Source organism: Xyrauchen texanus, chromosome 16 (assembly GCF_025860055.1).
Source record: "Xyrauchen texanus isolate HMW12.3.18 chromosome 16, RBS_HiC_50CHRs, whole genome shotgun sequence".
Classification (NCBI taxonomy): Eukaryota; Metazoa; Chordata; class Actinopteri; order Cypriniformes; family Catostomidae; genus Xyrauchen; species Xyrauchen texanus.
Window position 1 is genome coordinate 28,250,272 of NC_068291.1, and position 72,089 is coordinate 28,322,360.

The window sequence follows — 72,089 nt, forward strand, 5'->3', positions numbered from 1 at the left end:
CATTTTACCAGCGAGGTGTCGCGCTGGGGCAAGTGTAACGCAGTGCCTAAAGCCATCGGCTGTATTTCTAGCCTTTAAGGCTTTTCAGTCCTGGTTCGCTCAGACAACATGACAGTTGTGGCCAGGGCCGGCCCGACCCAATAAACAACCTAAACATTTGTTTAGGGCCCGTGATTGGTTCGGGGCCCTACCCACCCACCACCCCCCATTTATTTTATTTTTTGCCCATCAATTACTCTAATCAATAAAACACACAACCGTATCAACGTAGTATGTTTCATTTTGTATATTTTTTCTAAATTAACTAGAATTTTCTAGAAACCTGTAGGGCCCCATACACTATTTTTGTTTAGGGCCCCCAAAACCCTAGGTCCGGCCCTGGATGTGGCATATATAAACCGCCAAGACAGAATTCAGGAGACTTCACCCTCAAACTGTATTGAGGATTTGGGAAATATCTGGCAGAGCAGAAATCTATCTATTTGCCTCAGCGGAGAATACCCACTGTCCCTCTGGTACTCGAAGTCCCAAGTTGTCAGGCAGAAAGTGGTGACCACGGATGCTTCCAACACAGATTGGGGGGCAGTGTGCGATGGATGCCCAACTTTTGGCACCAGGACAGGTGCGAGGAGGGCGTGGCACATCAACTGCTTAGAGCTATCGGCTGTAATTCTAGCCTTAAAGGGTTTCAGTCAGAAACAGTGAGCTGTCATGTCCTGGTTTGCTCATTCAACATGACAGTTGTGACAATTCCAAGGCGGAATTCATTCACCCCCACTGTCGAGAATGACGCATCACCTCCTCCTATAGAGCGAGCATCATCTCTCCCTGAGAGTGACATATGTCCCAGGCCACATGAATTACGGCACAGGTCTACTGCCACGCAAAGGGGTGATAACGGGCGAATGGAGTCTTCATCGTCAACCTATACTTAGGATTTGGGAAATATTCGGCAAAGCTGAAATCATTCCATTTGCCTCAGTGGAGAATGACCACTGTCCCCTCTGTTATTCGAAGTCCCAAGTCCTGCTGGGAAGGGACACAACGGCACACAAATGGCCAGCGAAACGCAAATATGCGTTTCCTCTGGTATGCCTGATCCACTCTGTCATATGCAATGTCCGAGAGGACAAGGAAACGGTTCTATTAGTTGCACGGAAATGGCCAACCAGCCATGGTTTCCGGAAATAATGGAGATGCTGCACAGCTCACTATGGGATATACCACTGAGGAGGGATATCCTCTCTCAGGTGCAAGGCTCAACCTAGCATCCCCAGCCCCAGCCCCAGCCCCAGCTGTGGAGCCCACATGTGTGGCCCCTAAACGGAGCGTACTACACGTGCCAGAACTGACGCGTTCAGTCATGAACACCATTTTACAAGCCAGAGCACTGTCTACAAAACACCTCTATGCACTAAAATGGAAGGTGTTCACTGATTGTTGTCTCTCACACTGCAAGGACCCAGTAAACTGCCCACTATATTACATTTTAATATTTCTTCAAGAGCAATTAGACGCAGGACTCGCTGGTTCCCTGTCCTTTTTTGCAGCCCTGACTAAGAGTCAGGGCCTCCTCATGGGAATGGACGAATGGTGTGTCCTTACAAGACATATGTTTTGCAGCAGGATGGTCCTCTCAAAACACATTTGCAAGGTTGTATATATATATACTTATGCCCTTCCCTTTACATGCGGGCTCCCCATCATTTATACAACCTGTTTTTATTGTGGTCAGTTTTGCGCCAAAACAGGCGGGGCTCAAACACCATAGCCAATATTAGAATACTGCCATCATTGTAGAGCGGTTTCAAATAGGTTGTGTATGAAGGAACTTAGGGCCGGACCTACGGTTTTGGGGGCCCTAAACAAAAATAGTGTATGGGGCCCTACAGGTTTCTAGAAAATTCTAGTTAATTTAGAAAAAATATACGAAATGAAACATACTACGTTTCATTGATACGGTTGTGTGTTTTGTTGATTAGAGTAATTGATGGGCAAATAAAATAATTGTGGGTAGGGCCCCGATCCAATCACAGGGCCCTAAACAAATGTTTAGGTTGTTTATTGGGTCGGGCCGGCCCTGAAGGCACTCCCCATATGCGTTCATTTCGTTAACTGTTTCGTTCCCTTCGTCTCAGGGAACCGAGATTACATACGTTTTTACATAAAGTTTTCTACCGTAAATGTAAACGAGTGTAAATGCCAACCTCATCATATGTGTCGAAAGGACTGAGGCCTGTCACGCAAAACACAAGCTCATTGATGTCAGTAAATTAATCTGCTTTTTTATTCCATCTGTTACGTCCTACATACGTTTAATGGTGCAACGGCAACGCTCAAATATTTAGTAGTGCATAAATGACTTAGTGTAGTGCCCATTTACGCCACAGCTAGGCTAAGTTGTAACTTACGCACAGCTGGTGCAACCGGCCCCAGCTTTGTTGAGCCAGAATCGGCCAAATGCTTTAACTAATGTTTAACTATGTTATAACTAAAACACAGGTGAGGCAACCGGCTGCAGGTATCACACGGCCCCAACACCCCAAAATCTACACCCCTGCCTTCCTCTATTCAGGGTACCAATCAGTAACAGAGATGTTTTTAACTAATGGTTAACAAATAATTTCCCTTACAACATTAAATATGCTTGTTTGTTGGCACCTACTGGCATAAATGTAATCTGCAGCAAAAATCTGAATAAAATCTAAATCTGTGAACACAGATTCAAGGACTGGAACTAACAGTGTCTATTAATATATCCAGCATTCTGAGATGATTTTGAAAAGCACTGGAGACTCCAGAGAATGGTACTAAACATCAAGACAAAAGATTTTGTAGTGGATTTCCAGCAGACTAGAAAGGATGCAGAACAAGATACGATCTTTCAACATGCCAAGCAGAATCCTAAAGATGTTCTATTAGCCTCTAATGGCCAGTGTGCTTTTTCTTGTAAGGAGTTTCATTGAGTGAACAACAACAGCTCAGGCCTTTCCACTCATGTGACAAACAAATTAAGCATGCCAACTCCAGTAGGCTACAGACTCACTGACGCCAGGAGCAGGGAAAAGTGAGATGGAAAAACTGGAGTCTGCATTCAAACAAACCATTTAGCCACTAACTTAATTCCACCTGCTGCCATCAGACAGAACATGAGAAGATGGTAATGTACCATATATGCATTATGCCATCATCATGTTTGCTTTTGCACTCATGGATGTACTCAGAAATGAACAATGTGTCTATTAAAATATGATATAGTCTTATTTAACACAAAAAGCACAGCACAATCAGATCAATAAATAAACTTTAATTCTGTACAGAAATTATAGAAACAATATCATAATATCGTCATTGAGACTGTACAGTCAGCCAACATCATATTTAGCTCAAATTGAAATATAATCAAAAGACAAGACATGATGATGAGTTAAATTATGTAGAAACAGCTCAACAAGACATCTTAACAAGAGACAGAGATTATGTATCATTTAGAACAGACAATTCATGATGACTAGTACTTCTCCATGACCAGTCCCAAATAAATAAATAATTAAACCTAAAATCTTAATTTAAATGACTTAATGTTCTTCATTCATATCTGCCTTACAAATGCAAATATCTACGTATCTCTGCTTCATTTAGTTTTTAATATTCAAAATTTTAACATCAAAATTTTAACATTCTTTCATCCCTAAAATTAAAAAATATAATGCTTTCTGTTTACTTAATCATAAAAATAATCAGTACGGATGACATTTCATAAGTTTGAGAAATAAAGACAGCTGCGCAGGACATTTATAACATGAAGAGATCTTTCTTACAGACCTGGCATGTTCTTTTATTCTCCTTTAATCCCCATAGTTTTTTCATACCCAAGGATGAGTTATTTCAAAGATTGTTTTTTTTATTTAGTTTTTTTAGAAGCCTTTGATTTCTGAAGTACCATGTGAAAAAACTCTTAAAGAATCTGAACAGAATTGAGATACGATCAGTTTTCGGTGAAGGAGTTCTTTTCATCACATTCTGCTCTACTTTTATAAAGCACATGTGGATCACAGTGCTTTGTAAACTGGAGAATAAAGAAAACTGTCAAATTCAAATTTGTGTGTCACTGACAGCATCAAAGGTAATCAAAATTATTTTACCATTGAAAAACAACATATCCTAACAAAACATATTACATAAAAAGAATCAGACATGTAATGGATTTTATGAAAATACTTGAGGCATAAAATACTGTATATTTCTTTAAAGGTGAAGTATGTAATTGTCCAATGTTTACATACCTTTTTTTATCCCAGTTTAAATGGAGAGACAATTAGAAATAAGGCATTTTTAAGGTGTGGCGCTATCATAACATTGCTTTTTTTTATGAGCATCCCGACCAGCCCAACACAGCTACATTGGCTCAATCAAATGGCATACGTTTGGTCTTTCTGTTAGTTCGATCAACAGTAGACCGAGGAAGTGTTCCGGAAATAATTTTAAATTATAATTAAATATTCTGTTTGGTGACATTATTGGTGGAGAGATTACACACTTCACCATTAACAATAAAGATACCTCAAATCAGGTCAAAGTGACTTAAGATGCTGTAGTGAACATTTTTACAGGTAGTGAAAACTGCTGCAGTTAATGACCTAACATTCAATAAATTAAATACAGAAAACACATAATTCTCTCGAACAAGGAAAAATTACCAAATGACATACATTCAGCAATTAATGAGAAACACATCTGTCCTTCATTTGTCTGTGATGAATACAGAGGTGTTCTGATCCCTCCTGAGACCCCTTCAGTGTTTGCTCACCATACACAGATCATTCCTGTACTTTCAGGTGGCCTTGCATTTCATTGAAATAGTCACAGAGGCAGTGCTCGAGCCATCAGCCTTCTTCCACGACTCACTTCTCTTCTCTCTAATCTTTCACTTCATATATTCTCCAGGACGTCACAGGGCACGAATCCTCTCTTTTTCCCACTGTCTACTCTGATGAAGCCATTGTGTTCATCCTCACTGCTGACACAAATCTGAAAATGTGTGGATACAATTCAGGGTTATCAGACAGTTTTGTTTAATTGTGTGAAGCAGAGTTTGAAATGATCAAAAACTATAATCAGATATATTATGTGCGTTTATAACATTGAGCTGACTTAAATGTACTCACTTGCCCCACTTTCAAGGTGATCTGCCCTTGTTCCTTACACCCGATAAAGGTTCGATTACATCTAAATACCCTGTCCCCCACATTAACCTGATGCGCAAAGGATGCTGGGAAATAACCTATCCTATCCTCGATTATACCCTGGAAATGTCAAAAGACACAGAAGAAAAAAAATGTAACTCACAAAAATGTATTACAGCTGACAGTTACGTGAGCAAACAAGGTTTGAACATCAACCGTAACAAGATAAAAATTGAAATTTGCGGCTTTGTAACACTTTTGTAGAGTATGAGGAGAATCATGGACTCATGGATTCTGAATACAAGGAACACACTGTTAAACCTTATCTAAATCACTGAAATAGCGCCGGCGAGTCTGGGGAGTATAATGCACTATTGACAGAGAATCCTCGTGCCTTCTAAAACCCCCTACCCATGTGACTCGCCCTACACCCTCGTGCCTTACCATGTGGAAAAGGAAGGGGAGACTTTGAACGTAAAAATGTGTGTGTCTTTCATTTAAAACCCAGAAGGGTTTATTTCGAAGGAAATATGTTTATCCCAGTATGCCTGTGTATTTCTGATTGAGATCAAACTAGTTAAAATTGTAAGTTGTGTTAGTTAAACTCTTAGGCTTAAATAAAAGCCTAAGGGTGTATATCCACTTTTAAGTGTACCAAATACACGTTTCTTGGTATCAAATTAAACCTTACGACTTGTCCTAGCTGAATATAAATATACGGTTACATTAAAAGGTATTCTGCTATGTGTTACTGTCTTTGGAGTTTTCAACCCAAATCCTGACCCGGTCGTAAATTATGCAAATGAAGAACCTTGGCAGGACAAAGAAACCATCTAGCGCCCAAAACAAAGGAGCCTCATTGGGTCATTTCTCCCAAAGGAGGTGTGACCTCCCTGCCTTAAAAGTCAAGCTCCGGCTTTGACTCTTCCTCTTCTGCTGCTCTCACCTCCGCTCTTTTGCATTCTTCCCACTCTCTTCTGCTGAACATTTAAACTCTCCAACAGTTACTCTTAAGACGCTTTGAACTTTCCGCGAGCAATCCACGCTCTGGAAACACAGACAGAAAGCCCATCTCAAGGACGCCACGAGGACACGACATACACGTAGTCTTGCTCAGCTGACACAAAGGTCCATTGTGCAAGTATTATTTCATTGAAATTCAAATGCGTTACAGTGTGTAACTTCCGTGCTGGCTCTAAAGGGTTAACTGTTGAAATAAGTTTGCTATACGTCTAATTCTTTATTTTCCCTTACTGTGTGTACTTTGTTTATTTTATGTTTATTCTATGTTAAATGTTTGTTTGTTAAGTGTAGTGATATATCCTAGTTCCTTGTATTAAACCCAATTATACGCTTGATTGTCTGTGTTTGTTGGTCATAAAACAAAGCCTCTTTAATGTGCGATCTAAAGCTACGAGCTGATATTATCAAAGTAAGTTAACGTGCTTTGATTAAGTAAGCTTATACTAAGAAGAAACCTTCTGGAGAATTGATCAAGAGTATCGAGCAAAGTGGTTCGGCGGACGAACTGGTTGGTCGCGATACGGGTCAAGTCCATTAAGGTGTTCTGAAAATTAATATAGCCTGTCTGCATATGATGTATATTCCTAATTAAATATAATTCGTTGTGTTTAATTATATATATATATATATATATATATATATATATATCTGAAGCAGACTCTTGGACTATATAAGCCCTTTTTGGGGCGATTTAGTATGTATTGTTATCTAGAAAACCGTATGATTAATCATTTATTATGATCATTAAAATTAATTGAACATTCCCCAAACCTGAACCTAGATACCCTACACTTTTTTATTTGAAGGTTGCTTATTGGATCAATACAAGTAAACATCATATTATGTGACATATTACGGAGAGCTTACGACCTACTAGTTAAGTCTTGCCTTAAGTAGAATAACTATTGGATTTCACTTTTGAGCCTTTAAAGGAATAGTTCAGCCAAAAATTTTAATTCTCTCATCATTTACTCACCCTCATGCCATCCCAGATATGTAAGACTTTTTTATTCTGCTGAACACAAAAAAAAGATTTTAAGAATAATATTTCAGCTCTGTTGGTCCATCCAATATAAGTGAATGGTGGCCAGAATTTTGAAGATCCAAAAAGCATATATAGACAGCATTAAAGTAATCTATATGACTCTAGTCTTTAGTCAATCCATATCTTCAGAAAAATATGATAGGTGTGGGTGAGAAACAGATCAATATTTAAGTATTTTTTTAACTATAAATCTTGACTTTTTCCTTTCACATTTTTTTGTTGTTGTATTTTTGGGTGATTCACATTCTTTGTGCTTACCGACACCTGCTGGGTAGGGAGGAAAATTTATATTATATATATATATATATATATATATATATCCATCCATCCATCCATCGTCAACCGCTTATCCTGTGTACAGGGTCCCGGGGGGCTGGAGCCTATCCCAGCTAACATTGGGCGAAAGGCGGGGGACACCCTGGACAGGTCGCCAGTCTATATATATATATAAAATACTTAAATATTGATCTGTTTCTCACACACCTATCATATGCTTCTGAAGACATGGATTTATCCACTGGAGTCACATGGATTACTTTTATGCTAGCTGAATGTGCTTTTTGGAGCTTCCCCATTCACTTGTATGGTACTACAGAGATGAAAATCTATGTTTATGTTCAGCAGAATAAAGAAAATCATAAACATCTGGGTTGGCATGAGGGTGACTTAATGAAAGAATTTTCATTTTTGGACGGACTACCCCTTTAAATTTAAGCTCACACAATAAGATGTTTCCAATTTTCAGTATACATTTTTTATAAAAAATTGTTTTAGCAATGTCCTGAATGTGTGGAATGTCAAATGTGTCACAAAGAATTCATACTGGAAATCAGTTTGATTTATATAAAATGATAAAAAATAAAAAAAAACTCTATTTAAATTTTAATGTTTCATCACCAAGTATTTCAGAATAAAATTGTGGAATACCAACCAAATATCAAGCACATACTTATAGTGAACTGCATTACAAACAACAATAAAGCACTACACAAATTCAAAAAAATATAACGTAAACCTATCATTTTTGTATAGCTATTTATTTATTTGTAATTATTATTTGTGAGCATTATTGTTCAAAATTTTCAATTAATGACAATTGTGATGCAGGACACATGCAACATATGGGAAAGTATTAACCATAAAAGCAAAGCATCCAGTCCTGCTCACTTTGGTGTCAGTTTGGGGTCTTTTATCGAACAGTCCATAAATCTGTAATGATTTTACCTTCCACCAATCATCATTGGAATCATCTTCCAGGATTATTCGATCCCCAGGTCTACAAGGAGAATGGAATACATGATTAGGACATCACATTTCTTTTCAATAGAGGGAAATAAAATCAAATTATTAAAAAAAAAGCATATTATAGCATCTGCTGTTGATACAACAAATAACTCTCTGTAATACTTCATTCTGATTTGTCAAACACAGCATTCAGTGATCAAATATTTTGGAATAATGACCATATAACTGCACAACTGTATTATTGACAGCTCATACGGAAAACTTCCACCATTTCCTACATTGCTCTGGTCATATTCTGTCTCTCTGCAGTCTCTACCAGAAAATCTATATTTTATGTCTATTGTTTTATTTGTTAAGTAGCCATGTAATAGGTGGGATAGTAGTCAGCCAGTCATTATCATTAATGACCATCTGACTGTACATCATCCCTTACATAATGAATAAAACTGATTAAAAAGAAAGAATTAGTGGTAAATACAGTTAATATGTATTTAAATACAATTTAAAAACAGCAACAATAAAATCTCATCGATGTTGCACAAATACCCAAACACTCACATCTAAAGAATTCATAACTTTATTGCAAAAGCTCCAAATGAGGCACATCAGTTTTTCAGAGATCTGAGCATGTATATACAGTGGTGGCCAAAAAATTTACCTTAATGAGCAAAGAAGGCTCTATTGTTTATCCTTTTGATCTTTCATTCAAAATATTCACAAAAAATATGTCCTCTTATGGATATCAAACAATTGCAAACACAACACAAGTTTGATCAAAAAACATTTTTTTTGTCCAATATATGTGTGGCACAATTATTGGCACCCTTTTATTCAATACTTTGTGCAACCTCCCTTTGCCCTGAGCTTTCTCCTATAATGCATAATGAGGTTGGAGAACACATGACAAGGGATCAAAACCATTTTTTGTTGATTTTGATGTGTGTTTTGTATCATTGTCTTGCTGGAAGATCCAAGCAGGTCGCATTAAAATTGTTCTGGCTGAGGCAGTCAGGTTATTATTTTTTTTATCTGTTGGTATTTGATAGGGTCCATGATGCCATGTATCTGAACAAGATGTCCTGGACATTTGGCATAAAAACAGCCCCACAACGTTAAAGATCCACCACCATATTTAATGGCCATGAAGTACTTTTCCATAAGGCTACCTCTCTGTGTGCACCAAACCCAGCTCTGGTGTTTGCTGCCAAAAAGCTCTTTTTGTTTTTAACTAACCATAGATCCTGGTCCCATTTGAAGTTCCAGTAGTGTCTGGCAAACTGAAGATGCTTGAAATTGTTGTTGGATGAGAGCAGAGGCTTTTTTCTTGAAACCCTCCCAAAAACTTGTTGTGATGTAGATGACGTCTGATTGTAGTTTTGGAGACTTTCTGACCCCATTTTCGCAATTCTCCAGCTGTGATCCTTTTGTGAATTTTTGGCGACTCGAACCATCCTCTTCACTGTGCTTGGAGACAATTTAGACACACTCCTCTTCCAGGTAGATTCTTAACATCTTAAGTTGATTGTGAATTCTTAATTATTGCCCTGATGGTGGAAATTGGTATTTTCAATGCTTTAGCTATTTTATTATAGCCATTTTCCATTATGTGAAGCTCAACAACCTTTTGCTGCACATCATAACTTTATTCTTTGGTCTTACCCATTGCGATAGATGACAAAGGGAACTTGGCTTTTGTATTACTTCATATTTACACCCCTGTGAAACAGGAAGTCATGGCTGAACAATTGAATGTTCCTAGTGACCCAGGTGTACTAAACATTTTAAAAATATGAATAGGAATATACTTCAGATATATTTTACTTATAAGAAATCTAGAGGTGCCAATATATGTGCCACACTTATATTTGACAAAACTATTTGTTTTTTGATAAAACTTTTTTGCAATTGTTTGATATCAATTAGAGGATATATTTTTTGAATATTTGGAATTAAAGTTCAAAAAGATAAACAATAAAGACATATTTTTTCACAGCCTTCTTTGCTCATATTTACCAAGGGTGCTAATATTTTTAGCCACCACTGTACCTGTAGCTCCAGAGGCACTCACCTCATTTCCAGATCTTGGCAGTCTTGTGGGGTAAATCTGAACAAAGCTACATAAGTATTGAGTTGCAGAGAGGCCCTCTTCAACTCTCTGTTTGACTACAGTGTAAAAATACAGGGACATAAACAGGAATTTACAACTCAACCTCAATTTACAAACCAGATATCAGACAAAACAATAAACCAGACCTCAGACCAGAAACAGTGCTGAAAATGGTGTATAAATTAAAGCACAAGTCTCTAAATAAAAATAATTTGTACTAAATAAAATAAAAATACTAATGGATTTTACACAAATTTCCAAACACAAGGTTTGTTCAAACCATTTTATAATGAGAACTTATTTGAACTTAATTATATTGCATTCACAATCAAACTGTACAAATTACTGTTCTACACCACACTCTAGATTAGTGCTAAGTTCAAGTAAGATGCTCTGCTTTATATTGATAATAAACTATGTGGTAGAAGGCAATATGACACCTTTGTAGGTAGGCATCTGTAGTAGGTTAACTCAGGCCACGTTTCTTTCTGAGTTTACCAAATGCACTCATCCAGTTTTCCAACCCACTAACATCCCCTTACCTACGTTCCCATGCTAAAGGATGACTCGGCCAAGAGGGATGTCCTTGAGCAACCTGGTGCCTTTTGCACTTCATTAGTTAAACCTACAGCAGATTGTCAATCTCAGATGACTTTGGAGACAAGATTGACAAATCCTTTGCTGTAGTAAACCGCAATACATTACCATCAAATGAAGGAAAGTTCAATTCTGAGTTTGGAGAAATTCATACAGTAGTGTCCAAAAGATTGAGACCACATTGAAAGTCTGGGAAATGAATATTTGTAATGTATATTAGGTGATAGATAGACTCATTTTCAGTTAATAGAATAGACTGTTTTCCCCGATATTTTCAAAACACGTCTGTACTGTTGGTGGAGGTTTTCCGAAATTTAGGATGGCAACGGAAAAACAAATTTATTTTAATATAAGATAGAAAGCTCTTACTGATTTAGGTTTAGGGGTTGGGTTATAGTTTCCCTGACCAATTATGTAGCGCTTTCCTGATGAATATTACTGAATCGTCTAATCAGTTATCGCTTTACTCATAAATATACATGACTCTTCCCCTGCCATCCAACGTTTTGGAAACTTGACAGCAGGTGTGAAGGCTGATGGCTCTGTGATGAAAGAGTGAAAAGGCTCAAATGTCAAATACTTTAATAAATATGGCACAGATGCTCCAGTAATCTCCAATATATGCAAACTGGCCTTAAAATATAACTTAAAAAAGGCACACGCTGGCGCCAGTTAGTGGTTTTCAACACGATCAGCACAACTTTGTGTGTTTGGACATCTGAGCTGTTTGATGTTTGCCCACTTCAAGAAAACGATTTGGCGACAGTTAGAAAAGCACTTTAAATTGGAATACGACAACATGATGAAATGCATCCCCATCCTGCATGCTAGATCCCGTGTCCACCAGTAATCATTTCTACAAGCGGCTGTTAGAGCAGAGGTCTGGAACCTATGGCTCGCAAGGTGTCTCACCATTCACCAACACATGAACCTTTAAAACTTTCAAGAGATACTTTTCCAACAGAAAGTGTGGGTGCTATTAAAAAGCTTGAATCAATGACAGTAACTTTTACATTTTTATACATTTATACATTTTTCAGGAACAATTGTTAAATGAATTAAATTTTATGGAGACCCGCACAAACACGTGTACTCAATTCCATATTGCAACATGTTACCTATTAATATTTGCATATTTGTTTGTTTTTGAGAAGTCAATTTTATTGAAACATTTTTTAGATTATGGCTCTTTGGAAAAATGCATCAACCAAACTTTTTTAAATTGGCTCCTAAGTGAAAAAAGGTTCCTGACCCCTGTGCTAGAGGAAGGGGGAACGTAAGCAAAATTTGAAGTTACAGTGAAGCACTTACAATGGAAGTGAATGGGGCCAATTTTTGGAGGGTTTAAAAGGCAGAAATGTGAAGCTTAGAATTTTATAAAAGCACTTACATTAATTCTTAAGACACGTGTATTGTTTGAGCCGGTAAGTAGCTTAAAGCGTGGTTTTTACAGTCACTCTAGGGTTTATGGTGACGAACATGGACGTTTGTTGTCATTGTCATGGCAAAGAAGTTGTAAAATTGGCTAGAAATTTACAAAGAAAAGGTTAGTAAGCGATTTCTTCATACTTAAATCATGTTAACACACATATTATTTATGTCTTGTGGCTATACTTTTGAAATAGTATTTTAAAGTTTACGGTTTGGCCCCATTCACTTCAATTGTAAGTGCCTCACTGTAATCCAGATTTTTTTTAAAGAAAAGGAGGAGCAAGTCAAAATGTATTTTTGTGGTAATCAGCCAGAAATGCTGTCGATTGAACTTAGCTAGTATTGAGCCAGGAATATTAAGCTGGGACATACCAAATACTGAAATTAATGTACATTTTCAATTCATATTTTCATTCAAATTGTTATGCTGATTATATCATTAGTATTATAATTTTGTATTAAATTAGAAAATAATGCAACACAGAAGCATTTTCACTTGTGGTCTAAGAATTTTGGACCCCACTGTATATACTTTTGAATTTTACTGACTTCTGTTTTGCTACCACAATGACATAGTCAGGAGGGTTATATAAAGTTTGATCCCAGAATCCAAACATCTCTGGACAAAGAGGCTGAGGTAGGAAAGTTACTAAAATTGGGGCTTTTTTCCATAAGCTCCTGGGAAACTGTCTGAGAGTAATGTACAGTATAATCGCAGACACACACAGAACTGGACTCAGAATAGCTCTGATATGATTAAAGTCTAACACAGAATCATGAGTGAGGAAGTGTAGTTAACTGCTTCATATAACAAAATGAAAACTGGGACTAAGCTACATTATAGAATGCATCATTCACCTCTGACCTGAACTGTCTCAAATTTCAGAGAGAGAGATTTATATTTTCTGTGCCCTGTAAGCTACACTGCAATCAAAGCAATGTTTATTTACAGCCATGAGTTCTAGTCTGTAATATGAGTAAGTGTCAGCTATCCAACATAACTCATCTCTCTCATTCTCTCTATTCTGTATGAAACATTTCTTTCTTCAAGCCTTTCTTTTGAGTTCCTGTGCCATAGAAAGGCTAGTCAGCTGTTACCTTTAAATCATCAAAGGAATAGTTCACCCAAAAATGAAAATTCTGCCATTATTTGCATACTTATGTCGTTCCAAACCCATATACGGGACACCAATGGATTTTAAATGATGCCCTATTCAACATTGCAGAAGTCAAGATTTTTACTGTAAAATAACATTTTTACTAATTGTTTTTTACCAAAATCATATGCCATCAGAAGACAGTATAAGAATCGTCTAGGTTACGTATGTAACCTCCGTTCCCCGATGGAGGGAACGAGACGTTGTGTCAGAGAAGCGACACTAGGGGGTCTCTCTTGAGCACCGATATTCACCTCTGGACTATGAAAAAAGGCCAATGAGAGTTGACAACCAGTATTTGCATGTCCCGCCCCCGGACATACGGGTATTTAAGCGGCGCAAATACGGGAGTTCATTCAGGATTTTTCTGAGGAGCTGGAAATGGTCCAGCCACAACAGTGGCTCGGCTCAGCGACGTGGCAGGGGAGACACAACGTCTCGTTCCCTCCATCGGGGAACGGAGGTTACATCCGTAACCTAGACGTTCCCCTTCTGTCGCTCTCTCCACGTTGTGTCAGAGAAGCGACACTAGGGGTCCACTTATAAAAGCGCCATGCGCTGAGCCGTGTACGTGAACTGCTGGTACAGGAGCGAGCAGGTATTCTTACGTGCAGGACGACCAACTGTATCAGGCTGCACGCACTCTTCCCCAATGCCCCATTTAAGCCATCAGGATTCCTTATCGTTACCCGGAAGGGGAACAAGGTGCTGGCTGCCAACCTGGGAACGGGCCAAGCCTGGCCGGGCCTCTTTCTCTCTATGTTTCTCGCATAGAGCAACTTAGGCCGGGGCCCTTACACGCATTGAGGGAAGGGGTCTTAGCCCTTATTCAGGGCAGAGAAGACCCTGCGGAGGCCACGCCTACCCGAGAGGGGAGGCAAGTTTAAGTGGCAAAACCATCAGAGGCCTGACTTAGGGCCTATGTGGAAAAGTCGGTGCGGTGGTGGATCCAGCCTATAGAGGGGGGAACATACAGCACGGCAACCGAGGCAGCCGTGACTGCCTAAGGGAAGCACGGGAGTCCGCTCGCCAGAGGGGACAGAACCATGGCGTTACACACAGGGGGAGTCCGAAGGAGGCCTTACCTGTGGAGCACCTACACCAGTGCAGGGTAGCTTGCAGTACCCGCAGTGGCTTGGGTCGGCGAGTTCCTGGCACACTGTTTCCCCTGGTTAGGGGGAAGGGCGCTAGGTGCAAGCGATTCACCCGGTCAGATCGTGAGCGTGCAACCGAGTTCTACGGGCTCGGTACCTGAGAGAACACGGGACAATACTGACCCAACTCAGAGATTGTAGAATCTCGCGAAAGTGTTAGGTGTTGCCCAGCCCGCTGCTCTACAAATGTCTGCTAGGGCAGTGCCCCTAGCCAGTGCCCATGAGGATGCAACACTCCTGGTGGAGTGGGCTCGGACCCGCAAAGGGGGGGGGCACGGCCTGGGTGTGATAAGCCAGGGAAATGGCGTCGACAACCCAGTGGGCGAGTCTCTGCTTGGAGACAGCATTCCCTTTCTGCTGTCCCCCAAAGCAGACGAAGAGCTGCTCAGAGCGTCTAGTGCTCTGTGTGCGGTCCAGGTAGATACGTAAGGCACGTACTGGACACAGCAGTGAAAGGGCTGGATCTGCCTCCTCCGGGGCAGCGCTTGCAGGTTCACTACCTGATCCCTGAAGGGTGTGGTAGGAACCTTGGGCACATAGCCCGGTCAGCGGTCTTAGGATCACGAAAGTGTCTGCCGGACCGAACTCCAGGCAAGTGTCGCTAACAGAGAACACATGCAGGTCCCCGACCCTCTTGATGGAAGCGAAGCGATCAGCAGGGCGGTCTTGAGAGAGAGGGCCCTGAGTCCAACTGAGTAAAGCGGCTCGAAGGGGGTCTCTGGAGTCCCGTGAGGGCGACCGAGAGATCCCAGGAGGGGAACAGGTTAGGCCGGGAGGAGCTATCCTCCGGGCACCTTTTAGGAACCTGACGATTAAGTCGTGCTTACCAAGAGACTTTCCGTCTACCGTGTCATGGTGGGCAGCGATAGCGGCGACATACACCTTGAGGGTGGAGGGGACAGCCTCCTCTCCAGCCTCTCCTGAAGAAACACGAGCACTGACCTAACTGCGCACTTCTGCGTGGTCTTCGGCTCGGGAAGAACACCAGTCCATGAACAGACGCCACTTTAGGGCGTAAAGATGCCTGGTAGAGGGGGCTCTGGCTTGGCTGATTGTATCTACGACGGTAGATGGTAGACCGGCTAGATCTTCCGCATCCCGTCCAGGGGCCAGACGTGGAGGTTCCAGAGGTCTGGGTGCGGGTGCCAGAGCGTGCCCCGTCCCTGAGAAAGAAGGTCCTTCCTCAGGGGAATTCGCCAGGGAGGGGCTGTCGTGAGGAGCGTGAGGTCCGAAAACCAAGTCCGGGTAGGCCAATAGGGGTCTACCAGAATGACTTGCTCCTCGTCTTCCCTGACCTTTTATAGCACCTGTGCAAGAAGGCTCACTGGGGAAATGCGTACTTGCGCAGCCCCGCGGGCCAGCTGTGTGCCACCGCATCTGCCCCGAGGGGAGCCTCTGTTCGGGCATACCAGAGCAGGCAGTGGGAGTTTTCTTGGGAGGCAAACAGGTCTACCTGAGCCTTGCCAAACCGGTCCCAAATCAGCTGGACCGACTGGGGGTGGTGCCTCCACTCCCTGCCAGGCAAGATTTGTCTTGACAGCGCGTCCGCTATCACATTGAGGTTGCCGGGGATGTGAGTGGCGCGCAGTGACTCCAGTCGCTGCTGACTCCAAAGGAGGAGACGACGGGCGAGCTGTGACATGTGGGGGGAGCGTACTCCGCCTTGGAGGTTTATGTAGGCTACGACCGTGGTGCTGTCTGTCCTGACTAGGACATGTTTGTTCCGAGTTAACGGGAGAAACTTCTGCAGGGCCAGACAAACAGCCAGCAGCTCTAGGCAGTTGATGTGCCAGCGCAGCAGGCCTCGGTTCCACCGGCCTGCGGCTGCGCGCCCGTTGCACACGGTGCCCCAACCCAATTTGGAAGCGTCGGTTGTGACCAGAACGCGTCGGGACACCTGCTGCAAGGGTACACCTGCCCTTAGAAAGCAGAGGTCTGTCCAGGGTTTGAAGGTTTAGCGGCAGGCAGAAGTAACTTTTACGTTGTGCGTGCCGCAGTGCCATGCTCGTCTCGGGACTCGAGTCCGGAGCCAGTGCTGAAGTGGTCTCATATGCATCAACCCCAGCGGCGCGGCCGCCGCGGAGGATGCCATATGCCCCAGGAGCTGTTGGAAACGTTTTAGTGGGACCACGGCGCCTGGCTTGAAGGAAGCGAGGCATTTCAGCACTGACTGAGCACGCTCGTTGGAGAGACGTGCTGTCATTGAGACTGAGTCTAACTCCAGACCGAGAAAAGAGATGCTCTGGACCGGGGAGAGCTTGCTCTTTTCCTGAAGCCCCAAACGGCTGAGATGCCTGAGCACCTGGTCTCTGTGTGCGCATAGTAACTCTCGAGAGTGAGCCAGTATGAGCCAGTTGTCGAGGTAATTGAGTATGCGTATGCCGGCTACTCGGAGCGGGGCAAGAGCTGCCTCTGCGACTTTCGTGAAGACGTGAGGGGACAGAGACAGGCCGAAGGGGAGGACTTTGTACTGATACGCCTGGCCGTCGAACGCGAACCGTAGGAAGGGTCGATGTCGAGGGCAAATTGAGACGTGGAAGTACGCGTCCTTCAGGTCTACCGCTGCGAACCAATCTAGATGCCGGATGCCAGATAGAATTTGTTTCTGGGTGAGCATTTTGAACGGGAGTTTGGACAAGGTCCGATTGAAAACTCGCAGGTCCAAGATCGGTCGTAAGCCGCCGCCTTTCTTGGGTACAACAAAGTAAGGGCTGTAGACACCCTTCTTCGTTTCGGTTGGAGGGACAGGCTCTATCGCGTCCTTTAATAGAAGGGAGGCGATTTCTTCGAGCAGGGAATGGGCATGTTGGCCTTGTACTGCGGAAAAATGTACGTCCACGAAGGGGGGCGGAGACCTGGCAAACTGAATTGCGTAACCGAGTCGAATGGTCCGGTGCAGACAGCGTGACGGATTGGGCAGTGAAAGCCACGCCTCTAAGCTCCGTGCTAGGGGCACCAAGGGGACGAGTTTTTTGGACGTACCCGGCGGGCTTCGTGAGCGGTGCGGAACAGGTAACGCGGCGTCGGGAGGCAACGTGGCGTCCCGAGGCTCGGTGCTGAGAATAAACTCAAAGCACTTACCTTGCTCCCCGCACCCGGCAGGGGGCGGGTTCGTGACTGAGGAGGAGGTCTGATGCTGGCGTCCTCTGGACTCGTCTGAACCGGCCGGCCGGGGAACAGTCGTGAGGCTGAAGGTGGGGACACCGCGTCCATGGAGCCGGGACTTTTGAGGCCTGAAAGCAGAGTGCCATGAGAACGGCATTTGCGGGCCAGGTGACCCCAGAGACAACAAGGAAATAGCTCTATAGAGTGTAACGAATTTAACAAAAAATTCTCCTCCCGGCCCTCCACCGGGGAACGGAGTGGTCTTACCAGCTCCGGAGCTAACGTCTCGGTCTCTGGGTCTGTCATCTCAGGAGCGCCTGGGAGCCTTCTGGGTCCTCAAGGGGGTCCGTGAGACGATGGGCGTCCAACTTCTGCGGGGGGCTCAACGCTGGGGCTGAGAGCTGGGCCCACTCACTTGTTAGTTGAGGCGGAGCACCACTTTCTTTCTTTCTTGAAAGCCGCAGGAGGACGCCCTCGGCGAGCAGACAGGGCATGGCCCCTGGCGGCAGGTTTGCGGCAGGGCAGGACGCTTTTTTTGCTTGAAAATAGCCTTAGTCTGTTTCTTCACCACTGAGGACTGCTGGGCGAAGTCGTCAAGTGGTGTCGCTAAATGGACAGACCTGGGAGACGGGGGCGTTTGAGAAAGAGTGCTTTGTCTGCCTCCCGTACTGCCTGTCCATCGTTGCGTTTCTGGACCACGGAGTGGCCATCGCCTGTTCGAGTGCAGCTCCTGCAGCACGTCAAGAACAGGACTACCCAAGTGCAGATTTTGAAGTGCCCTGGCCCGGTGGACTTGCAGGAGGGGGCCATGAAGTGCAGGGGGGAGCGGTCTGGGACCGTTCTACCACCGAGGGTAGCGAGAGCGGAGGAGCGAGGAAGCTGGGCTTGCTCAGCTCGTCATGCATGTCTGGGAAGGAATCCAGGGGGGGGCGCGGCTGTGAGCGGCGCACATGCCCGCGGAACCAATTAAGCCCGGGGAAGCATAGCGGACCTTCTTGCATCAGGCTCAGACTGGGCGGAGACCCGAAGGTGGCGGCCCAGGCAAGTTATTCGCATCCGACGCCGCTGTTACGCTCCGATGCAGCGGTGATGTCATCATCCAATGCTGGGGAGCTCGAGGGACCGGACGGTAGGCCGTTAAGCGGACCGCACTAATCCCGATCTCGAGGGAAGCAGGCAAGCGTGCCGGGAGGCGGGAGGTTTTCGGGGGGATTTACCCTGCGAAAGCGTCCCGTTATTCTCCCCAGATCATTGTCCATCGCCTGCGGCGCCTGCCTCAATCCCGTAGGAAGGAGGCGAGGTGCGGGGGGCGGCTGAGATGGCTCTCTCTCACTACAAGAGAAAGCAGAGATCGCAACGCTGCCGCGGCTATGTTCTCACACTGAAAACATAACCCATTGGAGAGAATGCTCATCCCGAGCTCGGACAGAAACAAGCAAGCGTGCCGGGGAGGCGGGGGGTTTCGAGGGGGTTCACCAGGCGAAACGGAACCCGTCATTGTCCCCAGATCGTTTTCATCGCCCACGGCGCCTGCCTCAATCCCGTGGGAAGGAGGCGAGGCACGGGGGGCGGCTGAAGCAGCTTTCTCTCACTACAAGAGAAAGCCTACGACCGCAATGCTGTCATGGCTATGTTCTCGCACTGAAAACATAGACCATTCATAAAAACGCTGCCTGCGTGTGATCGCAACCCAGGAATGCAAGGCAGTTTTTATGACCGTCAGAGGTGGGGAGACATCATCCAGAAACTACACAGGGCGGAAATATCGTCTTTAAAAAGACGGCGTCCTGAGAAGGACGTTCAACGCCGCTGTGTTTTGCTCTTTAGAGCGAAATTACTCTTTTAGAATAACTCTTTCGAGTTGTCTGCGCTGTCAAAGCGCCCAGGGGCAAGAATGCACAGCTGTGCACAAAGGAGAAAGCCGCTGTTATGCGCCGTCAGATCCAACAGCATGCAGAGCGTCAGAGGATTAACCAGGAACTTGGTGTGTAACTCGCAGCAGAGTTCATGCACGACCATCGGCTCCGAAGAAATTTTCTGAATGAACTATCGTAATTTGCGCCGCTTAAATACCCGTATGTCCGGGGGCGGGACATGTAAATACTGGTTGCCAACTCTCATTGGCCTTTTTTCATAGTCCAGAGGTGAATATCGCGCTCAAGAGAGACCCCTAGTGTCGCTTCTCTGACACAACGTGGAGAGAGCGACAGAAGGGGAACACAAGTCACATGGACTACTTTCAGGATACTTTTAGGATGCTTTTGGGTCCTTTTTCTTTAAGTGAGATTCCATCCTCTGCCATTGTGTGAAATCAGTGAACGGGACATTTTTCTCCTTTTATGCAGAAGAAAAAAAGTCATATGGGTTTGCAACGAAATGAGGATGAGTAAAAGGACAGAATTTTTTGGGGTGAACTACCCTCTAAATGCATTTCACAAAGGGTAATAACAATACATGACAAAAAAACTAGAAAATAGAAGAAAAAGAGAAACTGGCAGATGCTTACTGGCGAACCTTCTGATTTCCTCTCAGCAACATGAAAATGTTCTGTTCCATTCTCCAAAGGCATAAAAACTACAAAAACACCATACAGAACCAAAATCAGTGAACAGTAATGATTGTAATTCAAGTGTAAGTATGATTTTGTATGAGAGATTGGTGGCAGAATAAATACAACTTGTTTTAGATCATTACATGAGATTAAATGAATGGTGTTATTTTGGGTCATTGTTCAGTGGTGGACTGATTAGCCAAAAATATCACTGTTTCTCGGACATGCTGGCACCTATGTGACACCAGAGAATAAACAGAGTGGTGGTGGTGTAGTGGTCTAAAGCACATAACTGGTAAACTGGTAATCAGAAGACCAACCTGGAGTTAAGTGCCTTGCTCAAGGACACAATGGTGGTGGCTGTGGGGATCGAACCAGCAACCTTCTGATTCCCAGATTACCAGTTATGTGTTTAGACCACTACACCACCACCACTCCTATAGCACAGATTGGATTAAAAAAATTAATTTGTTATTTTTGCTTTTTCCACAGTCATCCAAAAAAACAGACCATGTGACACGTGAGGGAAAAAAAGTTTGCCACATTCAGCTGCAGTGTGAACATAGCCTAAGTGTGCATGTACTCACCATTGTCACTGGGCTTCCTGACGAGTTGAACTCTGCTGCTTTGTGTGGCCTTCTCTTCTGGTACCTGAGCTACATCACTAGTCTGAACAAACAAGTAAACACACATGAATTCTCTCATACACCAGCCGTGTTGGTTAAGTTACTAAAAAAGTAATCCACTACAAATTACTAACTACATCTCTAATACTGTAATTAGATTATTTTACAGCATAATTCAATGTAAACGTAATCACATTACTAATTACTTAACTTTTAATTCATTTTCTTAAACACTTTTTTTTTTTTTTTATCAACATTCAAAATGTCTATTTTGTCCTTGTTCATTGTTCCACACCCTTCAGCTGTCACAGAAATGCAAACAGATGTACATATGAACATTTTAATTAAAAATGTTATTGTATTACACATAATTAATATATTTGTAATCCAAATAATGTACCTAAATATAATTACTTTCATTGAAAGTCAGTCACTGAAATCTGATTACAAGAATTTAAAATTACACCCAACACTATGCACCAGTGGCAGCTGTGTTAGACTATTGCTTTTTGGTGTCTGTTATGCTGTTCCCAAGAGCTGCTCAATGTACCCCTCAAACACTGAAATTTCCTTATGAAAGTAATTAACTATAAAAGCTTAAATTATTGTTTCGTCAGATTGCAAATAACTGCGAATGTATCTCCAAGCCGACGAACACTCTGTGATCAAGATTACTGTCAATAACGTACATCACCGTTTCAGTTATTGGTCATTTGCTGCGAAGTCCCGCCAATTTGAGAGAGCGACCAATCTGGGTTTCCAGGCAGTACAGAAAAAAAACACATATTAAAAGCCCAATGTCCAACAGGCAAATAGATGCAGCTACAATGCGACTATCGCTCATGAAGCTCCCATAAACGCAAAACATGGCATCTGGGCAGGACACAAAATCTTGTCCAATGATCATCAATATTTGGCGCCTTTATTTGAATGATATGATATGTGCAATAGACTCGTGTTTAAGCATGGATTTAATGGGGCTTATGGGTCATGTGTCCACAGACATCCATGGACATATTCATGTAGAAAAAAGTGGATTGTTACTTAAACGAACAGTGCAATGTGTAATATTGTACACTTTTATTTACACTATACAAAGAGTAATATGTCATTTATATAAATAATTTGTACACATTAAACTCTTAATTTTCTTATGAAATTTTAGGGGAAGTCATGTTTTCCGCGTAGTCTTAATGCATAAGCCACAGGTAAACAGAGAATCATGACGTTGTGTGTAAGAAAGACCTTTTCTGGGATGTATTTTAGATTGATACTTATTGGTTATCTATTCAGAGATTCAAATTTGTTACAGTAATAAACAATATTCATTATACATTTATCTTTCTTTTGCAAATTATTAACCTGTTAAGAGATAGTTGACTTGTTCAGTTTAAGAGGACGTCCTCCTGTCAGGTTGTGTACTCTGTCTCTTCTCTCTCTTTCATCTCATTCTCTCCCTTTTTTGGTCATATTTGCTTTAGAGAGGCATTATCTGAAGCTGACCATCAGGCTGTGAGTGTCTGTGTTTGTTTCAAACAGTAAAACATTACATCTGGGCCCCTCCGATGGGTCAGTTCACTTTAACTCTAGGTGCTTTAAGTATTCAAATGCACACATGCGTAACAAGAAAACTTCATTGTATTTCCTGAAATCCCAGAATGTCCAGTCTTTATAAATATAGTTGTTTTATTTTTTCCTCCCCTTTTCTCCCCAATTTGGAATTCCCAATTCCTAGATGTGCTCTGAGTCCTCGTGGTGACTCGCCTAAATCTGGGTGGCGGAGGAAGAATCTCAGCTGCCCCCCGCGTCTAATCTGTGCATCTTATCACGTGTCTTGTTGAGCATGTTACAGTGAAGACATAGAGCATGTGGAGGCTTCATGCTATTCTCTACGGCATCAACGCACCACGCGCCCCCACCGATAGCGAGAACCACATTATAGTGACCACAAGGAGGATACTCCATGTGACTATCCTTCCTAGCATCCGGGCCAATTTGGCTGCTAAGTGGCTGCTTAGGAGACCTGGCTGGAGTCAATCAGCACACCCTGGATTCAAACTCCCTACTCCAGGGGTGGTAGTCAGCGTCTTTACTCCCTGAGCTATCCAGGCCCCCATAAATACAGTTGTTTTTAACTGATCGCAGATTAACAGCATCTCTATTTTAAAAGGATTGTTCACCCGAAAATGTCGATTTTGTCATCATTAACTCATGTTGTTCCAATCCTATATTTTTATTTTTATTTTTTTCTTTAATGGAAAACTAAAGGACATGTTAGTCTCAGTCACCATTAATTTTCATTGCCTCTCTTTTCCATACAATGAGAGTGAATGGTGACTGAGGCTGTCAGTTTCAAGCATTCTGCCTAACATCTCCTTTTGTGTTCCACAAAGAAAATCATCTGGGTTTGGAACAGCATGAGGGAGAGTAAATGTTTACAAAATGTTCATTTTTGGATGAACTATCTCTTTAACACTCCACTGCCTTTGTAAGAAGAACAAATAAGCACTTTTTATGTAGAGAGAAAATAAACCATGTAAATTAATACATGAGAAGAGACCAACTCAGGGAAAGTTAATTGAATTGTCTTGAGTGTTTCATTTAATTAATCATAATAATCATTGCCATTTTTTGCCATAAGCAGTTACCTCTCAGCGGAGAATTGCACATTAAAATGAGTAATGAATCCTTTTAAAAGCCTAAACTGGAGCATTTTGCCTGCAGGTAAAAGATGGATGGTTTGCTAAGATTAACATTGCCAGAGCTCTCTTCTGCCAACACTTCCAAACACACACTCAATCTAGTCACACACACACACACACACACACAGATTTACATAAACACTTATTTGAATTATGTGTTTTTAAGAAAACAAAGCATTTGGGAGAGCTTTGATCAAACATTTCTTACCGAGTTTCTCTGTGGCGACTCCGATCCACTGGTCCGCTTAGTCTTTTGTGCCAGAGAGGTTCCAAATCTCAGTGTCTCGTATACTGGGTCAACTTTACTGCCACAGGCTAGAAAAGGACAAAAGGGATGTCAAATAACTACAAAATATTGGTGAACTGGCTGATAATGTTGGTGATACTATGAATAAATACTGCTCACCAATGGGCATAACCTCCCTGATGCATCCAAATTGTTCCTGAATTAGCATAGGGGAGCTTGAATATCTCCGAAAACCTTTGGGCTACAATAACACAAAAATGCACATACACAGGATCAGCCCTTTAAAATCAACATAAATTCACTAAAAATGAATTGGGTTCAATTGGATAAAAGTAATTGAAAAAATGGCTCAAAGTTAAGTTATTTCAGTCAAAAGGTCTAGTGTCATTTGTCACCAGAATCCAATTTCATTTTCAATTGTGGCCTAAAGGTCTTTGCACACCAGATGCAACACGATAACGCAAAACAAATTGCCGACGTTTGGCCCCTCACATTAAAAGCAAGGCGAATGATTGCTGTTTGCTCATTCACGCCTTTACAACATGGCACGAATCAACAAGCACCTTTCCGTAGAACTAGAACTAGAAGAAGAATTAGGCTAATTGACAAGCTTAATAGTAAACATCCACAAAATCACAATACAAAAGACAAGAAAGCAAGTTCTCTAGCAAGCCAGTCGAAAAACTAAAACACATCACGCTGCAGCAGTGATGACGAGTGTGTTGTTCACCTGCTGGACAAATTGACTGACAGTTGTATCATGCATACACATTCTGAGGGGAGATTAGAAAGAATTGAGTGTAAAAATAATATAAATGGTTAAAACACATGATCAATTGGTACAGTGCTGATGGTATTCAGTTCTATTCAAAATGTTAATTGCGACGAGAAATCGCAGTGAGCATTTGTGTTTAGTGTGCAAAGGCCTTAAAGGGATAGTTCACCCAAAAATGAAAATTCTTTCATCCTATATTCACCCTCATACCATCCCGGATGTGTATGACTTTCTTTCTTCTGCAGAACACAAATTAAGATTTTTAGAAGAAATTCTCATCTCTGTAGGCCCATACAATGCGAGTAAATGGTGACCAAAATTTTGAAGCTCCAAAAACACATAAAGGCAGCATAAAATCCATATGACTACGGTTGTTTAATCCATTTCTTCTGAAGCGATCCTATCTGTTTCGGGTGTGAACAGATAAAAATATAACTTATTTTTCACAATAAAGCTTGAAATCAGCCATCTCATTGGCAATCATGATTTTAAGCTTGATTACGCTTCCTAGTGCCATCTAGCGCTCTGCTCATGCATCAAGCACTAGGAAGTGTAATCAAGCTTGAAATCACGATCGTGCCCTGAGACTTCAATGACAAGATGTACCATGAAAAAGGTGTTATATTTTGGTCTGTTCTTACCCAAAATCAATTAGATTGCTAAGAAGACTAAACTACTAGAGTCTTATTGATTACTTCTATGCTGCCTTTGTGTTTTTTTGGAGCTTCAAAGTTCTGGTCACCACTCACTTGCATTGTATAGACCTACTGAGATATTCTTCTAAAAATCTTTATTTGTGTTTTGCAGAAGAAAGAAAGTCATACACATCTGGGATGACATGAAAGTGTGTAAATGAGATAATTTTCATTTTTGGGTGAACTAACCAAACACTTTCATTCCACTTTTTTTGCATTTGAATGCTGGTCCCCAGTATAGGATGCTGGTATGCGGGTGAAAAGCCAACACCAAACCAGCACAAACCAGCATAAACCAGCATTCACATTTCTGCTGGAGCGAGCTAGGAACACAAGTAAATGTTTGAGCCACAATCACGACTGGAACACAGCAGCTATAATTGTGTTCCTTTATCTAAAATCAGTATTAAAATAGCATGCACAGCTGTTTCAAATGAATAAGTGCTGACCTCACTATTAATGGATATGCTGTTTAACAGGTATTGTGTAATGGATTTTTGAGTTAGCATTTAAAGAATATGATCAGTCTGATGGGCATCAATCTCAAATTTATAAATGTTTTTTACTCCAACAAATAAAAAATACCTCCTTCGGCATTAGAATTAGCATTCTGGAGCATGCGTGCACTGCCCTCTGAAACAAACTGGGCTCACTATGACCTAATTTGTATGTTGTATTGAGTTAATACAGGGTGTCTACCCAATCAGCATCGCAATTGTGCTTTGAAGAATTATTCATAAGCCATGACTGGGGCTGAGGGCTCATTTAAGCACCACTCGAACCCAGAGAGGAGCTCTCCAGTGCTGTTACATCATATTTCTGTGAGAGCTCAATGGGGAAGCATGTAAAGGGACACATTCAGAACTGGAGTGGATACTAATCAATGTATTTAACTAAAGTGCACAATGTCTGGAAGAGCCCTAAAACACTGAAGTGATTCAACCAAAAAAGTTTTCTGATTCATTTGTTTAATCAACTCAAAGAACAATAACAGCTCCACTGTGCATTGTTTACTTGCAGTTAATGATGGTTTTGATGGTTGACTAATAATCAGGACTCAGCTCATGCTGGTAGTAAAAGCACTCTTTTGAAAAGCACACGTAGCCCAAAGGTTCTCACTGATCAGACAGGCCAAGAGAAATAAACAGAGGTTAAAAATAGCAATCTGTCCACTTAAGAGCAAAAGTGGAATTAGAGCTGAAGCCTCTGGGAAGTTGTTCTCTTTTTAATAATGACTCCCCACAGCTATATTTTCCATCTGAGAGAGCCCACTACATCATCTGGAGACTTGTCGTCCCAGCCCACTAAATAATCTAAAGACACAGGGCAAGCACACACACATTTTTTTTCACTTCCTGTGTTGATGATATCATACTAGAGTACGAGAATCAAAAGCGCTGGTTTCTAAGAATACAGAAATTTGGTCAAAGGGCAATTCTAACCAAAGTTCATTTAATTAAATTTTTTTTTTCTTTCAACAGGGTTATGGTTGTTTGTGGTGTATCATGGAAAAATTGAACTGTAACTGGGTTTAAGGAATATTATGGGTTCAACACAAGCCAAGGTTAACTCAATCAACAGCATTTGTGTCATAATGTTGACTGCCACAAAAAATGTTTTCGACTCATCCCTCCTTTTCTTAAAAAAAGAGGTTACACTATGTGCTTTCAATGGATGTGAGTGGGGCCAATTTTAGGAGCGTTTCAAGGCAAAAATTGTAAACTTATTAATTTATAAAAACATACATTAATTCTTCCGTTTAAACGTTTTTTATTTTTTATATGAGCTGTTAAGTTGTTTAAATCATAGTTTTTACAGTCATTTTATGGTTGTAGGGTTTACAGCGTTACATCGTGATCAGAGGTGTAGTGGTAAAAAAAGAGGTGGGTAAACTATAAATTCTGGTGGACCACGACGTGGTCACCCGGTAAGGTGGGCCACTGCCTACCGGTGTATGTGTATCCTGATGACATCGCTATAGGCTATCATTTGATGGTACTACCAAGGGTATCACTGGTTGTTCCCTCATCATAGGTCACACAATCACTATTCAATTCATACATTAATCTAAGTTCTTGTTAAAGAGACCCAAGAAGGAATAATATGGTTGAAATCTATAAAGTTTACTAAATGACAAAACAGAGAGAACAAAAATATTGAAGCGAGATAGAGAGGGAGGCTTATATCCAGGGCTTCCAATGCAATGCACTTGTACATAATGATTAGGGATTTGGGATTATTTTCATAGTCGATTAATCTGTTGAATATTTTCTCGATTAATCAATTAGTTGTTTGGTCTATAATATGTCAGAACAATGTGGATCAGTGTTTCCCAAAAGCCCAGCAGGAAATGTCTCGTTTTGTCCACAACTCAAAGATATTCAGTTTACTGTCACAGAGGAGAGAAGACACTAGAACATATTCACATTTAACAAGCTGGAATCAAAGAATTTTTGCCCGCCACAATATCAACGCTGCACATTGATTTTCGATTTATTTTTTATTTTTTACTAAGCCTATTTAAAATCGTATTTGATTGCAGAGAGCCGTAGCGCATTCGCGCAGCACTAGGCCACCTCTCGCTCGTCCCTCTCTCTCTCTCTCTCTCTCTCTCTCTCTCTCTCTCTCACCCGTACCTCTCGTGCTCTCTCTCCGTCATGGAACACCGCTGCATAAATCTGTCCAACACAGCACTGTCAGTTATTACTTATTAGCCAGCATGCAAGGAGCCTAGCTAAAAAGGAGAGCTAAGTTATTGTTAGAATACAGCTGGATTTTTGAGGTCAGCACGCTGTATATAGCTGGTAGTAGTCAATATCGATGCACGCGCATGGGAATCACTGGCAGCAGCGTATTATGAAAGACTTCGTCTTAGGTTTAACAACCTATGAAACTAATAATGAACAATATGAAACTAAAACGACATAAGCTTAATTTAAAATGGCTTAGGAACTATCTATTTAGAGGTGGATAAACGCAATTTAGAGGTGGATAAACCCACTTTGAAGGTGGGTAAACGCCATTTCCGAATTTTGGGAGGTGCGTAAACGGCGTTTACGTGCGTTTAGCCTCCACTACATCCCTATCGTGATGCAATTAAGTTGTAAAACTGGATTTAAATTTACACAGAAAAGGTTAGTAAGTAATTTTATCACACTAAAAATCATGTTAAAACACATATTCTTTATATCTTGTGGCTATACTTTTAAAAAAGAGAGTATTTTAATGTTTACGGATTGGACCCATTCACTTCCTTTGTAATTGCCTCACTGTAATCCAGATCTGTGCTGTTTTTAAATGAAAAGGGGGAAAGTTGAAAGTAATATTTGTGGTGATCAGCATTATGCCAAAAATGCTGTCAATTGAGCTAAACTTAAATTGAACTCAGAAATGTATCAGAAAAGTCAGCAACTCATTCTCAGAGAAATCTGGCTTACACCATTATTGAACTGAAGCCATGGGAAAACCAATGGAAATTCTAGCAATATTTTGCCTTTTTTTAAGTGTGTGTGGGGGCCTGTGAATATTCCAGAAGAGTCGTGACTTGTAGGTCCCCTGAGTAAAGCTCAGAGGTGTTTACATGATAAATGCGTCTAGATATTCAGTATCAAATATCCCTTCCTTCCTCTCTTTTACTTTCCCTTGTGCTTAACCGAGAATCATTAGCATTCATACTCACACCCCAATTCACAAAAGGAAAAGACAGACTGATGAATCACACCACCAAATCACTAGAAATAACACCCTGAAGAGTAACATATCCCAGCACACACACTCACACCACAAATCATGATCTATTGTCTGAGAATAACACCAGTAAAGTGGTATTAGGAATTTGGTAGTGATAAAAAAACTAAACAATTTCAAATTCAACTAGTCGCTAGTTTTCAAATTTAACTAGTCAGACATGTTACTTAGGGGGCATAAACAAGGAACAGGTTCTAGTGTTCAAAGACATCTGGACGTAGTGCAACAACATGGAACAGAATGCAGGTGTCTTAAGATGTGTTTTTAAAAGTTTACGTTTTTTAAGTGTACAGTGGTGCCTGAAAAATGCAGCACTTGTGGCCAAAGATGCTAAAACAACAGTGCGAGTCGACCAAAAACCATCTGCATGTGTATGGCTGTAACGATAGTGCTTTAAAGCGGATTAATTTAGTCTGAGAGGGTTTTAACTTGCAAACTATATAACTTAAGGGGCTTTCACTGGCAAATGCTTTGATAAATTCATTTCAGAAAGTAGAGAGTTTAAATTAAGGTCTTAAATTAGTTCAAGAAATGAGGAATCTGTTTGCTTTGAAACAATAAGGTACAATTTATGAATAAACATAAATTGACAATTTTTGAAATATTTTGTGTTGCTTTGTACTCTGAAAGACATTATAAGTAAGGCAAAAACGTGTATGAATATCTCCTTGATGTGAAGTTGGACCGGTCATTGCAAAGACAGACTTTGCGTAAATCCAAATTGGCCAGTAATCATTGGCTGCTGCTTCTAAAATGTCAGCGGGAACAGGATCAAAGTTAAAATTGTTTGATTTTTAAGCACCGTATTTAGGCCCTGATCTACTTCATATGAAATCGAAGAACGAATGGGTATGATCCAATTTCGAACAAAATCTAGCCAAAGAGTAGGTGTTTTTGTGTTCATTTCGGTGGTTCGTAACAGCTCGCCTGGGCAAACTTTTAGGAAAACTTCTAACCAGCTGATAAACACCTTAATGCCACTGGTTCACATCATTGGTCAGTGTGACCTGAAGCTCCACTTACTACTTTGTTTACGTTGTTCAGTCAGCATTCAGCATGAACACACCGGCATGCAGAGTTATTAGTGAGCTGATGCAAATTTACCTACATCAGTACGATTGTTAGAATAGAGACGTTTTCCAACACCATGTCATGCGTTTTTTGTATTTTTTTTATTAGTCTACAAAAGGAATCAAATCCACTCAAATACTCTCCAGTGTCCATTCACTCGTGTGCATCAGCAGCGAAAGCCATTCACAAATCTGCCCAAAGTAAGATATGCCTATGTCTAATCATCATTCTCTTGTCTGTATTTTTCCCATTAACACAAATTTTACACCCATATTTGCAGTAGTATCAGTGTCATTATAAATTACAATAACAGAGTGTAATCGGCACATATTATGGCCGTGTATAGCACATTAGTGTCATGAATTCAGAATGTAAACAAGACAAATAAAACATTTTCTACTGCATATATATTACTTTAAATCATCATTGAATGGTTAAAACAGGATGTTTTACTGACCTCAAGTTAATTCTACTCATGAGGCATAAAGTCATTGATAAAGTCATTTTAATGCCACATTAGTTAAGGTTTTACTGAGCGTCCTCATATATAAATGTACTTTTAAACACCTCCCACAGAGGTGTGGCTGGTGTCTCAATGTTTGCAAGTAGTATATTGTTGCTCAGCTGTTAAGAACTTCTTTTTACTACTGAACAAAGAATGAAGAAGAACTTCTCCAGAAGTATATCTGGGCATTTATGTGCCCTGGGGACGTAATGCTGAAGCTTCGCTCCATAGGGTTTAATGTATTGGTCAATGTTTACGTGAGTCATGTGGAAGCCCCTTAACACCTAAAGTGCCGCAAGCTGTCAGCATACTACATAAAATAAAAAAATAAAAATCTAAAACTAGTCAACCTCACTAATTTACTAGTCAGTTGGTGGAATAGTCTATCATTGTGATCTATACCTAGAATTTGAAGAGGTTTCAACATCAGTGGTGACGGAAAAGTTTTATTTTTATTTATTTGTTTGTAACAGTATCAGTCATGTCTTAATAATTCCCTTTATATGGTAAACAAATATTGCCCAATCACTGAGCAACTCTTTTTTTAAATTATAAACAATTTCCAAGACAAGGACTTCAAAAATATCACTGAAAACAAACACATTGAAAAAACTAAACAATAATAGAATAATATAGAATAGAATGCACAGGAAGTGTAAAAATATCTCACCAGTTTCCCCATGCATCTTTGCTGTCCAACTCCATCCAGGCACTTGTGGTGGATACCCATCTTGCAGGCTTTGCACCGGAGGCCCAGCTTAGCATTGGTGCCTGCCAGTTTAGATGATACACAGTTAATATCAGGTGTAAAGCTGTTCTGGGAGAAGAATTAGTGAACTTCAAAGACTATTTGCACACAATATTATTGTCATGTATTACCCTGTCGTGTTTCACCTTGCTCCTTAGTTTTCACTTTTGTCCGTTATTTAATTCCATAGTCTCCTTGTTAGCGTTCGTGTTCACTGTCATTGTTCTCACCTGTGTCTTGTTTGTAATTATTCTGCCTCGTGTGCATATTAACCCTGTTTGCCTTCCACTCTCTGTCGTTTGTTGAATGTTGTTGTTAGCCTGGTATGTTTCCCCTGCCTGTGGTTTTCTAGTTTTATGTTTATTTCCCCATTGAGGGTTTTTCCTTTGTGTTTGTTAGTTTGCTTAATCAATAAAGTAAGTCTGTGTTTAGATCCGCTCTCCTCGTCTGCCTTCGCTGCTTCATTCGTAACAGAACAATAGACCACAAATGGATCTAGCGGCTTACAACAAGGAGACTATGGAATTAAATAACGGACAAAAGTGAAAACTAAGGAGCAAGGTGAAACATGACAGGGTAATACATGACAATTATGCTCCTGCAAAACGACAGACGGGTATTAATAAATGCAGGTCAGAGATAGAAATTCCCACAAGTGCAGTTTTGCTGGGAAATTTTGAAACTTGTTAGTATTTCTATCATTTAGTAATTATAATTAAGCATTGTAATGTGTTCTATCATATGTGTGTAAAGCAGAAAACTCAACATGTAATTCCAAAAAACTGTTGGAAATTAATTTTGAAGTTTTGATATTATGCAGTGCAATTCTGCAAGTGTTCAGGTTGCTGGTCATGTAATTATAAAAGTGGAAGGAAATGTCTGGCCCACTTGTCGAAACAGATAAATTTGTCTTTGGCCAAAAAAAGAAGATCCTCTGAGTGGAACAGCCAATTATTTCTTCACAGTCCCAGAAACACCTGCAGAATCCAACTTCATTAGTAGTATTAGTACTACAGGAAATGGGGAAAAGGTAGATGTTAAAGGGATAGTTTACCCAAAAATGATGTGTTCTGTCATTATTTTCTCACCCTCATGTTGTTACAAACTTGCATGACTTTCTTTTTTCTATTGAAAAATAAGTTATGGTGATTGAAGCTAAAACACATCTCCTTTTGTTGAAAAAAGAAAGTCATGTAGTTTGTAACCATAAGGGGCCAAAAAATTATGGCAAAATCTGCAGTTTTTGGTGAACTATCCTTTTAATGCTGAGCTGAACAAAAACGGCTGAAGACAAACAAGAGCAAAGCATAAAGTCAGAGATTGAATAAAGAGGCTGCCTAATAAAACAGAACCCTTATTCGCTAACAGAAATTCTTAATCCTGCTCTATTTGCTCAGATTCTGAGATGCTTTTTATTGATTCAGCTGCTTTATGGAATGAATTGGAAGAAAAAATAACTAAACTGGTTGGAAACATGCTAATAGATGCCAAACCGGCTTAAGATTTCTGATAATTGGTTACAGAGATTCTTATGCTGAAACACAGTGAACTGTGATCTAAAATTCCCCCAATACACCTATTACCATCAGTTTATTATCTCTTCAAAAAACAGATCTAGCAAAAAGATTAATCAAAGTATTTTGTATTGATTGAATATATACAAGGATTTACAGAAGATGCGTAATTTCCCTTTTGACATCCAATTTTTTTTTTTTTTTTTACATTAACATTTGTGTTCAAAGGCAGGGAATATTGATCTCCTCCTCAATAGTGATGCAGTGTAGGCACTAAAACGTTGATCACCAATCAAATACATCTTAAATGTGAAGGCAGAAGAAGTTAAGTTACAAAATTACAAAAACCTACTGCAGGATTCCTAGCCCATACAGTTAGTTGTGAATGTTTCATTAACCATAATTGTCTACAGAAAATAAACAGCTCTTTCCTGCCATTAATTATTCAGCACTCTTTGGGTCATCTTTAGGTAAATTAGATTAAATTGGGTTTAATTGCTTTCGGAAATTAAATGACTGCTTCCGTGAGCCATAAACATACACATTTTGTTGTGATGACAGAATAAATATTAATTACTGAAATTATAGTCTATTACAGTCATATTTCCGACTGCCTCCCAAGAGGGAGTGACTGAACTGACAATTTATTAAGACAAAAACCACTTTTCGGTAAAAACCATCATCCTTTCCCAACAGTTTTATCCAGTATTAAAAATCTGCTGTATCTCAGTGCATAAAACAAGAACGGTAACTGTCCCCTAAATAGCAATGACATGCATAGCAAAGCTCTGAAAATAATAGCAGACACAGGATAGCTTAATATATATTCTTATGACCGTAATGAGCAACAACAGGCAAGAACACTCTTAGAAAAAATGCTCCTCATGAATAAAGCTATGAATATTGACCGCTCTGGGGAAAACTTCAAGCATTGGTCTACAGAGACTATGAGGAGCTACTTCACCATACAAATTTTTCTGAGAGTGCTGGACTAGTCATTACAAGCGCAATGGCCTGAGTGGAGAGGGTTGAGTGGGGTTTTCTATTTGGTTTCTGTTTTTAGAAGTTTTAAATCATTAAACAGAACAGACTTACCAAACACCTTGCCTGCTCCACCTTGACAAGCTAAAAATTACAGGAAAAAAAAAATACCTCTAGCATTAAAATCATTGCATGTATTATTGCATGTAGTGTATTGATAAAAAAACATACTGATCATAACATCTACATTATTTACAGCTAATTTGAATTCGCAATAATGTATTTTTTTATAATGTATAATTTCTAATAAAGCACCCAAACACAAACTGTTAAGCAGCACTTTATGGAAAAAGAGCAATAGCATTACTAAAGTAGCATTACGTAGGCTATTATGCTTGGCTGAGTAACTGAAACAGTCACAACAAAGACACCAATCAACACAATAACCTTTGCAATTAAAACATGTTTTTACGTTTTGAAAAATGGCACCCTTAAAATGATAAATAAAAACATTGTATGTGTGTATATATATATATATATATATATATATTACACACACACACACACAACCTGGTGGCCAAAAGTTTGGAATAATGTACAGATTCTAGCTTATTATATTCACCAAAGTGGCATTCAACTGATCACAATGTATAGTCAGGATATTAATAACATGAAGAATTACTATTACAATTTGAAATTTGTTTTTATTAATTCTTAAGAGTTCTCATCAAAAAATCCTCCACGTGCAGCAATCTTTGCAGATCCTTGGCATTCTAGCTCGGTTTGTCCAGATACCCAGGTGACATTTCACCCCACACTTCCTGTAGCACTTCTCACGCACCTTACAGTCTAGCTGATCCCACAAAACTTTAATGGGGTTAAGATCCATAACACTCTTTTCCAATTATCTGTTGTCCAATGTCTTTGTTTCTTTGCCCACTCTAACCTTTTCTTTTTGTTTTTCTGTTTCAAAAGTGGCTTTTTCTTTGCAATTCTTCCCATAAGGCTTGCACTGCTGAGTCTTATCTTTACTGTTGTACATGAAACTGGTGTTGAACAGATAGAATTCAATGAAGCTGTCAGCTGAGGACATGTGAGGCATCTATTTCTCAAACTAGAGACTCTGATGTACTTATCCTCTTGTTAAGTTTTACATCTGGCCTTCCACATATCTTTCTATCCTTGTTAGAGTCAGTTGTCCTTTGTCTTTGAAGGCTGTATCCCATCATCCCATCTGCAACTGGCCTCATAGACAAGGTCTAGGATCCCCTTATCCCACCTACATAGACACTACACATTACATTAACATAGTTTCCACATCTGTCTTGCATCAACGTAAAGAAGATTTATCTGGTCTATTGCACTTTTTATTATACTCAAACTGCACTTTTCTGTGAACTGAACAACTGTGAACAGTGAACATTTGCTCATTCTGTGGTTCATATTATGCATATATTTTGCACATCCATGCTTAACTGCACATTTTTTGCACAACTGTACAGCTCCTTTATTAAACCCAGTCAGTAATTTTTTTTTTTTTCTCTATATATTGTATCTTAAATATAGTTTATTATTTATCTTACTATGTTTATTGCTTATTGTTCTAATATGCATCAAACACCAAAGCAAATTCCTTGTGTGTGAAAACTTACTTGGAAATAAAGTCAATTCTGATTCTGATCATTTGTATGACATCTTCAGTTCCCCGTCTGTCGCTCACTTCGACGTTGTGTCGAAGCAACACTAGGGGTCTCTCTTGAGTGCCAAATATTCCTCTCATTGGCCTTTTTTCATAGATCAGAGGTTGGTGGACAGAATTTGCATGTCCCGCCCCCGGACATACGGGTATAAATGCGGGGAAATGTGTCTTTCATTCAGAAATTTTCTTTGGAGCTGATGGTCGTGTATGCAGAGTCAAACACCTGTTCCTCTTACCTCTGAGCGATTACTGCTGTTGGATCTACGCCGCACTTCAGCGGCTTTCTCCTTCTCTGCACGGCAGTGCAGTTTGCCTCTAAAACTGCGCAAACTTAGAGTTTATAAAGAGTCATTTTCTATAAAAGAGTATTTTCCTCTTAAAAGAGCAATACACAGCGGCGCTGAAAAAAAATTTCAGGACGCATCTTTGTAAAGATGCCATTCCGCCCCTGTGTAGTTCCTGGATGCGGTAGAGTGCTCTCCGCTTGAGACGGCCACAGGCGCTCTCTCGTGTGTCTGGGCTGCGATCATACCGAGGCAGCGTTTGTGGATGGTTCATGTTCTCATTGCGAGAACATGACCATGGCAACGTTGCGGTCGCCCTCCGCCCCCCCGCATCGCTCCTTCTTCCCACAGGATTGAGGACGACGCGGCTAGCGATGGAGGCGATCTGGGGATTCCAGCGGGCTCGCCCACGGCATGCTCGTTGACTTCCATCCGGGCTCGAGGCAACAGCGGCTCACTTCAGAGCCAGCCTGCCTATCCTCTTGAGCCCCCCGAGCTGGATGAGGTCGCCGCTGCATTGGACAGCGTTCCGGCATCTGACGCGGAGGACTAGTCTGGGTTGCCGCCAGCACGCCCAGGCTGAGGCTGACGCCCAGATGTCCGACATGCTTGCCAGGGCCGCAGCCAGCGTGGGGTTGGACTGGAACCCTCCGTACTCCCCACAGCCGTCGCGGCTGGATGATTGGTTCCTGGGGTTTGTGCTGCTCACAGCCACACCCCCCGGTCCTTTTCTTCCTGGAGGTGCATGATGAGCTGACGACTGCATGGAGAGCACCCTTGTACTCACCCTGTACTCCCCTCCAAGGCCTGTGGGATGACATCATCATTTGACCGCTAAAGCCTACAGCGCCACCGGACAGGCCACTTCTGCCCAGCATGCCATGGCCCTACTGCAAGTCCACCAGGCCAAGGCATTTAAAGATCTGCACGAGGGTAAACCTGAAACCGACGTGCTGCAGGAACTGCGCTCAGCGACCAACCTCGACCTCAGGGCCATGAAGGCCACAGCACAGTCATTCGGGCAGGTGATAGCCGCACTCGTGGTTCAGGAACATCTGTAGGCTGAACTTGGTCGAGATGCGCGAGAGGGACAAGACACGCAGGACTTCGCCCAGGAGTACTCGCCCAGTGAAAAGGCAGACGGAGGCCATCTCGCACATCCTGCCCCGCTGCAACCCTCGCTGAGGGCGTCCTCCTGTGGCTAGAAAACGTGCTCCGCCTCAACCCGGGCCCAGCTCTAAGCCCCAGCTTCGAGCACCCCACAGGAAGTGCACGCCCCCCTTCTCACGGACCCCCTCGAGGACCCGGAAGGCTCCCAGGCACTCCTGAGACGATCGACTCAGAGGCCGAGATGCTCAATCCAGAGCTGGTAAGCAGACCACTCCGTCCCCTGGTGGAGGGCCAGGAGGAGAAGTTATTTAATTTGCCGCACCGTACCCACATTCTCAATAAAAGAGCACTTTCCTTTGTCTCTGGGTCACCTGGCCCGCAAATGCCTTTCTCACAGCACTCTGCCGCCTGACCTCGACAGGCCCCTGGACGCTTTTCTCAGCACCAGAGCCTCGGGACGCACTTTTGCCTTCCAACGCCACACTACCTGCTCCGCCCCGTCGGGTACGTCAAAAATAATTGTCCCTTTAGTACCCCTAGCAAGGAGCTTGTATGCGTGGCTTTCACTTCCCAACCCATCTCACTGGCTGGCCAGGAACATCCGACTCAGTTACGCAATTCAGTTTGCCAGGCCCCCTCCCCCCTTCGCAGGCGTCTGCTTTTCCGCAGTACATGGCGAACATGCCAAGTCCCTGCGCGCAGAAATCACGACCCTTTTGCTCAAAGACGCGATAGAGCCTGTCCCTCCAGCCGAGATGAAGAAGGGTCTCTACAGCCCTTACTTCATCATGCCCAAGAAAGGCGTTGGCTTACGACCAATCTTGGACTTGCAAGTTTTCAACCGGGCCTTACACAAACAACCGTTCAACAACATATTTTAACTTGCCTCCGGCATCTAGATTGGTTCGCAGCGGTAGACCTAAAGGACGCGTACTTCCACGTCTTCCAATACTGCCTCGAAATCGACCCTTTCTACGGTTCGTGTTCGACGGTCAGGCGTATCAGTACAAGGTCCTCCCCTTCGGCATGTCCCTGTCCCCTCGCGTCTTTACGAAGGTCGCAGAGGCAGCCCTTGCCCTGCTCTGAGAAGCCGGCATTCGCATACTCAACTACCTTGACGACTGGCTCATCCTGGCCCACTTCCGAGAGTTACTACGCGCCCACAGGGACCAGGGCACCTCAGCCGTTTAGGGCTTCAGGTCAACTGGGAAAAGAGTAAGCTTGCCCCAGTTCAGAGCATCTCTTTTCTCGGCATGGAGTTAGACTCAGTCTCAATGTCAAGCGCCTCACCAACAAGCGCGCGCAGTCAGTGCTGAAATGCCTCGCAACCTTCAGGCTAGGCACAACGGTCCCTTAAATTTTTTTTCAGAAGCTGGTGGGGCATATGGCATTCTCCGCTGCGGTCGCGGAGAATGCCATATGCCAGTGAACCTGCAAGCGCCCCGGGAGGAGGCAGACCCAGACCCTTTGTTGCTGTGTCCGGTACGTGCTTTGCGAACGTACTTGAACCACACGCAGAGCTTTAGATGCTCTGAGCAGCTCTTTGTCTGCTTCGGTGGACAGCGCAAAGGGAATGCTGTCTCCAAACAGAAGCTCTCCCATTGGGTGATGGACGCCATTTCATTGGCCTATCGCACCCAGGCCATGCCCCCACCTTGCGGGTCCGAGCACACTCAACAAGGAGTGTTGCATCCTCATGGGCACTGGGCAGAGGCATCTCCCTGGTAGACATATGCAGAGCAGCAGGTTGGGCAACACCTAATACCTTTTGCGAGATTCTACAATCTCAGGGTAGAGTCAGTCTCGTCCCGTGTTTTCTCAGGTCCGAGCCGGTAGAACTCGGTAACACGCTGACGGATTGACCGGGTGAATCGCTTGCACCTAGCGCCTTTTCCTTCGACTGAGGTAATACTGTGTGCTTTTTCTCACAGGAGAGCCCACTCACTCAGCTCCCTGGATGACTTCTCCCTAGCCCTGTGGGTCCGGAATTCGCCGACCCAATCCACTGCGGGTACTCCGATCTACCCTGTACTGGAATAGGTGCTCCATGGTTAGGGCTCCTACGTGGACGTTCCGCCTGTGTGTATTTTCCACGGTACGGTCTGCTTACGAGTGGACCCACGTCTCCCTTGGGCAGTTCCTGCTGCCCCCCGGTCGCCGTATCTGTAGCAACTCCTCCCTCCAAAGAGGCGGGATCTACCACCGCGCCACTTCCCACATGTGACCTAAAAGCCCATGTGGTGTATTTTGGCACTTTTACCTCCCCCTCTCTGAGTGGGTGTGGTCTCCGCAGGGTCTTTTCCCCCTGAAAGTATAGGAAACTGGGTAAGACCCCCTACCCACGATGCGTGTAAGGGTCCCAGCCGTTTTGCTCCATGCGAGAAAGAGGCCCGGCTAGGCTCGGCCCGTTCCCAGATTGGCAAGCGTCGCCTTGTTCCCCTCTCTAGGGTAACTATAAGGGTTTCCGACGACTTTATGGGGCATTGGGGAAGGGTACGTGCAGTCTGATACAGCTGGTCATTTTGGCACGTCAAGTACCTGCCCGCTCCTGTGTCAGCAGTACACGTACACGGCTCAGCGCATGGCGTGATTTAAATTGGACCCCTAGTGTCGCTTCTTCGACACAACGTCGAAGTGAGCGACAGACGGGGAACATCTAGGTTACGGATGTAACCTCTGTTCCCTGATGGACGTCTCATTCCCTCCATCAGGGAACAGAGGTTACATCCGTAACCTAGATGTTTTTTGGCATTTTCAAGCATTGTATAGCCTATTCCTCAAAACAATGATTGACTGAGTTTCTAGAGAAAGCGGTTTCTTTTTTGCCATTTGTGACCTTAATATTGACCTTAAAACATGCCAGTCTATTGCATACTGTGACAACTCCAAAAAAAAAAAAAAAAAAAACAACAAAACAAAGACAATGTTAAGCTTCATTTAACAAACCAAATAGCTTTCAACTGTGTTTGATATAATGGCAAGTGATTTTCTAGTGCCAATTTAGCAATTTAGTATGATTACTCAAGGATAAGATGGTGGAGTGATGGCTGCTGGAAATGGGGCCTGTCTAGATTTGATGGTGACAGTGCTATTTTTTTACATCAGTAATGTCCAGACTATATTTGTGATCTATTGAATGCCACTTTGGTGAATTAAAGTACCAATTTCCTTCAGAAACAGCTAAATCTGTACATTTATTCCAAACTTGTGTGTGTGTGTGTATTTTTTATATTAGCAAACTATAGTTTTGGCAACTTGTTTAGGACATCTACTTTGTGCATGACACAATACATTTTCCAACAATCGTTTACAGACAGATTGTTTCACTTTTTATTGACTATATCACAATTCCAGTGGGTCAGAAGTTTACATACACTAAGTTAACTGTGCCTTTAAGCAGCTTGGAAAATTCCAGAAAATGATGTCAAGCCTTTATTAGCTTACAATTAGCTTCTGGTAGGAGGTATACTGAATTGGAGGAATCCTTGGAAGCTGTTTCCAAACACTATCCAAACAATAGTACATAATTATAAAACCATGGGACCACGCAGCCATCATACCGCTCAGGAAGGAGATGCATTCTGTCTGCTAGAGATGAACGTAGTTTGGTGCGAAAAGTGCAAATCAATCCCAGAACAACAGCAAAGGATGTTGTGAAGATGCTGGAGGAAACAGGTAGACGTGTGTGTGTATATGTATGTGTGTATATATATATCTACTTGAATATATATATATATATATATATATATATATATATATATATTCGAAAAACAAGTCCTATACTGACATAGCGTGAAAGGCTGCTCAGCAAGGAAGAAGCAACTGCTCCATGTAGACTTCTGACCCACTGGATTTGTGATAAAGTAGATGTCCTAAATTACTTGCCAAAACTATAGTTTGCTAATATTAAATCTGTGGAGTGGTTAAAAAATTAGCTATAATGACTTCAACCTAAGTGTGCGTAAACTTCTTTCTTTAACTATATATGTACACAAATAGGATTAAACCATCAGTACCCATTGTCAAAGGTGTATAGTAACAAAGTACAAATACTAATATTTTTAATGTACTTTACTTGAGTATAAATATTTATTTGTAATTTTACTTTCACTATATTTTGAAGAGAAAATGTATACTTTTACTCCGCTAAATTTCTACAGACACTTTCGTAACTTTTGCGACTGAACACCGCAAAAAAATAATAGCTGTAAGCAGGGGCGAAAATTTCATCAAAATGTTGGGGGGGACAATAAACATAATTCTCAAGAGCAATTTTTGAAGGGGACACCAAGGGTTTTTTTGTTGTTGCCCCGTTTGCATTTGTATCATTTTATTTCTTAATGATATATTCTTAAAATAATTGTTTATATTATTTACAATACACATATTTTAATGATATTTTAGGGGGGGGACAACCCTCAGTTTTTTTTTTTACTAATTAATTTGATAAGTTTAGGCTTAAACCTTATTAAAGCTGTTAAATAGTGAAGTTATATGCGATCAGTCTCACGCCTTTCCAGGAGACCTGTTCATATAAAAGTCAATAACGTGTTTACATTTGACATTTAAACAAGGTCTGATGTGTATGACAATGTCCAACAATATTTATTTTTATATTTTATGAAGATGTGAATGGTCTTTGCCAAAGCAAAACTAGTTTTCTGGTGGTTTCTATGCAGTTGTAAAGGTGATCTCTGCTGTGTTTTGGTGCATTGCTACAGTATGTGGTTGCCAGGTTGTTACTATGCTGTTGCTAAGTTGTTTTGTGTTTTTTGCACATTGCTATGCAGTTGCCAGGGTCATCTGGGTTGTTGCTGGGTGGTTGCTTATTGGCCCAAATTAAAAGATCCCATCCCCACAAGTCTCTGTTCTGGTCACTAAAATGACTCATCTCCCTCCTTCAATGTTCCAAATTTTATGGACTGTGGTGTTCGTTTACACTCATCCCATATATATGATCATTCTGATGTGACTTGAATGTGCCATTAAAGGGATAGTTTGTTTAAAAATTTAAATTCTCTAATTATTTTCGTGAAATTTAGTTACAATTTGGTTTGTTCTCACCTAAAACCAACTGATCGCTTCAGAGGACATGGATTTAACCACTGTAGTATGGATAACTTTATGCTCCATTTAATGTGCTATTTGTAGCATGAAATGTCTGGCCACCATTCACTTGCATTGAATTGACCAATAGAGCTGAAATATTCTATCTGTTCTGCAGATGAAAATGTCATACACACTTTGGATGGCATGAGGGTGGCATGAGGGTGAGTAAATGATGAGCACCACCAATCAAATAAGTTGCCATGGGTTTAATGAACTGTTCTGTAATTTATGTGATTTACTTTTACATTTGATACTAAAGTAAATGTAATATCAGTTACTTTAATACTTTTACATGTCATTTTCTCATGAGCTACTTGAGTCAATTTCCATGAAGGTATCAAGTATGACAAATTAATACTTTATACAACACTGCCCACTGTTGTGGGGCTGATGTGTCATGGGGATCATTTGCCCGTCTGCTACAACACTATGCTTCCAGCTGTCCATCGATTAATCAAACATCATGGGCTCTGTTCAGACCCTCTCATGCATTCCCTAAATGTTCAGCCATTGAAAAAAAGCATGTGATTAATGATTTAGTGTTTGAGGTTTTTGGCACCTCAACGCGCAGGTGATACTGGGCAGCACACCTATAAAGAAAATCTTCCTATAATGAAAATGACATAAATTCACATTTTAAACTGAGATTTAGTTTAGGCCAGACTTCAGTACATTGCCTGAATGAGATATAAGAATACATTTGCCACTGTCATAAAATTAAAATTTTGGCCTTAATGTTTTTCATTTTTTAGATGCTTATGCCCTACAGGAACCCAGCAAAATAATTCCATAATTCTACTTCACTTCTAAAGGTCCATGAGATGTTATGTGGATTTAATTTCAATGTGGTTGATGTCATCAGTTGCCCAATGGGATGGAAACATGTTTCCAAATACTAAGCCTCCTTTTATACTTTGAAATGCAGCATGGTTTCTGTGTCTTTAAAAATAGATGCCTCAGTAAAAAAACAGATCATCAACATGTGTTGCTCTTGCATCCAGATACTGCTTAGTAAATAGCTGACTGACACTTTGCAATGAGCTAAATAACAAGAGAGACTAAAACAGGATACATGCTCAACTTTTTAAATTAAACCATCAGTTCACAGTCAATAAACATCTCCACTGCTGTGCAACTCCTCACAGAATCATGATTACTGACAAAGGTCACCTGGGTCTGCCCATTAAAACATTTCTTATAATTTACTTTATACCCTTTTTTTTTTATCCTTATATGAATATGTAAGTCCAAAAATAGATGGAGTACATTTTTAATCAAGGTTTGTTATGAATGCTGTTATTCTGTAGCTACAACAGACACCCACGGGACTATTAAAGAGATGCAGTATATACACTATGATCATCTTAAAGCTTAAGTGTGCAATTTTTTCTATGTTGAAATACATTCTCCAATCCCAGCTTAATATGCAGACAACAAAAAGTAAGGGGCCATTTACAACAAATGCTTCTTTGTGTCCAGCTGCACATTTTTCCATTGTGGTTATTTGTAAACATGTGCTAGATGTGTTGTCGTGTTCAGCCATTTATTTGTCAGCATCTCACGCAGCTTTTTTATATGCTATGTTAGGTAAAAAAAAACATCAACTTTTAAAAGTGCATCCTAAGACAACTGCGTTATATGCATTGCACTGCATCTAGCTTTTTTTAGCACAAGGCACTTGGTCTGGACAGCAGCTAAGTCATTTGTACACTGGAAAAAGTGGTAAACTGCAATTGTTACCTCAAGAAGCTATTCCCAGTTGATCTAACCCATAAAAATACATTTTGTTGGTGTAAGCTAATTTGTCATCCATCCATCTTCTATAGCCGCTTATCCTAGGCAGGGTCACAGGTGGTGCTGGAGTCTATCCCAACTGCCATATCCAGTCCATCATAGGGCAACACATACAGACATACACATTCTCACTCACACCTACGGTCTCCAATTAACTTAAACTGTATGTATTTATGTACTGTGGGGATGACCGGCGCAAACCCACAAACTCCACACAGAATGGCCCAGTTGAGCCAGGACTCAAACCCAGGACCTTCTTGCTGTGAGGTGACGGTGCTACCCCCTGAGCCAAAAAACATATTTTAAATTTTAACCAAAAAAATTTTTTTTTATATTAACCAAACAACCAAACACCATTTGCTTCATATGATAACTAAATTAACTGGTTTTAATAAAGTCAAAAATATTATAATAACAACAAAACTGATTTTAAGGGTAAGATCAGAGAGAAATAGCTCTTTAAAGCTGAAGTGTGTCATTTTTTTCTGTTTAAATACTTTTTCTTTTGGTAGCTTAATATGCGGATAACTGTAAGTAAGCCATTTGTAGGTTAATAAAAAAAAAAAAAAAAAATACTGTCTCTGTAGTCCTACAAAATTCCCTTGTTTTGAGCGACCCGGCCCGTCCATACAGACACAACATAACATTGACTCAACCAATAGCGAAGTTGGGGCCGGGACTATCTATTTGTTCGATCGACAAAATACCAGGGGCATAATCAGAAAGCTGTTTGAAAATGAATGTTTATTTTTGTAATTCCGTTTGGTGGCACCGATGGCGCAGAAATTACACACATCAGTTTTAAAGGGCCAGTTTCAGTTTCACTTCAGAACCAAAATTTTGATTCTTATCATTTACTCACCCTAATGCCATCCCAGATGTGTATGAATTTATTTCTTCTGATAATAACAAACAAAGATTTTCTGAAGAAGATTTGCTTTTTGGATCTTCAAAGTTTTGATCACCATTCACTTGCATTGTATGGACCGACAGAGCTGAAATATTCTTCTAAAAATCTTCTTTTGTTGTTCAGCAGATGAAAAATATTCATACACATCTGGTATGGCATGAGGGTGAGTAAATGAAGAGAGAATTTTCATTTTTGGGTGAACTATCTCTTTAAGAGAACAATGGAATATACTACCTTTTACAGTGAAGATTAATTTCCCTAAATGTGCAAATAATGTGGCTCTGTCCAAATATTGCTTTGTTTGTTTAAGAATCCTAACCAACCTGATAAAGCAACACTGACTTGAACCAATGGTGTGAATTTGGAGCAGAACTATCTGTTTTACTGACCAATGGTAGATGGGGGGGGAGTATTCATGAAAACTGCTTGAAAACATTTATTATTTAGACAATTCCATTCGGTGACAATAGTGACATAGAAATCACACACTTCAGGTTAAAATCTGAACTGGAAACTATCCACAAAGAGGCAGGTCAGATCTCCCTCTCTCTCTGGCTCAGATAACACATTCAACATGCCAGTGGTCAATGCATATGCAAACATGGAAAACAAAGGCATGTGATCTTGAAAACCCAGTTGAGGCCTCTGATCTGATATCCTGATTTCTGTTCCACCTGTAGAGATATGGGTCAGACACAAGTATACTGATATCTGATCTATCTGTGGAAATTTGGGACAAACAGAGATTTCACGGTTTGTTATTTAGTAAGGATGACTCATTAGTCATAGCCGGCAACTGTAGCTGCAAAAACACATAGAAGAACTACACCCTACTCGCATTTATTTCAGACAGCTGGTGAAATCTTGTAAAATTCATAAAATTCACCTTCCTGCATGGCAGAAATGCTGTGAGATAATGACCCCATAGATCATTCCTAATCTATCTGCTGCTCCAGCTCAGGTTTCTGACCCTGTTTTCTCTACAAATGTCTACAAAGCCATGAAATGCACCATTTGGCCTCTTGATGTCCTTTGCATGAGGATGTGCCAGGGCCAGATCTGGCAACTGCCCTCATTAGTGTGCTCCTCTGAGGGAGTGTGTTAGTGTGGTAAAAAGGTGATGAGGCCTGACAGATCCATATGCCATATACACACATCATACGCACACACGCAGTTACATACAAAAACACTAAACACAAATATAGCACAGTGGCCCCAAAAAGTATTTGGACACATTTGACTCCAAAAAATAGACAAAGTTTGGAAATACTTAAAAATATATACATTTAATTTAATTAGATGATAAAATATCATCCCAAGTAGAATTTGAAAGCGAATGATGCCAGACTTTTTCAATGTTTCAATTTGTTTTACTCACAGACAAAAATATAGCGAGCAGTCAATGTCTTTGACATACATGTTCCATGTGAACAGGTGTTGGTCATATGCCGCATTATTTGCTTAGAACTTCCCGAAAAATAAACAGAACGTAAAATATCAGATAACATTACTTGGTGATTATCTTGAAAACGAGCCCACACACACAAGTAAATGGATCCATAGATAATTAGATAATCCACATGAAGCACAATGTGCACACATCATCTGGTTATCTGGCATCTTTCTATCTGGCTACAAACGCATTCACTTTCCTGGTTCAGATGACAACATCGGAAATGTTATAGCATCATGAAACGTTAAACCAATCGGACTGAGTTCAGATTTCTCCAACCAGAGGTGTTAGACCTCCATATTTGTGCAGAGAGTTATGTGATAAATCACTGTAATTAAATTAGGCCACCAGGAGATGGTGGAAAGTACAAAGACTCAATGATTACTCAAATGGCACAGAATAAAACTCATTCTGTGAAATTTCATTAGTAAAATCATGTCTGCATGCTCCGCAAACCTTTCATCATTGATGTGTTTGCTTGTGTAATTAGTTCTTATGTTCAAATATTATGTTGTATTTGTTTGGAGATATTTGTGGACACTTGGAGATGTTTTTGGACACTAGGATAAATTACTTTTGTAATGCTATAACTTTTGATTTCTTTGTTGTATCAACACAAAATTTGACTCAGTTACATGTGACATGATTGAGAAAACAAAAAACTACCTTATTTACAACCTGAAATATATAATGTAAAATCATAAAAATACAGAAAAAGTAAATTTTTGGCTTAATTTCTTTTTTTTTCAGCAGTTTCTTAGGCTGAGCGTCTCAGAATTTGTCATAATCTATCTCATAAAAAAAATTACAAATTCTATCCACTAGCTGACAACCTCACAAATTGTCCCCGATCAACTGGTCTGGACAGATGCCCCTGCATGGGCGTAAATACTAGAAATCGCAATACCTACCCAGCGTAATATCTGATTTGATTCTGCTGGATTGACCTTTCTAACAATAAATAATACAATTTGAAAACAGTCTTACAAAAACATGTTAAAACACATTTATCAAAAGTTCCCCAGACAGTCTGAATTAGAGAAGAGCTGGGAGATCTAACTGGTAATGTGGCATCACTTTATCAATGTTCATTGCACTCTAAATGGTCAAACCATTTTGTTGTTTTGGTCCAGAGTAGCAAAACAGCATGTGGCGACTGAAAAACAGATGGAGAATGCAATATTCCAGACTATGCTTTCAGGCATCTCATCTATAATCATTATGCTAGGGATCAAAATACTTTCCGCTGTCTAAACAAACTCAGCTTTGTTTGTGCGTTTCAAGTTCCAGTGTAATGAGAGAGTTTAGGTGTTTTGAGTCACTGGATAAAATATGTCCTCTTACCTACAATCATGTGGTTGCAGACATCACAAAAGTGGGGCTTCTTGAAGATGTGCTCTAGAAAGGTGTGTGCATTAGGGTCTGTCTGGCGGGGGGCACGGGATGGAGAACATATTGTGATGGGCAGGTTGCCAGGGATCACAGGGGGCAGCGGAGGGGGGGATGGAGGAAGGGACATCGCTGGAGGGGCTGAGACGGACACGATGAGGGTACTCAGGTGTCCCGTGCTGCTGCTGACATCAGAGAGTAGGTCGCTTTGAAACTTTGCATTCTCAATGGGCCGCTGGAAAAAATTATCAGCACTTTTGCTGCGAAGACTTTTGGTCTTGAAGGACAATGAACGCTTTAACCTCTGCAACTGAAATAAACAAACAAAAAAGGGGTAAAAATACAAAAACAGATTTAACAATATATCTGATTTAGACATATGCTAAGCCTACATTGTAAAAAGATATATTTTGTCAATCAATTTAACATTTCCAACCTGGTCTCATAGAATCACGTTACTATACCAACATTTTGGCAAAATTATTTTTGTGTGGATTGTTTTACATATTGCAGAAGGTTCCAGGTGAAATGAACACTCGAGGCACTACAACAACAAAGACTTTTATTCTCGTTCACTCAAGTCACGAGTAAAATGGCAGATCATCAGTTCATAAAAACATACTTTTCGACCTGTTTCACACACAACACTACATTGTGACCAGTGTTGTGTGTAATCTAATTACAATGTAATTAATTACTGTAATCTAATTAATTTTAGTTATAAAATTAGTGTAACACTTTACATTTCTAATTCTTGAAATCAGATTACAGTTCCTGACTGTCAATTAAGTGAATTACTTTTAATTACTTTAATTGGGTTCCACATATTTCTAAAATAATATTAAATATGTAGAATACATGTAAAACTTGAATTACATTAATATGTACATCTGACAGCTGAGTAAAAAATATAAATATGGTATTACGATGGGTCTCAGGTGACCCGATCACATGTGTTCAGGTGAGAAACATTGCTGTTTACACCTGGTCACTTAAATGCTGTCCTGTGACCACTTGTGTTCGGATTTGGAGGGGAGGGTCTCTGTTTCATGACCACATACATCAATCACTATGTCAGTATGTTAGTGCATGATATTAAATCGCAATAAAGTCAGAAAAGACAAAGAAAATGTCTGTTTTTCCCAGATGCGGTTAAAATTAAATCTAATCTTAAAAGCAACATGGCAAGAAGAATTATTTTAGTTTATTACCTGAATTAAAGGAGCTTCAAATGTTCGTGCTTCTTTTCTGTGTTGTTATCAGACACACTAAAGAAGATCCATGAAGTTTTTTTTATATTTTCTGATCGGATGGCTATTTCATTTGAAAGTTTAAACACTTGTTTTAATGCATCGGTTGATTGACAGGTAAGAAGTGGCGTTTCACTGCTGCTGGAATGCATACAGTATGGATAACTGCTTACGCTTCAAATGTGATGGGGTCACATGCGTTTTTGACCACATTCACAAGTGTTTTTTGTGATCTGAAAAAATGTTAGACCCTGTTTAGACCTGGGCTGACAGCATGTGATCGGAATCGGATCACCCGCAACGCATCTTAATACCAGGTGGAAACGGGGTCAAAGACTTTAAATTGTAATTTGTTGACTGGAAAAACAAAAGCTTTTCTGTGAAAAGTGTTTTAGAAAGTCAAATAAAAGTAATTAGTAATGTGATTAATTTTTCAATGAAGTAATTACTAAAGTCAGTATTCTGATTATAATTTCAGAGTAGAATTAAAGTTATTTGTAGTGAATTACTTTTTTGAGTAATTCACCCAACACTGCTTATGACATCAAAACACTTTTACTATAGTGCACATGTTATATTTTAACGTCTTTGTTACACACCCAACTACATTTACAAGCTTGTTCAAGCATGATTAAATTGTCCAGTTGCTCAGCAGATAGAGTGTTGCACTTGCAGTGAAAAGGACCAGGGTTCATGTGCTGAGGAGCACACGAGTCAACACGTGAGCTGAATGTGTCATAGAAGCACCACAAAATGACATGGTAGCTTCCAGTGCAGGGCAGATTACTTCATAACTGCAATCTCATAATAATTACAAATTACATATCTAAAATTGCAATCAGTAACTTAATCTCTTGGATTATATTTTTTAAGTAATCTAATCTGATTATTTTGAATTACTTTTGGATTACCTCTGACCTGCCTACATCTGATTTTGCATGTATTTGAGCAGAATAATCTATACCGTACTAGTTTGACATAATGTTAATTATATGCATTTAAGAAAACTTACAAAATGTATCCAAATATGATAATTGATATGTTTTTGTGTGTGTGTGTGTGTGTGTGTGTGTTACTCACTATTTTCAGCCAAGATTGCAGAAAAAGATGGTGTGTTTTTTTTTATTCTGTCTTGGCAAACTATTGTCTGCAAGGTTTATTTATTTTTGTTGTCCAGACTTCTAGAATCAATAGCATGTGAAGGTCACTGGATATGATGTAGACATAGTATTTCACAGCTATACATCATCTGTTTTTAGTAATTTGCATAATTATTTGTCATGAGAATGCATGGTCTAATTTCTATCAGCATTTAAAAAGATGAATAAGGGGAATCAATACATTCTGAACAATTTACTGCCATTTTTTTGTTAATATATCATCTTTAAAAAGTAACTGTAATCTGATTATGAGTATTTTAAAATGTAATTTAATCTAATAACAAGTAATTGATTTTGTAATGTATCTTAATTAAGTAATTGATCTGAATATGTCATCCAGATTACATGTAATCTGCTTCTACCCAGCACTGGTTGCTTTAGCAACTGCATGTCACATTTGCTTTTTATGAGCATTAACCTTCAAAACGTAATCTGTATTTCATCTTACATTTGCTTCTTATGACACTATCGATTAGGTTTAGGTTTAAGGTAGGGAGGTTGGTTTTGTTGATTTAAAACTCGATAGAGCATTAACCTAAAAAACAACCCAGGCACATTGTGAAAACATGACTCTATATGCATTTTTGCAAAACTTGTTAAATGTATTTTCAGGTACAGTTCCCCACAGTTTACAGGAGAAATGAACACTAGAGGAGCTACAAAAACTGTGTGTTTTATTGACCTCCACTGAGATCATTATTTTAATGGCTGATTATGACTATAAATAGGCCTACTCATTTTTGTTTCTATTTCTCAGAACCTGTTTTGTTATGATATCGACACACTCAATCTCAAGCACATCTTTTGAAAAACAACACATTTTAATGCTTTATGCAGTTGCTCACCTGATAGGGTGTTGGACATAAAGTCAGAGGACCGTGGATCAAGTCCAGCCATTAACTCAAGCTGACGTGTGACATGTCATAGAAACAGCAGAAAATTATGTGGTTGCTTCAGAAAATGTGCTTTTTCATTTCAATTCTGCATTTTCAAACAATATTTTTTATGTTTAGGCATTGATATGGGTGTCTTTTAACTTCTCATATATATTTTACAACATTAAGGGTTAAATTTAGGTGTTGAATTGGTAAGGATGTCTTTTTTAAACGTCTCATTTATATTTTAAAACACTATTGGTAAGGTTCAGGCAAATGCTTTAGGTTAAGGAGGTATATTTTAAAAACAATACATCTAAAATACACCTTAAACCGCGTCTGAATATGACATAATTTAACTTGCTTTTGGCACCCCAGCTAGACATTTCACTGTAAACCTGAATCCAAACGTGATACACACCACGTAAACTTTTAATTGCAAAAATGTTATTTATATTTACATTTATTCATTTGGCAGACGCTTTTATCCAAAGCGACTTGGATAAAAGTCAGACGCTTTTATCCAAAGCGACTTACAAAAGAGGAAAACATAAGCGAATCATCTTAAGGAGACAGTGGTACGAAAAGTGCCGTACTACAAAGTTTCACTATCATCAGAATAGTATACAATTTAAGTGCAAACATTTTTTTTTGCAGTTTTTTGAAGATGGAGAGTGAGTCAGCTTCCCGGATTGAGTTGGGAAGGTCATTCCACCAACGTTGTATGATGAAACTGAAAGTCCGGGAAAGTGTTTTGGTGCCTCTTTGTTTTGGTGTGACAAGGCGACGTTCCTTAGCTGACCTCAGGCTTCTGGTGGGAACGTAGCTCTGCATAAATGTTTTTAGGTATGCTGGAGCAGACCCAATGACTGTTTTGTATGCCAGCATCAAGGCCTTGAATTTAGTACGTGCATGAACCGGCAGCCAGTGGGGAGAGACAAAGAGTGGTGTAACGTGCTCTCTTTGGTTCATTAAAGACCAGACGTGCTGCTGCATTCTGGATTATTTGGAGAGGTCTAATAGCACACGCAGGAAGGCCTGCAATGAGAGCGTTACAGTAGTCCAGTCTAGTTATGACAAGTGACTGAACGAGCAGTTGAGTGGCATGTACAGAGAGGAAAGGTCTTATTTTCCTGATATTGTAGAGAGTAAATCTACATGATCTTGCAGTCTTTGAGATGTGGTCTGTGAAATTTAGCTCATCATCAATGGTTACCCCTTGATTTCTGACCTTTTTGGAAGGCGAAACTGTAGTTGGACCCAGCTGCACGGTGATGTTGTGTTCAACAGCAGGGTTGGCTGGAAAGACAAGGAGTTCGGTCTTGGCTGGGTTGAGTTGCAGGTGGTGTTATCATGTTCACGTCAATTCCATGAGCCTGGGTTGCAAAAAACCGTCAACTCGATTTTAGCGCCACACAGTGGACATTTACCTTGGAACTGGCCCGTGATAGGTGTAATCAACCAAGGATTATAATTTTGTGATACTTGAACAAGCTTGTAAATGTAGTTGGGTATATAACAAATATGTTAAAATACAGCATGTGCACTATAGTAAAAGTGTTTTGATGTCATAAGCAGTGTTGGGTCGAATAAGCAATGAATATACCACTGAAGGTTTTAACATGGGTACCACTTTGATTTTACTTAAATGTGCAATAAGTAACTTTTGTCTTTGTGTCATCTTGGACTTTCACTGACAGCTTGGATTCAGCATAATTTAAAATCAATAGTTTTCAGTTTTATTAAGTATTCACAATCAGCCATGATTACTTTAATCAATGAGAGAAAGTGTCAAAGAACAGTAAGGTTACTGAGATTAAGCGAGTAGTATTTGGCTGTTCATGTGATTCTAACATGGCAGCCCCCATGTGCGGACCCTCTCCATGTAGAATAAAACATCGTTTATAATGTTACAGACATAATTAGCATTTTCACTTTAATTTGAGTGGTGATGATTTACTACATATATTGCAAAATTACAATGAATGTCTTCAGGAGTTAAACTTTTTTTAATGAGGAAAAAAATACAGAGAGTACCTTTAAAAATGAAATGCAGAAATTAAACTTAAGTTTTATGACATAAATAGCATCCGGGCAGTTGTAGTATGGTAAAAACCTAAACTCTGAGTCGGGGATTTTTGATGCGTGGCAGGTGTTAAATGAGGTGTCATGACATTTGCTAAATTTCTGTTCAAATTTACACCTCACACAACACCCTCCAGAAGATTATATGCTATATGAGAGCCATATGCTTATATGTCTCTCAGGTCATCATGTTAACACAGCTGAACACATAAAATCAACACAAGCAAAGACACTCATCAAAAGCCTTGATGAAAGAGAGAAGAGAAGAGGAAAAGAAAGACAGGATGGGGCTGTCATCTCTCTTGGTATATAACCTCTTTGCTCATTGCACATTACCCATGGTATCAGTCATAAACTGACAGTCCTCTAAATTAGCTGACTACACCCACCAGGACCATCTTTACCTGCTAAAAATGTCCTCTGTGCCCCAGCAACCTGCACTACTTCCACCAGTGCTGTGCACAGGAACATGATGAAAATTTGTATAGAAATTTAATGTGCCCAGTAGTAACAGGTAAGGTTTATGCTTATGGTAAATATGGTAAAGGTATGACAAATCAACAGACAAATGTTTAAGCATTACCTTTTATAGCGCCTCAAATATAAACAAAAAAGAACAAGTGTTTGGTCAAGGATAAATAAACCCAGCGAAATGTGTCGCACAAATTAACAAATGACAGAATGTTTGCATGTGTGTGTGTGACTGTACGGTATGGTGTATGGTCTATTTGGGCAGGACCATGTGACACTGGTTGGCCAACCCTCTCAATTCCACCAATCAGATTAGAAAATCAGTGTACTGTGTTTAGTGATCTGCAGTCCGACTGCATTCCTGTGTATGATGATGACCTATTGATTTCTAATGCCTAGCAGATGTGTGATTGATCGATTCGTGCCTCCCTTTCAGCTTCTATCCATCAGTGCTCATAGTTGACAGTGCACACTGTCAACTAACAAAGTCACTTCCTGACAGCTTTCCCTGTGAATTACATCAAATAAATCACAAAAGTACAAGTGCTATTGGATAAAAATAGACTAATCTTGGTTTCAGGTACTTCCTGGCATTTACAAGGCACTTGATTAGTGGCAGAACCTCCGGTAAACAACAGGCTATCAAGAAAACCATTACCTTCGATCAAGTTACAATTTGCCTGGCAGTTACAAAATAAATTAACAGAACAGGAACACACAAAAAAAGAATGCTGCCTGAGACTACTGCTAAAAATTTACATTTATGTGACTTTGAGAGAACCTAAACTGAAATTACTTGAAGTTACTTGAAATGAATGAACAAGTAACATTACTGTTGATTGAATAAAAAATTTGGATTTTAGGAAAAGAACATGTGACTGGTGCAAGGTACTTTCAAAAAATGTGGTCAGTTCTGCAAGAAAATAAAAAAAATGTCTACATCTAGCTATTAGGAATCAATGTGTGCTCTGCTCTACCCTTAAGGATGACTGAGAGATTGAGCTGATTAAGGTAGGACTTATGTTATATTTTGGCTAGGGATGCATCAGTGTATTGGCTGCCGATATTTATCAGCCAATTATCGACCAAATTAAAACCATCTGCATATCGGTAATAAACATGAAAATGGCAATATGAAAAACCAATGGTAAGTAATAAGTAACACACTGTAAAAACCCACTATGTAGAAGAATTAACACTCATGAGAACGTTTCATATTTATTCTTTCTAGTGTCTCGGAAAAAAAACACCATAAATGGACATGACAGTTGTAAAAGCAGCACTTATATAGGTTACATGATAAGGGAAACCATCCAAAAATGCTTTGAATCAAGCAAACTTTTACTTCTGATATATCGGTATGAAATCCATTAATGCTGCATGATTGACTGAATTAAGATTGAATCGTAATATGGATTTGTGCGATTACTAAACCTTCAAAGATTTTGTTTTAAACTGCAAAAAAAGATGTGCGAAAATTTTACAGAAATACAAAATTTGGTAAAATAAATTACGTATTCCTAAATAAGACAGTGATCTGATCACAAAATACAGTCAACTGCAAAATATCTGTATCTGTATCAGCCAATAGATTTGTTAATATCTAAAATTTTCATATAGGTCCATCCCTCATTTTGGCACAAGACTACTCACTTACTTTAGAGTGAAGGACACGTTTTATTGGGCCTGCTTTACTTGGGACACATTTTTATCTTATGACACAAATGAACAGAAGACACAAGGACGAGAAACACAGACCGAGATTATAATTCACTTTTAGTCTTAGTCCTAAAACTCTTGGACCAGTTCTGTTTGTCAAGCGTTAATGAATATGTTTCACGGGACAGAAAGAACCGGATTCAATTTCAGTAACTGAACTCTGAGATGCTTGATATATTCGCAAATAAAAGCACTCATTCCACTAGAAATTGGTTCAACTAGGGATTCAAACCCCTACAGAATGAACTAATTTCTCTCAAAGAGCCTTTTACTTCTTGGAAATCTGTGCAATGCAATCAGGATTGGAGATTAAATTTTTTTTTTTTTCTTTTGCATTAGAGTCTCCAATTAGCAACTAATGAGTCATATTCTGTTTGGCTCACTATTGCATTATTATTTGGTGATGTATTCCCTTTTGAATTAATGACTAGATATCTTCTCTTACAGAAAAAAAAGGAATAATATAAAAACTAACTTTTGGTACGAATTCTGTTATATGTCTCATCATTTCTTATAATTTACTGAGCTTCTTTTTAAAAAAACTAAAAAAGTTTGGCAGTATCATTACTGGTGACCTGATTAAAAAATGTCCACATGACCACAGTAAATAACACCACATTGTAAGTGATCTCATTGCTCAGAGTAACAGCTCACAGTTAAACACCAATCCTCAAGATCATTCTGATGTGTGGACACAACACTGAACTCATGCTATATCTCAGCACTTACACTCAGCCACATGAAACAGCATTTATGAAGAGGAGGACAACCACAAAACTAAATCTCAATAATGAATTAATTTCTGAATAACTACATAAATGAAACAATATTGTCTTTCAGTACTGAATGTCTAATAAATAAATCCTGATTCAAAGACAATAAATATGCAAAATTCTCAACTGGCATTGCGCTCTAACAGCATTGTGACCTGTCCAACATTTTCAGGCTGAATGTGGAACTCAGGGCCACAGATGACCCAGAAAAACAGATGAGCTCAAACTCAGCACCAATGATGGTGACAAAACACCACCAACTACAACCTTACACATCAGATCTTAAATCAAACACATCAAATCAGACATCAGGGACATACTGAGAGTAGTAAAGCTCAGGGAGGAGGGGAAGAAATGCTGCTCCACAAATCCCTTCTGCAAAGTTAACATTGCACACATTCAACAGATATTCTTCTTATGTGAACATCTTAAAATAAACATTTAAGGTAACACTTCACAATAAGGTTGTATTAGTTAACATGAACTAACAATGAACATTACTTTTACAGCACTTATTAATCTTGGTTAACATTAATTTTAACATATACTATCAAGTTAAAAATTAAAAGATGTATATGTTAACATTAGCATTATGGACTAGTATGAACTAACAATAAACAATTCCCTTTTATAAATGAACATTATAGGGATAGTTCACCCAAAATTGAAAATTATCTGATCATTTGGTCACTTTCATGCCATCCCAGATGTGTATGACTTTCTTTCTGCTGCTGAACACAAACACTTTGTGACCAAAACTTTGAAACTCCAAAAGTCACATAAAGGCACCATAAAAGTAATCCATATGATCCCAGTGGTTTAATATATGTCTTCTGCTGCTGTACAATAATTTTGGGTGAGAAACAGATCAATATTTCAATCCTTTTTAACTATAAAGCTCCACTTTCACTTTCAGAATGTGAAAGTGTAGATTTATAGTAAAAAATACTTAAATCTGTTTCTCACCCACGGCTATCATATTGCATCTGAAGATATTGATTTAAATATGGATTAATTTTATACTGCCTTTATATGATTTTTGGAGCTAGAAAAGTCTGGTCATCCTTCACTTATATTTTATGGACCTACAGAGATGATATATTCTTTTAAAAATCTTCGTTTGACATCAACATCTCGGATGGCATTAGTGTGAGTAATTGATGAGTTAATCTTTATTTTTGGGTGAACTATCCGTTTAATCAATGATTAAATACTCTAATACAGGGGTGCCCAATACATCGATCTCGATCTACCAGTCGATCGCAAAGGCAGTGCTGGTAGATCGCATGAAATTAAAATGTACTTTTGATAAATTTTAATAAAAATAAATATGTCTTTAATTCTTTTAGTTTCTGTCTGACTTGCACTTGACGAGTAAATATTGACCAGGCGAGGTTTTGTTTATTCAGTTGCCATGACAACTAGGTTTGTGCATACGCGCCTTCCAAGGACTTCTGAGAACAGAGCACGAAATTGCGATGCTACTGCCAGGATTAGGCAAAACTGTCTGATTCCATTCAGTGCAAGTCATCAGAATAAGGTAAATGCCCTGGCTATTGTAATCTATTGTGCTGTAGGTGTTTTGGGTTTAGTTTTAAAACTGAATGATATCAACATTGAACATTAATATATATTTTTTTAGTAATTAGAAGATGAATTCCATGTAGGGATGCATGCAGTAGTCCCAACATTTTCTTATTTTAAATGAAACTGTGTTTTTTTTAGTTGGTAGATTTTAATGAGTTGGTCATTTAAAAGTATATCATCGCACAAAAAAGTGTGGGCACCCCTGCTCTAATATAAGTCTATTGTTCATTGTTAGTTTATAACACCTATTGCATTAAAAGTGCACTCAGTAATTATTTCCTCATTAAAAAAGTTCTCCTAAAGACATGAATTGTAATTTTGCAATATAGTAAATCATGACCAATCACATTAAAATTAAGACTCCAGTCATTTCTGTAACCTTATAAAAGGTATATCGTTTTATTCTACATGGAGAGGGTCCGCACATGGGTTGCTGCCATGTTAGAATCACATGAAAGGCCGAATACTTAATCTCAGTAACCTTCCTGTTATTTGATACATTCACTCCTGGTTGACTGTGAATATTACATTTCAACTAGGGGTGTAATTGTTCTCTGTAAAAAAAACTGAACTGTACGGTTCGCTACCTATGATATGAGTAGCATTTGCACAGCGGTTCACCTCAAATTTATTGATGCATCTGGAGCACAAGGTTTTGTGAAGAAAATAAAGCGTCAACTATACAAGTTACAACCTCCGCTAATGCACCTGAATGGATCTGTAAATGGATATGGTCCACCTGTGTTTCAGGTGGGTCAACTTGATGACATCACTGTTCTTCAAGCATAGTGTTTAGTTGAAAATGGCAAGTGGAGAAAAAGAGCCGCTGATAGAGGAGCCCCCTGCATTATTTAGGTCTCCTGTCTGGAAACATTTTCTTTTAGCAGTCTATTGTGCGATGGTCAAAAACATTTACAAAACAGAATCTGTTTGCAGACATCACTCGACACGAGTGCCGTATACTGGTAATACATCGACATATGATCATTTATGCCGGAATCACTGGGGAAAGATAGCACATGGCGCACACAGAGCCTCAGATGAGCCGAAACTACACACACTCCCTTTTGTTTTTAAGCGAGCACTCAGTGCTGATTCGGGCAGGCATAAAACAATAACTAATAACAATAACAAGCAATTGGGATGTTCATTGCCAACTATATGTTTACCTACTCTGTTGATGAAGATGTGGGATTTCCACGTATGATTAAAACACTCGAGCCACGTCACAGAACTCTTCCTGCCCAGGGCCCCTCGCTCCCTCCAGCCTCACACACCCTGCCCTGACGCCCCCACCTCCGGGGACAGCCAGTGGACTCTTTCCTTCGTCTCCATTTTAATAGCTCAAAAAAAAGAGTTCCTTCTATAGTGATGTATAGCTGCTGAATATTAAATGTATGTGCAGCAGAGTTTGAAATGCATTTTATGTAATTGTGCAGGTATGAAGTTAAAATGTTGATTTATTAATTAGAGAAAGGGTTTTTTTAAGTTAAAGACCCTCGCGAAAATTAACCATGGTTTTACTTAAGTAATATCGTAGAAACCATGACTGCTGTCACCATGGTTTTCTTTGAAGAAATCATGATTCTGATACAATTAACCATGGTTTTATTACAGTAATACTGTCGTTTCCATATAGTAACCATGATTATGCTATATATTGTAACCATGACAGTAACCATGTTGGTTTTGTGGTTACTTTGTTTTTACTACAAATACCATAGTTAAACTACGGTTATTGTAAAACAATGATTTTTATTCAGGGCAAACCTGTTGAAGTGTTTGTTACCAATTAGAGTTTTGTTACATTGGATTTGGCAGTAATATTTTTTTTTCATGTACATTGCAAATACCGAACCGTACCGAAACCGTGACCCTAAAACCTTTATACAAGTTGAACCATGATAAATTTGAACAGTTACACCCCTAATGACAATGGCATATGAAATTGAAAAGTATTGATTTTAAATGATTCTGCATCCATGCCGCAAGGTGTCAGTGTAAATCCAAGATGCCACAAAGACAAAAGTTACTGATCGCACCTTTAATTAATGTTCTATTATATAACATTATTGTAAAATCAATCATTCTATTCCCATCGTGTCGTATTATTTTTAGAGTTAGGATGATTTTGGAAAACAAAGCAACAGATGCGCGCATGTAGCTACTGTCCGGGATAGAAGGCGCTCACCTAAATCTTTTGATCATCATAACTGTATGAAAAATAATATTCTCCAACATTTGAGCAGATAAGAAAACCTAACGTGAAACGTGAACAGTACATTACACTAAAAGTGCGAAAGGACGCGTAAATTACGTTCTACACAGAAATCTCTGTCGGTATGCTGTCTATGGTTTCATCTTATATGAGGTGTAAGTGTCAAACCTTGGACTCCTGCTGGCTGACGGATGATGGGGACTGAGGCTCACGCAGCTCATTTTCGTTTTCCTTGCCCATCATGTCGTCCTGAATCATGTTCGCTGGAGGAATCATGTTGGTAACAGTTAAAACACCACAAGATGAACCGTCGGGTATGTCTGGGTACCAGCAGCGCTTACATGTTGAGTTGAGTTTATAGTTAAAAAAACGAATGTGCCAAGAATAAATGGTCTAAATGTACAGTATCGCACCAGATATAAGATATTACTCCTCGTCTATCGACTTTCCATCAGTTTGTACGTAGTATAGTGGAGATGCTGTCTGCTCGTGATAAACTCACTTCATTAGTGTCGGTTATGTTCAGTTGACTGACTGGATCTGACTGTCAGACTGAGAATCAACCAATCAGCACCCGCTAAGGGAGGAGTTCACATCTGATTTATACCCATCCTTTTAAATGGGTCCAATTCTGATTTTAGTGAGCAGACTGGCTGTTCTCACCTCTATTATTAACTTATTCATCCAGAAATTAGTGTAATGGAGGCTAAAAATAAGGTACGATGTTTCTGATCGTCTGTTTCATGAATACATTGGATCTGTTCAACAAAAATCCTGGATAAACTCATTTATTTTCACTGAAAATGTTTGTACAATGTAAAGACTGAAAAATACTGAAGGCACCATTTAGGGTTGTGATGCCACACCAGTGGAAGCCTCTGGAGATTCTCCAGGCACCCGTTTAAGGAGCCTCAAATATCCTTTTTATGTACTTAAAGGGGTAGTTCACCCAAAAAATTTAAATTATCTCATTTACTCACCCTCATACCATCACAGATGTTTAAGAATTTCTTTCTTCTACTGAACACAAATTAGAATTTTTAGAAGAATATCTCAGCTCTGTAGGTCCTCACAATGCAAGTGAATGGTGACCAGAACTTTGAGGGTAAAAAAAATCACATATAGGCAGCATAAAAGTAATCCATAAGACTCTAGTGGTTTAATCCATATCTTCTGACATGAAATGGCAGGTGTGGGTGAGAGACAGATCTACATTTTTTACTATCAAGCTCCACTTTCACATTCAGCCACCTACTGACTTGGGCTGGTCAAAGGTGGACATTCATAGTAAAAAAGGGCATAAATATTGTATCTGTCTCTCAACCACATCTATCATATCACTTCAAAAGATATGGATTTAACCACTGGAGTTAAATGGATTACTTTTATTCTCCTCCATGCCCAGTAGGTGGCAATATGAATGAAAAATGTGAATCGCCAAAAACAAAAGAAGAAGAATGTGGAAGTGAAAGAAAAATTAGAGAGTTATGGTAAAAATGTACTTAAATATTGATCTGTTTCTCAACAACACCTATCATATCACTTCTAATGATATCGATTTAAACACTGGAGTTTTAAGTATTGCTTTTATAATGCCTTTATGTCCTTTTAGAACCATAATATTTCTGGCCACCATTCACTTGCATTGTATGGGTCGACAGAGCTGAGATATTCTTCTAAAAATCTTTTTTGTGTGTGTGTTCTGCAGAATAAAAAAAAGTCTTACATGATGGCATGAGGTTAAGTAAATGATGATAGAATTTTCCTTTTTGGTTGAACTATCCCTTTTAAGGAACGTCAAGATATAACCTTGAAGCCTTTGTCTTATGATGTGGTTACTAAAGGAACCATAGTCAGTCCTTAGAGTTCTTGAACTAAGAATATGTTTCTCAGAAAACTAAAAGTATGTCTAAAAGGATCTCCAAAGGGTTCCACCATTGTGGCAACCAAATGGTGCATTGGATATCATGTAATTTTTACAGTTTATGTCATGAGGTAATAAAATAATTTGTAACTGCACAGTCTGATAATTTCTCCAAGGCTCAGCTCCAACTGTTTTGGAGCATCTAAGAGCTTTACATATCTTTAAAAACACCAGAACACATTCTATTTTATTTTGTCATGGTTGTTGATCTAATTAATTCCCATCATTATTTAATTAGTCTCACCATATGTGGGAGATTCTCGCCATCAATATCCTATGAGCTGATGGATATAGGGCTCACAGACATTCTGTCGTTTTTCCCCATTATAGAAATCTCCTGTGTCAAATCGAGATAACCCCATAATTGATTTTCACAGATTCAGTGAAAAAATAAGCAAAAATGAGCAACTGTGTTACAGTTGTGATGGCACAGATGGCATCTCATTTATATGAGAGAAAGAATAAGGGAGCAGTGAGAAGAGAAGTGGAGGAGAGGGAGAAAGAACAGTAATTTTCACCCCAGCTGCAGAAGAGTGAAGGCCACTCTGTAAAAGAGCAGGGTCTAAATTATAGAGGACACAAGGGTTTTACGCCACAAGATAGTTCAAGATCTAGCACAGTGACACCAGTATAATCAGTCTCACATGACCTGTTGATTTCAACCCTTATCTCCCTTATCTGCCTTACCCTTACCTTAATATGACCACTATTTAATCTGAAATATATTAATAGGCTATGTGTGCTAAGTGCAATACACCAGATACATTGTTGGAATCCGATTTGTAAATCTCTACAAAGCAGAAGAACATAAATTAGACGTTCGCCCAAAATTAACAAATTAATTTTGAAACTCCAAAAAGCACATAAAGGCAGCATAAAAGTGATCCATATGACTCCAGTGGTTAAATCCATATCTTCAGAAGTGATATGATAGGTGTGGGTGAGAAACAGATCAATATTTAAGTCTTTTTTTACTTTAAATTCTCTCTCAAGACCAGTAGGTGGTGATATGCATGAATAATGCGAATTGCCAAAAACAATAGGAGAACGTGGAAATGAATGTGGAGGTTTACAGTAAAAAAGGACTCAACTATTGATTTTTTTTTTCTCACCCAGATTTGGATTTAACCACTGAAATCTTTTTAATTACTTTAATGCTGCCTTTGTGCTTTTTTGAGCTTCAAAGTTCTTGCCACCATTCACTTGCATTAAATGGACCAACAGAGGTGAGTTTCAAAATCTTTGTTTGTGTTCAGCAGAAGAAAGAAAGTCATACACAACTGGGATGGCATGAGGTTGAGTAAATGAAACAATTTTGAAATGAAACAGGCACCCTTTAAAGGAGCCTCAAATATCCTTTTTATGTACTTAAAGGGGTAGTTCACCCAAAAAATGTAAATTGTCTCATTTACTCACCCTCATACAATCACAGATGTTTAAGAATTTATTTCTTCTGCTGAACACAAATTATGATTTTTAGAAGAATATCTCAGCTCTGTAGGTCCTCACAATCCAAGTGAACGGTGACCAAAAGGGAGTTGTTTTTAGTTGTAAAATATGTAATACAGTCAACAGGAATGCATATTTTATTAACCGTACACCCTATAACCCAAACCCCAAGGGAGTACGGTTGTTAACTGTCCCGTATTAGCCGGGACATCCTGAATTTAGGCCAAAATCACAACGTCTTATTTTCGTGTCATGTATTTTAGTGGCAAAACGCTCAAGAGGGAAACCCCCCAGTCAGATGGTGAAATGTCCCATATTGAAGGCTTTGTGTCCCTATTGAAGAAAAAAAAAATGCTCAAGGGACAGTAATTCAATAGCGTAGATGACAGTTAAACCTGAACATTCTGTATTAACATGTCAACTTTCTGTCTGATCATGTTGAAAAGTAAGTCATATGGGTTTGGATTAACATGAGGGTTAGTAAATGATGACAGAATTTAAATTTTTTATTGAACTAACCTTTTAAAGAATTCAGCTTACCCAAGAGGAGGCCTAATTTATTTTTGCACTTTATTACGTTATTGTGCTTTAACCTATAACCCACAGGCAATAATTTGGTGGATTTGAGTATTGTGTGTGTGTGTGTGTTTGTGTGTGTGTGTGTGTGTGTGTGTGTGTGTGATGTCACTTGTGGGACCATGTCCCATAGGATAGTAAACCGAATTTTGACCTTGTGGACATTGTGTCCCATGAGGCAGCTATAATCATACTAAATTATGTTTTTGAAATGTAAAATGCAGAAAGTTTTCTGTGAGGGTTAGGGGTAGGTTAGTTTAGGATGAATATAAAGTTTGTACAGTATAAAACCATTTGTCATGGAAATCCCATACATGGAAACACAACATGTGTATGTGTGTGTGTGTGTGTGTGTGTGTGTGTGTGTAGGTATTTATCACTTGATAAATGTCCCATAGATAGTAACCAATTTTTGACCTTGTGGGGACATTTTGTCGGTCCCCATGAGGAAAACAGCTTATAAATCATACTAAATTGTGTTTTTGAAAAGGTAAAAATGCAGAAAGTTTTCTGTGAGGGTTAGGTTTAGGGGTAGGGTTAGGTTTAGGGGATAGAATATAAAGTTTGTACAGTATAAAAACCATTATGTCTATGGAAAGTCCCCATAAAACATGGAAACACAACGTGTGTGTGTGTGTGTGTGTGTGTGTGTGTGTGTGTGTGTGTGTGTGTGTGTGTGTGTGTGTGTGTGTGTGTGTGTGTGTGTCATTGTCCCTTTAACAAATCTTGACCAGCTTTTATGTTTTGTGACTCCATGATTACTGTATTACTGGATCTTTGAACGGAGCAGATGGAAAATCCTGAAAGCAGTTCCAATATATTCTTATATTGAGAGTTTAAAATCCTGGCACTGAAAATCCTTGCAAGGAATCTAAGTAAATGACCATAATTTGTATGTCACATTAAGTTAATTTGGGGTTGAGAAACAGTGAGGATAATATTCAAAATAGTGATCAGATCATATTCATAAGCAGATACCAAACGGATCAGAACATGAAGATGATGCAGATGATTGGACTATTGAGAAACTGTAATGATCATCTCCTATTTAATGGTTCCACTGTCACACCTAATGTGGGATTCCATTAAATATTCAGTGTGGTACTGGATCACTCTCTCTCTCTCTGTCTGTCTCTCTCTCTCTCCTTCTGTCTGCCTCTCTATGTTTATGTTGAGTCATCTGACAAACAAGCAGCCAACACAATTACCTCAATCCATTATGCACAGATGCTAAACTTAGCAGGGATCAGAGGTAAAACATGACAAGAAAATATATTGTAGGATGCATATATAATGTGAACTATATTTAGGTTTAGATTAACAGAATTTCTGTTCTGAACACTTTTTTGAGGTAATTGCTCAATCAGAGGGATGTACATGGATCACAAAGCATAACTGAGTGAATTTAAGCAAACTTCTTTACAATACAATGCTAAAGCCAAGACTACGTTAGCCAAGACTTAGCACTGGAAAAAACCTTTGAACATTGATTTCATATTACCAACAGATGAAGCACTTACGTATTTTATCCCGGGGTGTTATTCCAGGATCAGAGAATGCAACATGTTCATTCTAAATTCATTGGTCTAATTGGTCAAAATCAGAGAAACATTTGATTCTGATTGGAGTAGTCCTAAATTCCTCATTTCCTCACAGTAGCACACTTCTTCTAAAATGGACTCACTGTTCTGAGGAGGGCACAATTGATATGACCTTGCTGTTCACACACACACACACACACACATCTCTGCCAGTACTCTAATCATTTTCACCAGGGCTGAAAGATGAAACAGGTCAACATGCTAAATTATTTTGTATAAAACTATATTAATACAGAGATCAGAGAACAAGATCATAGAATATAAAAGACATAAGGTCACACACACACACAGATGCCAACACAGCAAATATAACAATTCTGAGTTCTGTGAAAAAGAGACGTTGTGTTTGTTCAACTCTTACGGAAATCTATCAAAAAAAGTAACAGAGCAAAACAACATAAATCAGATAACATGTCAAAGCAGATCATAAAACCGTCTACTCTCCAAGAGTGAAAACAAAAACAAACAAAAAATATGCAAAACTGCTCAGTCACAAACATTTCCACTAACAGCATCCAATACACCCCAACATATGGCCTCAATGCAATACAGTTTTAAGAAACTGAGCAAACAATACAATAACCCCAACACACCATATCCTCTATAGCAGGTGAAGATGTAACTTGTGTGTACTAGATGAGAGATGAAATTAGGAAAATCTGTTTGCAGCGTGAACAGTCCACCAGAAGACACAAGGCATAAGGGTTGTTGAGTAAAAGTAACATAACAGGGCTATAAGGTAGAGAAACAAATGAGGAAAAAAAGATCACCTTGATGGGACAGGAGTCCTTACATTCATTTAATAATTTTGTCTAAAATCCCCATCCAAAATTAGCAGTTTTTAGGACAGTTTAACGAAATAATGACTTTGCTCATGCTGTGAGCATTTTGTTTCACAGAGAGCAGTAAGTTAAATAGCTCAGCTGAACTCAATATGAACCCAAAACAACACACCCACACAGTGAATAAGGACCTCTTCCACCACTGTAGACAGAACAGCAGGAAAACTCGGGAGTGTGCTAAATGGATTTTCTGAGAATTTCTCCAGAGCATTAGTACCAATTAAACCGGCCCCTAATGAGGGATTAAAGCCTGCATCCCAGCAGGAAAGAGGGGGCTGGGAGTCATGACTAATATTGTAAGATTCTCCAGGTAATGTTCAATGCTTTCAAAAACCAGCTCAGCTTCCTCTTTTGGCTTTTTGGGCAGGTTAATGTCTCAAAATGTTCAGCTCATTTGCAGATATAGGGCTAGGGGTTGTTCTAATCTAGGCCACAAATTTGGTGAAACATGAGCATTGGTAATCAGAGAGAAGCATTAAAGGGGTCATGATATACTTTTGTTTTTTATTTGAATATGTTCCTTGAGGTTCACTTATAATATCAGTGAAGTTTTTTGCACAATAAGCAAGTCATATATTTGTAAAACGTGTTAATTTTCCACCCTCATTCTGACCCTCTGTCAGAAACGCTCAGTATTGGTGCTGCTTCTCATTTAAGACTTGACCATAAACACCCACTGTTATGATTGGCTCTCTGCACTGGAATAGGCAATGATGTGTTGTTGTGGTGGCGGTCAGATGCAAATGTGTTTCACAGTGTGATATCACAATGTGGAAGAAGCAGAGAACGAGTCCTTTTGTCAGCTTGGTTTTAACAAATTATCTTTTTGCAGTGAGAAGTAAGTTTTGAGTTCTGAAACTTGCAATGTGCTTTTATAGTAAAATGACCTATTTTATGTCAAAAGGTCAAGGACACTTTTATGCCATGACCTCTTTAATGTACAAAATGATTTTCTCAAATCACAGCATGGATCTCTGATTTATGTTTGAGCTACAGTTCCGGTATACTAGGCATGGCTCGATATAAGCTGGAGCTGGGCGGCAAATCCAAAAATCAATTAAGTAATAAACTCTATAAATCAAACATGGCAGCTACATCAAAATTGTCAAACCTCATTGGTTCTCATTGAGTGCTCAAGAAACCTTTTGTAAACTTTAATTATTTTTTCAATCCTGTTTGGTGATGCTAGTGGCGCAGAGATTACATTAATGAATCCATGATCTGGTGAACCCAGAACCTCAGATCCAGTTCGCCAGATTGCAATGCATCGCTTGCTCGTGTTTTTCCTCCCTGATTAAACACATCCTAAGCTAGTTTGTCATTTGTATCATCAGAGCACCTTAAATGAAACACTGCATTGCATTGACTCAGGGAGGGAAGAATGATAGTTCTTTCCTGATTGGGGAGTGTGAGCAGTGCTCTGACGCATAATGAACCCCTAAGACCACTCTGCATTTTCAGGCCATCACTAATGAGACTGCAGCTAAAAACAACACACTGTGTGTCCACCAGAGGGACATCTGTTTTGTCAAACACAAACCCACAAATGTTCTTGGAAGAGGCTTATTGAAATTTGCATCCATGTACACATGCAGCAGTGTAAAACCACTTGTCCAGTTTGGGTTGCACAAGCTGTTGCTTTCTACCCAATGTGCATGCTGATCTTTAGAAACAAACCACACACAGTTGTAAAAATAGCTCACCCACAAATTACAATTCTGGCATTATTTTTCACCCTCCTGTCAACCAATGAGGTTTGATGTTATTTACATATCACCATATTTGATTTTGGCCATTTTTATGACACTTTGTTATAAATAGTTCACCAAAAAGTATCACCATATCATCTGCTATAGTATTGAAATATGGAACATCACCAAACAGTACATCATTTAAAATTTCTCATTCAGTATGGAAAGAAAATTGGGGTTGAATGACATGAGGGTGAGTAAATAATTACTTTTATAAATAATTATTTATTTATTATTTATTAATTTATTTTTGGGTGAGCTACTCCTTTAAGGTCCTCCAGGAGCAATTTAGTATATACTCTCTGGAATGGATGATGTATTTATTAAATACAACAGTTAGTTCCAGTCCTCGAATCTGATTGGACGGGAGACATTCCATGAGTACTGATGGTCTCACACCATCAGCACTCAGACACTTCACTGTGTGTTTCACTCTGCTTGTGTTCATGCCATTCTAAACTAAAGAGCCATCTGTCTCTTTACATTTCATTTTGTGACATTAGATATTTTAGCCAGCAGGTGGAGGCAAAATAAAATGTTTGCGTGTAATATGAGACAGTTGGTGACCTGAAGTTAGTCAGCGTCTCTCAGCGTTTATATTCAACAGAACTCCATTATCGCTCGTATCACTACCACACTACTAAAGCTAGGAAATAGCTTTAAATGGCTTTAAACTAACAACTTCAGCATTAAGGCTCATCACATCTGAGAGACACAACAGACTGATTAATTACAGAACTCAAGGAGCTTACATCTTACTGGAGTTTCCACATTAGAGAGAAAATACTATTCAAAATGGCGTAGGAGATTGCGGTTTCTATAGTGAAAGACTTTTGCGCACCAGCTACAATGAAATAGGGAGGAATACCCCCGCTTGGATGGCTATTTTTCCACTACGAAAATAGGATGCATTTCACCAAAATTACATTATCTCCAGAAAGCAGACACATGCTCCATCTCTCTCTATCTCTCTCTCTCTCTCTCTCTCTCTCTCTCTCTCTCTCTCTCTACACTACACACACACACACACACACACACACACACACACACACACACATCCTTGTTTCTCCAGTAACATGTTAGAAACAGCCCAAGGTGTGATACTAATAGTTCTGATGTGATGTTTTTGAGAGGCTTGGATGCATCATTTGGTTTAAACCAGCAACGGCAGATTCTGATCTGTCATGTAAGAAAGTAGTTCCATGCACAAATGCGTTTCTTGTGACCGAATCACAGCAGTGCTGATGTAGGGCCATATCGTACTCTTGCTCATGTTATATTGCTTAAATGTGTGCTTATTATAAGAACATGCATTTATAAGGCATGGTTTATACATCTAAATTGAACAGACCCCTAAAGATACTCACAGAAAGATAAATAAACTTTTGTTTTGTTAGTGCAGATAAGAAAGGCCCACAGTTGACCCATTAATGGCATAGTGTGGCTGTAAACATTTTGCATTCAGAATTAGACTGTATAACTTGGATATTGAATTTTGATCTCTGTGAAATATACACATAAACTGTTGTGTAAATGTGAAGCTGCTAATGAGACTGGATAAGGCTGATCAGGTATGGATCCAGTATGATCACACTAGAAATTGTTATATCCAAAGGTTTTCCAATTCTGGACAAGCAGCACTATGCGGCAAAAGTTCATGCCCCGAAAATTGTGCCTTTGACGTCATCCTTTTTGATCTCTGGCTAGAGAGATACTACATTCACAAAGAAGTGAAATAACAATGTGTTGGTATTAGTATTGTAAGGGTTAGGTGTAGGGTTCGACTTGTCCTATGACTTTTCTTAAAACAAAAAAGGCAAAAATTGAGGTTACAGGGAGGCACTTACAATGGAAGTGAATGAGACAAATATTTGGAAGAAATATGAAGCTTATCATTTTTTAAAAGCACTAACATTACCTTTTCTGTTAAAAATTGTGAATGTTTTGTTTTGAGTTGTTTTAATCGTCTTTTTTACAGCCGTTTTAGTGTTGTAAGGTTTACAGCATTGTGTTGTCATGGTAACAAAGTTGAAACATTTCATTTAACTTTACACAGAAAAGGTTAGTAAAAGACTTTATTACACTAAAATCATGTTAAGATGCATATTGTTTACACCTTGTGGCTATAGTTTTGAAACAGTGAGTATTTTAACATTTACAAATTGGCCAAATTCACTTCCATTGTAAGTGCCTCACTGAAACCTAGATTTTTATTTTTTTTTTAAGAAAAGGAGGGACAAGTCTAAATGAATTTGTGGTAATCAACATTATGCCACAAATACTGTTGATTAAGCTTTACTTGCATTGAACCCATTATTATGTTAATGCATATTAATATTAATGTAATTGCTACTCAATTGTTTCCCAAAAGTTGAGCCTTTCTCATCACTTCCATTCAAAGAAGTGAAAGATTGCAGCTGTGAAGGTGCATATGCCCATGACTCTAATTGTAGTTTCAGCCACTGAGGCAATTCGGTAATTCAGAAATCACAGACTGATTTTAGCAGACAAAACATTTTAACTCAGATTTTTTCCAGTGTCATCAGTCTGTTTGGACTATGTTTCCTGTAGTCATATACCACCAGAGATAGATAATGCTGATGTATGTCAGATTTTTTTTTTTTAGGTTAGTATTGTACAAAGACAGTAAAAAGGACATATTATCAGATATCAGAAGGCTATTTATAGTCAAATAGTGCAGATGCATAACTGTTGATGGAATCTGTTCTTCCTTCACTGATTTATCCCTTTTCATAGTCTCTTTGAGATTCACTTTGCTGTGACTACTTTGCTTGGGCCATGTCAAATGGGAAGAGTCTAAGTTATCAATTCAAATTATTTAATAAAAAAAACTTTATACATCACTTCATCAAATACTTCATATATCTAAAAAAAATAAAATAATGAAATGGGTATTGCTGATCTGGGCTGTCTGGCTTCAGAGCTGATGCACTCTCATGCTCTAAAAATCGAATATATCTCCAAAGATCTTCTAACACAAAGCTGCACTTATCTCATCAAATTCTATAGGACTCGACAAGAGCTATGTCTTTTTGATGAATAGCCTAACAGTTTGAATAATAAAAGTTTAATGGTTCATTTAGCTAAAGGTTTTAAATTACTTACATTTTTTGGTTCAATAAGTGTGTGTGTGTTTGTGTGTTTGTGTGAGTGTGTGAGTGTGTGTGTGTGTGTGTGTGTGTGTGTCATAATGACTGTTGCCTAAACTTTCTCTGTTACATTTTACAGTCTGAATGTCGGAGAAGCCCAAACATTTTATAAGCTATTTACTTGTTTTTCAACAGAACAAAGCGTGATTCCAAATAGCACAGCTTTCAGCTGTAATGGACAGACTGAGTCATGTGGCGGTCTGTGATTTTATAACAGATCCAAACCTTCCAAAAGAACTAAGAAAATAATATCAAATGATCATCTAATATGGTAATATGAGTATGGTTGTCTTTAGTTTGGTTTATGGTTGCTTTTTAATACATGGTCATTAAAGTCATCATATATATTATCAAATAAATTACTTTTTTGTTTGTTTTGTGTACCTGAAGAGGCCCTAACTGTTGTGTTCATGCAGTATGTTGTTAATTCTAGCATGTGTTTAATGGATTGTTATGTGTTCACTGTGACACCTGAAGCATCAAGCCAAGCTTTGAGATTCTAGAGGTTTTTGTTGTTTTCAGAACTTTATCACAAACATTAAAGAGCTTCAAAAGCAGAAATTCATAAACAATAATAATAATTTATTAATTAAATGTAAAAAATCAGTTTGCAAAGCCAAGACAATCACCTTCTTTTTCACCCTCTCCATCTGTCGCTCTCTCTCTCTCTCTCTCTCT

At 39.5% G+C, this 72,089-nt stretch overlaps 1 protein-coding gene across 2 annotated transcripts; it reads right to left on the reverse strand.

Annotated features, from left to right (window-relative positions):
* Window positions 1-3,352: 3,352 nt before the first annotated feature.
* Window positions 3,353-60,607, reverse strand: stac (SH3 and cysteine rich domain). Of its 2 annotated transcripts, none has more exons than XM_052145793.1 (12): window positions 60,267-60,607; window positions 47,916-48,270; window positions 34,327-34,356; window positions 31,640-31,740; window positions 24,336-24,417; window positions 24,138-24,244; window positions 21,189-21,270; window positions 20,557-20,624; window positions 10,568-10,662; window positions 8,479-8,530; window positions 5,169-5,306; window positions 3,353-5,031 (listed from the first exon to the last, which is right to left on the reverse strand). In XM_052145793.1, exons 1-12 carry the CDS (start codon window positions 60,372-60,374, stop codon window positions 4,933-4,935), a joined length of 1,317 nt encoding a protein of 438 aa, XP_052001753.1. In that variant the 5' UTR covers window positions 60,375-60,607; the 3' UTR covers window positions 3,353-4,932. The 2 variants fall into 2 exon arrangements, with proteins under 2 accessions (XP_052001753.1, XP_052001752.1); XM_052145792.1 differs by having other exon boundaries at window positions 8,422-8,530.
* Between the last annotated feature and the right edge of the window lie 11,482 nt (window positions 60,608-72,089).

Excerpts from the sequence above, each read along its gene's own strand:
- stac (XM_052145792.1), bottom strand. The coding sequence starts at position 60,374 with ATGATTCCTCCAGCGAACATGATTCAGGACGACATGATGGGCAAGGAA. Across the intron at positions 24,245-24,335 it reads CAGGGAGGTTATGCCCATTG|CCTGTGGCAGTAAAGTTGAC; the intron begins GTGAGCAGTATT and ends GTCCTTTTCTAG. Across the intron at positions 8,531-10,567 it reads TGCCAAGATCTGGAAATGAG|ACCTGGGGATCGAATAATCC; the intron begins GTGAGTGCCTCT and ends TTCTCCTTGTAG.